Genomic DNA, 71,549 nt, shown 5'->3' with positions numbered 1-71,549 from the left:
CCAATCCAAGATGGCGACATCTGGAGAACACATTTTGAAAACCTCTACAAAGACATCCCAATAAACGAAACAAACCCAAGTCAACATCAGGTCACAGAAAAACTCCACACATTAGAAGCAACAATCAAAGACAACCAAAACCCTCTAGACTCCCCAATCACATGGAAAGAAATGGCCACAAAAACAAAATCTCTCCACCTAAAGAAAGCCTGTGGCCCAGACAACATCAAAAATGAAATGCTCAAGTTCAGCAATATAGAGATGCAGGGTGCGGTACTCAAATTATTCAACATCATATTACGTTCAGGCTGTTTTCCCGATATCTGGTGCCAAGGACTAATCTCCCCCATATATAAAAGCGGAAACAAATCAGACCCAAATAACTACCGCGGCATCTGTGTCAACAGTTGTCTAGGGAAGTTATTCTGCAGTATTCTAAATAGTAGATTACTTGATTTTCTTAACAAACATAATATCCTCAGAAAAAACCAAATAGGCTTTCTTCCAAAACACCGCACCACCGACCATATCTATACCCTTCACACCCTCATTGAAAAACATATACACCAAACAAAAAATGGGAAAATATTCGCCTGTTTCATCGACTTCAAGAAAGCCTTTGACTCTATATGGCACGAAGGGCTCTATTATAAACTTCTTCAATGTGGAATAGGGGGCAAAGTCTATGACCTTATTAAATCAATGTATCTGAAAAACAAATGCGGGGTCAAAATTGGAGACAAACGCACCGATTTCTTCACCCAGAGAAGAGGCGTCCGGCAGGGCTGCAATTTGAGCCCGACCCTGTTCAACATATACATAAATGAATTAGCAGACATGCTGGAGCAAAGCGAGTCACCAGGTCTCCGTCTCCTAGATGGAGAAGTGAAATCCCTGTTCTATGCGGACGACCTGGTTCTGCTGTCTCCCACAGAACAGGGATTACAGCAACAACTAGACCTACTCGACAAATACTGCCAAAATTGGGCTCTAACAGTAAATCTAAAGAAAACCAACATCATGATTTTTCAAAAAAGGCCCAGATGTCAGGAAAACAAATACCAGTTTACCCTCAGTGATATCACTATAGGACACACTATGAGCTACACCTACCTTGGTCTAACTATTACAGCATCAGGGAGCTTCAGCATAGCAGTGAATGCACTAAAAGTAAAAGCCCGAAGAGCCCTATATGCAATAAAAAGAAAATTCTACAACATCCAAATCCCAATCAAAATCTGGCTCAAAATATTTGACAGCATAATCCTGCCCATTGCACTGTACGGTAGTGAAGTATGGGGCCCGCTAAATCACCAAAGCTACACTAAATGGGAAAAACATACAATAGAAGCCCTACATGCAGAATTCTGCCGAAGCATCCTTCGCACCCAAAGGAAAACGCCAACAAATGCATGCAGAGCCGAACTAGGCAGATACCCACTGATAATAAACATCCAAAAACGAGCACTAAACTTCCTAAATCACCTCAAATCTAGCTCCCCAGACACCCTTCATTTCAAAGCCTTTCAGACCCAAGAGCTAAACCCAGAAAAGAGTCCCCTGAGTCAGCTGCTACGGAAACTAAGTACTCAGCCGGACCCTGACCAGCCCCAGACCAACACAGCCGCCCAAACACCAATCCGAGTGAACCAAATCATTAAAAAATGCAAAGAAACCTACCTGGAACATTGGAACAAAATAACCGAAAGCCAAAGCAGATTAGAATGTTACCGGGCCCTAAAAAGAGAATATAAACTGGCAGACTACCTCACGACCATCAGAGACACAAAACAGAGACAGACCCTCACCAGGTACAGACTAAGCGACCACCAACTGGAAATTGAAAAAGGCAGATACAAGAAATCCTGGCAGCCTAGAGAGAATAGAATATGCGATCAATGTCTGGCTGGCGAGGTTGAAACAGAAATGCATTTCCTCCTAAAATGCGAAAAATTCAACACATCAAGAAACATATTATTCAACAAGCTAAGCCAAACAACCCCAGATTTCAAGGAATTGGATGATCTGTCAAAATTGAGATTAGTCCTAGGAGAAGGAGACAGACCATACCTTGGGGCCAAATATGTAACAACATGTCACAACCTGAGGACTGTTTAAAATTAAGACTGTTTAAAATTAATATTGAACGTACCAAATGAAGTACAAAGACTGTTTAAAATTAATATTGTTTAAAAGTAATATTGTATGTACCCAACAAATGTCAAATCGATTGACACCTACAGAATGTTGGAAAACTGTACCTTTTTGCTATGTAAGCTTTGGCAATATGGTTCTCTGTAAACTTTCATGCCAATAAAGCATTTTAATTGGAATTGGAATTGGAAATTGGAAAGCCAAGGCTGCTGCGAGTTTGCAGCATTTGCAGCTTATTTTGGTGCGAATAAAAGTGATTTGATTTGAAATTTGTTTTGCAGGTATTTGCATTAACTCTAAGCAGGAAGTTGGTACAAGTAAAGTTTAAAGTGTGATAAAATATATAAGTGTGATACGATTGTGGGTAGCAATAGTTGTTTTTATTGTTGGTGATAATAAGAATGCAAATATCATAATTTGGTTTCAATCCATCGAACTCTGGGTTATGGGCCCAGCACGCTTCCGCTGCACTTTCTTCTTCTTCTTAGGCCGTCCCTAGGACTTGCTTCACACGAAAAATGAGTTCCCAGGTGACTGATGAGTCGAATGCCGGACCAACAGTCTCTGTCACGCTGATTGAAGGGGCGGGTGGTTAAAGTGCTTGGGTTGACGTGCGCCCATTGTACTGTTTGCACTTGCCTTCTGCTTGCTCCTGACTAAGAGACTCGAGGTGCTCAGCGCCTTCCTGGATGCTTGTTCTCCACTTTGTGCAGCATTGGGCCAGGGATTCCCAGGTGTCGGTGGGGATGTTCAACCTTTTCAAGGAGGCTTTGAGGGTTTCCTTGAAGCGTTTCCTCTGGCCACCTGGGGCTCGCCTGCCGTGTCGAAGCTCCACGTAGAGAGCTTGTTTTGAGAGTCTCGTATCGGGCATGCGGATGATGTGACCCGTCCATCGGAGCTGATCGAGTGTGTTCAAAGCTTCGATGCTGGGGATGATGGCCTGAGCAAAAAAACTGACGTTTTGAGCCTATCCTGCCAATGAAATTGCAGGACCTTGAAGAGGTCCAGTGGTGGTAAATATCCAGTGCATTGAGATGCCTGCTGTACATGGTCCATGTCTCAGTGGCATACAGGAGGGTGGGTATCACTACTGCACCTTAGACCATGAGCTTGGTGCCTGGTTTAAGGTTCTGGTCTTCGAAAACTCTCTTCATCAGGCGACCGAAGCCTGCACTGGCACACTGAAGGCGGTGTTGGACTTCGTCATCGAAATCTGCCCTTGTTGACAGTTGTCTCCCGAGGCATGGAAAGTGGTCCACGTTAAACAAGACCTTGTCGTGGATTTTGATAATCGGGGGGTAGTACTGTATGGCAGGGGAAGTTGCGAGAGGGCATATGTCTTTTGGATGTTTAGTGTGAGGCGCATGCGCTGGAGTGCTTCAGCGAAGGTGTTGATAATGGGTTGGAGTGCGTCCTCAGAGTGTGCGCAGATGCAAGTGTCATCTGCATACCGAAATTCGACGACAGAGGATGGAACGACCTTGGATCTGGACTGCAGGTGACGGAGGTTGAACAGTTTCCCGTTGGTTCTGCAAATTAGCTCCACTCCAGTGGGGAGCTTACTGAGAGTGAGATGGAGAATTGCAGCCAGGAAGATCGAGAAGTGCGCTGGTGCGATGACACAGCCTTGCTTGACCCCGGTCTATACGTGAATTGGGTCTGTGGTGGCACCGTTGATCAGCATCATGGCTGTCATGTCGTCATACGCAGGTGGAGGATGGTGACAAACTTTTGACTGCAGCCGAAATTGAGCAGGACACTCCATAATCCCTCACGATTGACAGTGTTGAAGGCCTTTCTGAGGTCAAAGAAGGCCATGTACAGCGGTTGGCGCTGTTCCCTGTATTTCTCTTGTAATTGATGCGCAGTGAAGATCATATCCATTGTGTCCCTTAGTGTGCGGAATCTACATTGTGACTCTGGGAGGAGCATTTCAGCCACTGCGAGAAGGCAATTGAGGAGGATTCTTGCGATGACTTTCCCTGTGGCAGACAGCAGGAAAATTGCTCTGTAATAAGCGCAATCGGACTTGTCACCTTTCTTGAAGGTGGCCGCAATTATGGCGTCTCTGAGATCGCCTGGCATGCTCTCCCACTATCTGATAAGAGGAATGAGTTCATGAATTCGAGTCAGTAGTGATTCTCCGCCATGCTTTCGTGCCTCGACATGGATTTGATCTGCTCCTGAGGCCTTGTTGTTCCTCAGTTGTCAGCTGGCATTTTCAACCACATGCCGGGCTGGGGTTACGCTGAGGCGGTGGTGGGTATCATGCGACGGGAGGGAGTTGAGGACACTCGCATCAAAGACAGAGTCTCGGTTAAGGAGCTCCTCGAAGTGTTCCTTCCAGCAGGCACTGACTGCCTCCCTGTCTTTGATGAGTTCCTCTCCGTTCTTGGCCCGCAGTGGGATAGAAACTTGTGTGCTTGGGCCGTATATGGTCTTGACTGCACTAAAGAATCCACTCACGTCATGATAGTGAGAAATGGAAGAAACAAAATTCTAAAAGTGGTGGATATAAGTGAGTCACAGCGGCTATGGAGACGAGTGACTGAACGTTCTGAATTCAGTTGGTTGGATGTCGGTGTTTGTCGTGTCTGGTGCTGGATTCAGGCCAATGATGGACCAGAGGAAATTCTGCAAATAGTTTCTGCCTGTCAATAACAGCTGAAGGGAAAGGATAGCATGGACCTCCATGAGGAAAATGGTGAAGAAGTGATATGATAATGTGCAGAACCGCTCACCCTGCATGGTTTACTGCTGTTGGTGAAGCGACGAAATTTATGATTGTTCAATTATGGACGTACACTTCGGGAAGGATGGCAAGGCCCTGGCGAGGGTGCAGAGGATATCTACTAGAATGGTACCAGGGTTATTGGATTTAAGTTATGTGGATAATCCTACCGCTGCCAGATATTGTGTTTTTTTGTAAATTTCGTCGCTAAAACCATTACACTGTGCAGGCTGGCCAGTTTTGACAATATTTATGCCACACTTAAACTTTCGATGCTGACAGTTCCGTTCCCTCACACATCTCCACACGCGCTGGGTCTCACTTACTCAGAGATTCTACCACTATTACAATTTTTTTGCTTGCATTTCTTACAACCCATCGACCGCACCCTCCTTGCTGCCGCTCTCACACCCACCATCTCCCCACCGCTTCCCCGTTCACCCTTCCAAATTTACCGGTTGAACAGCACCTCCAACCTGCTCCTGCGCTCGAATCCGATCAATATAACAAGAAGATATTCTCAGCGTGACACAGGGAGGAATAGACTGGATTTTAGGAGGTGTTACTTTTCCCAGACAGCATTGTGCCTCAGGAATGCGTTGCCAGTCGGTGTTGTGGGTACTGACTCTTTGATCGCCTTCAAGAAGGATGGGATCACATGGCAGATGGATGTTAATGCAAAGAAGTGTGATGTGATATATTTTGGATGGACGAATGGGGAGAGGCGTTATGAAACAGAGAGATCTGGATGTGCATGCGCACAAGTCTTTGGAGGTGGCAGGACACGATCAGGGCTGTTAAAAAGCATATGGGATGCTTGGCTTTCTCAATAGAGCAATAGAGAAGAAAAGTAAAGAAATTATGCTAAACCATCTTGAAACACTGGTTAGTCTCAGTTGAGTATTGTGTTCAATTATGGGCATAAACTTTGACCAGAATAGCAAAGCCTTGGAGAGGGCACAGAGGAGATTTACTAGAATGGTACCAGGGTTAATTGATCTTAGTTGTGTGGAGAGATTGGAGAACGTCGGATTGTTCTCCTAGAGCAGAGACGGTTAAGGGGAGGCTTAATAGAGATATTCAAATACTTGAAGTGGTTTGATAGAACAAGTAGGAAAACTATTTCCCCTGACAATTGGAATGGTAACCAGAGGTCACAGATATAATATAAATCGGCGCACAGATGGTTGTTAATTGCAGGAATGCATTGCCTAAAAAGGTAGTGGAGTCAGACTCGACAGCAACTTCCAAAGACAATTGGACATTTATTTGAAGATAACTCGCAGGGTGGTGGGAAAAACGCTGGGGTATGGGGTGAAAATGGACCGCTCTTTCAAAGAGCCGGGACAGGCACGACAGGCCGAATGGCCCCTGTTGTGATGTAATAGTCTATGACTTTAACCCCTCCATAATGATAAAGGCCTATGTGAGGTCTCCTCTCAGTCTACTTTTTCCTTGAGGGAAGATGCAATATAATCCCTCAAGTCTTCCTTCTCATTTCCCCTTTCTCTGTTCCTGGAGTGATGAGGCCAGAATTCTTCTCTTCACACACAGTTGCATCCGTTGAACCTACTTCAGCACAGATTGGAACACAGAGGGAGATTAGAAAGATAATACAGCCGGTTCTTCTGTTTTACATTACAGCAAAACATCAGCTGGGGATGTAGCTCAGTAATACAGCGCATTCATGTCTGAGGTCCTGGGTTCTATCCCCAGCATCTCCAAATATTGTGATAAACACTATAGTTTTCGGCAAAATGTTATTTTATGAGTTCCAGCGTATCCCATCTGCTCCTGCGCGTCAATTCGATCAATATTACAAGTTAATATTCTCAACCTGACCTAGCCAGACAGTGAAACTTACATTAAGACAAGGATAAGAGAAGATTTATTCGCTGGAAACAGGTGGTGGGCTGGTCTCCGTGTTGAGGATAAGGGTCAGATGTTGTTTGAATTCCATTAGTCTGAGGAACTTTTGATTATGAGGGCAAATATCCCCTATTATTCTCTCCTCTTTAATTATGGTAAATTTCAGGCTCAATACGGCAGGAATAGTTCAGTTGTGAGAGCATTAGAAGGAAGATCAGAAGTGCCGGCTACGCTCAGAATTTTAATAACACAATTGGCAAAATTCTGTAATATTTCCCTGAGGAAATTATTATCTTTCCTTTTTTCTACCATTGTTTATTTCTTCCCTCTGACTCGATATCTTCCGTTTCGCTTACTTTCTGCCGACGGTTGTCACGATATTATTTGTTGTCATCTTGCAATGTTTCCCCTCAGGCTCGCACGCTCTTCTCAGACATGTATTGCCTTATCGTTTTTCACCTCCTCAGGATGTTCCACAGCGCTTAACAACAAATGAAGTATTTTGAAGTGTAGTTATTGTTGGGATGTTGGAAACGTTAAAGTTAACTCGACCTGAAACATTAACTCTGTTTCTCTCTCCACAGATGCTGCCTGACCTGCTGAGTATTTCCAGCATTTTGTTTTTTTATTTCAGATTTCCAGCATGCACAGTATTTTGCTTTTGTATCTGTTTATTAGTGTTCAAACAGAGTAACCAAATCAGTTCGGGTCAAATATTTTCTGATAAGAAATTCATACCTCTAGCATTTGTCTGAAAATAAGTGATTGCAGGGGCTGCTCGCTTATCAGCCGCGGCGCCAGCGACAGGAAAAATTCATCCGCTCACAACCGAGTCCTCCAATGTACTGGACCTGATCGTGACGGAGCAGCTCAATCCGCAGGCCCTGATTGGACACATTCAATGGGGCATTTTCGCGCCGATGTATGTGATTGGTTGGTTGTTGTCACATGATCAGGGTGCGGGGCGATGCAAGGAAGCTGAAGTTGTCTGGCAATTCTATTGCTTCAAGCCTTCCGTTCTTATCCATGTAAGTGTAAAACTGAGCAAAGTGTTGAAAAGGGTTTTCAGAATGGATTATCTACTGTGGCCGATTTTCCAGCTGGATTTTCATGGCAAGAACGCTGCACTTGGAATATTGGTACAAGGGAAGTAGAATATCGAGGCTGCCTGGCAGAAGACTGAACGATGAAGCGATAGTTCCCATTGGAAGCAGGAAGGCAGCAGCAGTATGCACACCACTGTTCATTTCACGGAATCAAAGACTCAATTTTTATACAACAGATAATTTTGCAAAAATTGAAATCTGTTCCTGTCCCTGGGTGGGCTCGAACCACCAACCTTTCAATTAAAAGCTGAATGCGCTGGCCCATTGCGCCACAGAAACAGCCAAGAAACGCTTTGAAATTCGAATTATTCCACGGCAACCCAAGTGATTATGCTCCAGAAAGTTCACACCAGAGGCACCGATTTTACAGCAAATGAGAAGCTGCGTGGGGCTAATTGAAATTCCGGTCAGTTGTGGCCGATTGGTTAAGGCAATGAAATAAAAACCAGCTTTGCTTTCCCTGCATAAGTTCGAATTTTGCCGACTACGGAAATGAAAACGTCGTCCGCAATGCCCTGTTTTTAATTCTGGCCCATTGCGCCACACAGACAGACGAGCGACACTTTGCAATTGGATTAATTCCACAGGAAGCCAAGTGTTTATGTAACAGAGCGTTCACAGCAGAGGCACCGATATTGCAGCAAATGAGAAGGTGCGTGGATCGAATCAACCATTGGAGTAGTCGTGGCCGAGTGTTTAAGGCGACAGACTTGAAACCTATTCGGTGTTTCCTCGCAGAAATTCGATTCCTGCCGACTACGAAATGAGGACGTCGTTCCAAATAACACGTTTTTACTTCATTTTAACCGCTGCCTTTCGGTTCCTGTGCCGAGACACATTGAAAGCTACAATCAAACAAAGATTCAAGCAGAAAGTAAAACAAGCAATTCACCCCATAATTTCATCACGGCATCACGAGAGGCCTAGGTCACCGGAGAAATGCTACATTGTTCAATGCTCTTGAAACCGTGAAAGCAATGTTAACCGTCGAAAATATTTATTTCGCAACCCATTGATGAAAATACACGTCCTCCGCGCAGCCATTTTCCAGTTTATGCTACTTCCTACTGCGATGCTTATTAATGAACTAAGACAGACCGGCCACAGTTCTCAACCCCGCCGGCCAAGATCGGTGCATGACAACATAAGAAATAGGAGCAGGATTTGGCCATGCGGCCCTCGATCCTGCTCCGTCATTCAGTAAGGTCATGGCTGATCCTCTACCTCAACTGATAATTACCGAACTAGCCCCATATACCTTGATTTCCGTAAAGTACAAATCCATCTCAGTTAGGAATTTACTCTACGACTGAACACCACAGCTCTCTGCGGTTGACAATTACAAAGATACACAATCCTTACAATTAAGCAATTTCTCCTCTTCTCAATCCTAAATGGCCGGCCCCTTATTCTGAAACTTTGACCCCTAGTTCGGGAATCCACAGCCAGGGTAAACAGCCTCTCAGCATCCGCCCAGTCAAGACCTGAAAGAATTTATATGTTCTTCCTTGATACAATCTGTTGATTTCATTTCACCACAGAAAACAATGTTTAACTGGATGGACACACAGCAGGAAATACAATGCAGCCGCAGATTTATTCTCCAACCACATTCTCTGACACGCACGCGACTGTATAAAGGGACAAAAGCAGCACACGGGAGAAAAAGGCGATTTGAATCCCGTTCGTAGCGTCGAATTGCCTCAATTTAGCCGATCGCCTTATGAAGCAGCAATTTGAATCAGACTGAAAACGATACGCGATCACACACTGCAAACCGCACGCAAAAAGAAAAGCACAAGGCCCGTGACAGTCACTAAACCGCATTCAAACATAGCAACCAAATCAGCTCACATCAAAGATTTTGTGATTAGAAATTCAAACTTCTAGAATTTGGCTGAAAACAAGAGGTTGCAGGGGCTGCTCGCTTCTCGGCCGCGGCGACAGCGGCAGGAACAAGTCATCCGCTCACAACTGAGTCCTCCAACGTACTGGAGCTGCTTGTGACGGAGCAGCTCAATCCTCAGGTGCCTTATTGGAGACATTCAATGGGGGCGTTCTCGCGCCGCTGTTTGTGATTGGTTGTTTGTTGTCACGTGATCAGGGTGCGGGGCGATGCAATGAAGCTGAAGTTGCCTGGCAATTGATATTGTTTCAAGCTTTCCATTCTTATCCATGTAAGTGTAAAACTGAGGAAAGTGTAGGAAAGGGTTTTCGGCATGGATTATCTACTGTGGCCGATTATCCTGCTGGATTTTCATGGCAAGAACTCTGCAGTTGGAATATTGGTATAAGGGAAGTAGAATACGGAGGCTGCCTGGCAGGAGACTGATCGATGAAGCGATTGTTCCCATTGGAAGCAGGAAGGCAGCAGCAGTTTGCTCACCACTGTTCATTTCACGGAATCAAAGACTCCATTTTTATACAATAGGTATGTTTGCAAAAATTAAAAGCTACGCACGTCCCTGGGCGGGCTCGAACCACCGACTTTTCAGATAACACCTGAAAGCGCTGAGCACATTGTGCCACAGAGACAGATGTAAAACGCTTTGCAATTCGAACTATTCCACGGGAACCCAAGTGATTATGTAACAGAGCGTTCACAGCAGAGGCACCGATTTTGCGGCAGAGAGGGGCTATAAAACGCCCCAGAGACCAGGTTATGCCTCACAGCGTCGGCGGGAATCCTGAGCGGCAGAGCGGGGCTATAAAAAAGCCCCAGAGACCAGGTAAGGTTTACCAGTCTCCAGTCTGGGAACTCTGAGGGAAGGAGAGAGGTCAAAAGTAATCCAAGTGTGACGTCACCAGAAAGCGGGTAAGTGATTGGTTGGTGAGTATTTCTCCATTTTGAAGCTTAAATCTCTTTGGTTTATAGTTTCTAAGGTGTGATATTCACAATCTAAAATCGGGGCAGAGGGTATTTAAGAATAATATTAACAAATTTTATTAATTACATAGAATGGGAGATCAGGTGATGTGTTGCTGCTGCAATGTGTGGGAGCTGGTGGACACCATTGATGCTCACGGTGATCACATTTGCAGTAAGTGTTGGCTGCTCGAGGAATTCCGGCTCTGTGTTGAAGAGCTGGAGTCCGAGCTTCAAACACTGAGACACATCAGGGAGGGGGAGAGTTACCTGGACTCTGTTTATCATGAGATATTCACACCAATTAGATTAATTAATTCAGATGTAGTCCGTGGCCAGGGTCAGGATGGTGTGACTAGAAGTGAGACAGGTACGGGGATCCATGAGGTAGTGTTGGAGGAGCCGCAGCCCTTGCACTTGTCCAACAGGTTCGAGGCTCTTACTCCCTGTGGGGTTGGGAACAGGGACTGCGGGGAGGATGAGCAACCTAGCCACAGCACCGTGGAGCAGGGGGCCATTCAAGTGGGGGGAGTTAAAAGAAATGTGGTAGTGGTAGGGGATAGTATCGTTAGGGGGATAGATAGAGTTCTTTGCAGCCGAGAGCGAGAGACCCGAAGGCTGTGTTGCCTGCCTGGTGCCAGGGTTAAGGACATCTCCTCTGGACTGGAGAGAAACTTGGAGTGGGAGGGGGAGGATCCAGTTGTCGTGGTCCATGTTGGTACCAACGACATAGACAGGACAAGGAAAGAGGTTCTGCTGAGGGAGTTTGAGCAGCTAGGGGCCAAATTAAAAAGCAGAACCACAAGGGTAATAATCTTTGGATTATTACCTGAGCCACGAGCGAATTTGGCTAGGACGAATAAAATCAGAGAGTTAAATGCGTGTCTCAAAGACTGGTGTGGGAGAAATGGGTTTTGCTTCCTGGGACACTGGCACCAGTACTGGGGCAGGAGGGAGCTGTTCCGTTGGGACGGGCTTCACTTGGCCAGTGCTGGGACTAGAGTCCTGGTGGATCATATAACTACGGCTGTGGAGAGGGCTTTAAACTAACTAGTGGGGGGGAGGTTCCTAGAGAGCAAATAATAAAAATGACAACAGAGAAGGTCATAGACTTAGGTAGCAGTGGGGAAATTGAAAACCAGAGCGTGTCAGGAAGGGGCAGAAGGTATGGAGTACAAGCTAAAGTAATAAAAAGGGCAAAAGCAGGAACTAAGTGTCACAAAGCATCTTTGAAAGTTCTCTATCTGAGTGCACGTAGCATTCGTAACAAAATAGATGAGTTCATGGCACAAATAATTACATATGGGTATGATCTTGTGGCCATTACAGAAACATGGCTGCAGGGTGACAATGCCTGGGAATTAAACATACCAGGTTATTTAACGATCAGGAAGGACAGGCAGGAAGGAAGGGGAAGTGGCGTGGCTATGTTAATAAAGGAAGGAATCACTGTAATACAGAGAAATGATATTGGGTCAAAAGATCAGGATAATGAAACAGTTTGGGTGGAGGTAAGGAATAAAAAGGGGAAAAAAACACTAGTGGGCGGAGTCTATAGGCCTCCGAACAGTGGCAACTCTGTTGGACGGAGTATCAATCAGGAAATAGTTGAGGCTTGTAATAAGGGAACATCTATAATTATGGGGGATTTTAACTATCATATTAATTGGACAAATCAAATTCGGCAGGGCTGCCTTGAGGATGAGTTCATTGAGTGTATTAGGGATGGGTTTCTTGAGCAGTATGTAACTGAACCGACCAGGGGGCAAGCAACCTTAGATCTGGTCCTGTGTAACGAGAAAGGATTAATTAAAAATGTAAATGATCCCCTTGGAATGAGTGACCATAACATGGTAGAATTCCATATTCAATTAGAGGGTGAGAAGGTTGGATCTCAAACAAGCGTGCTAAGCTTGAATAAAGGAGACTATGAAGGTATGAGAGCGGAATTGAGTAGAGTAGATTGGGAAAATAGATTAAAGGGTAGGACGATACATGATCAGTGGTGTACATTTAAGGAGTTATTTTACAACTTCCAAAAAGTATATATTCCACTTAGAAGAAAAGGGTGCAAAAGAAAAGACAGCCATCCGTGGCTAAGTAAAGAAATTAAGGATAGTATTCGACTAAAAACAAGGGAATATAAGGTAGCCAGTGGGAGGATAGAGGATTGGGAAAACTTTAAAAGACAGCCAAAAATAACAAAAAGATTGATTAAGAAAAGGAAGATAGGTTATGAAAGTAAATTAGCAAAAAATATAAAAACAGATAGTAAGAGTTTTTATAGTTATATAAAAAGAAAAAGGGTGGCTAAAGTAAAGTTGGTCCCTTAGAGGATGAGACTGGGAAATTAATGGTGGGAAATATGGAGATGGCAAAAACACTGAATGAATATTTTGTATCAGTCTTTACAGTAGAAGACACTAAGAATTTCCCAACACTGGACAAACAGGGGGCTAACGGGGGAGAGGAGCAAACACGATCAAAATCACTGAGGAAGTGGTACTCGGTAAAATAATGGGACTCAAGGCGGATAAATCACCTGGACCTGATGGCTTACATCCTAGGGTCTTGAGGGAAGTGGCGGTAGGGATTGTGGATGCATTGGTAATAATTTTCCAAAACTCCCTGGACTCGGCAAAGGTCCCGGCAGAATGGAAAACAGCTAATGTAACACCCTTATTTAAAAAGGGCAGTAGATTGAAGGCTGGAATCTATAGACCAGTTAGCCTAACATCTGTGGTAGGTAAAATTTTGGAGTCCATTAATAAGGAGACAGTAACAGGACATTTGGATAATCATAATTTAATAGGACAAAGTCAGCATGGTTTTATGAAGGGGATGTCATGTTTGACATATTTGCTGGAGTTCTTTGAGGAAGTAACATATAGGGTGGATAAAGGGGAACCAGTGGACGTAGTGTATTTAGACTTCCAAAAGGCATTTGACAAGGTGCCACACAGAAGATTATTGCTTAAGATAAAAAATCACGGGATTGGGGATAATACTCTGGCATGGATAGAGGATTGGCTATCTCATAGAAGGCAGAGATTTGGGATAAATGGTTCATTCTCAGACTGGCAATCATTAACTAGTGGTGTTCCGCAGGGGTCAGTGCTGGGTCCCCAAAATCTTTACAATCTATATTAACGATTTGGAGGAGGGGACCGAGTGTAACATATCAAAGTTTGCAGACGATACTAAGATGGGAGGGAAAGTAGTGAGTGAGGAGGACATAAAAAACCTGCAAGGGGACATAGACAGGCTAAGTAAGTGGGCAGAGATTTGGCAGATGGAATACAATACTGGAAAGTGTGAGGTTATGCACTTTGGCAGGAAAAATCGTAGAGCAAGTTATTATCTTAATGGCAAGAAACTGGAAAGTACTGAAGTACAAAGGGATCTGGGGGTCCTGGTGCACGAAACTCAAAAGGTTAGTATGCCGGTGCAGCAAGTGATTAAGAAGGCCAATGGAATGTTGGCTTTCATTGCTAGGGGGATAGAATATAAAAATAGGGAGGTATTGCTTCTGTTGTACAAGGTATTGGTGAGACCGCACCTGGAATACTGCATACAGTTTTGGTGTCCATACTTAAGAAAGGACATACTTGCTCTCCAGTCAGTACAAAGAAGGTTCACTCGGTTAATCCCGGGGATGAGGGGATGGACATATGAGGAGAGGTTGAGTAGATTGGGACTCTACTCATTGGAGTTCAGAAGAATGAGAGGTGATCTTATTGAAACATATAAGATTGTGAAGGGGTTGCATCGGGTGGATGCGGGGAGGATGTTCCCCATGATGGGTGAAACTAGAACTAGGGGGCATAGTCTTAGAATAAGGGGCTGCTCTTTCAAAACTGAGATGAGGAGGAACTACTTCACTCTGAGGGTGGTAGGTCCATGGAATATGCTGCCCCAAAAAGCTGTGGAAGCTACATCATTACATAAATTTAAAACAGAAATAGACAGTTTCCTAGAAGTAAAGGGAATTAAGGGTTATGAGGAGCGGGCAGGAATTTGGACATGAGTCTAGGTTCGGAGCGGGCCCAGGGGCCGTATAGCTTGACCCTGCTCCTATTTCGTGTGTCTAATTCTGTTAGATTCAGGAGATGGTTCTGTGATAGTGGATTGGCGGTTAGGATCAGATCAGCCATGATCTTATTGAATGGCGGTGCAGGCTCGAGGGGCCGATTGGCCTACTCCTGCTCCTATTTCTTATGTTCTTATGTTCAAATGAGAAGGTGCTTGAGACCAATCGACTACTGGGGTAGTCGTGGCTGAGTGGTTATGGTTAAAGCGATGGACTTGACATCTATTGGGGTTTTCCCGTGCAGATTCGAATCCTGCCGACTACGGAAATGAAGACGTCGTCCCAAATTACCCGCTTTTACTTCATTTTAACCGTTGCCTTTCGTTTCCTGTGCCGAGACACATTCAAAGCTACAATCAAACAAAGATTCAAGCAGAAAGTAAAACAAGCGCTTCACCCCATTATTACATCAAGGCACCACGAGAGGCCGAGGCCACAGGAGAAATACTACGTTGTTTAATGCTCTTGAAACCGTGAAAGCAATTGTAACCGTCGAAAATATTTCTTTTGCAACGCATTGAAGAAAATGCACGTCGTCCGTGCAGCCATTTTCCAGTTTATGCTACTGCCTTCTGCGATGCTTATTAATGAACTAAGCCAGACCAGCCACAGTTCTCAAACCTGCCGGCCAAGATCGGTACATGATAACATAAGAAATAGGAGCAGGATTTGGCCATGTGGCCCTCGATCCTGCTCCGCCGTTCAATAAGTTCATGGCTCTACCTCAACTGAAAATTACCGACCTAGCCCCATATACCTTGATTTCTGTAATGGGCAAATCCATCTCGGTTAGGAATGTACTCAACGACTGAACACCACAACCGTCTGCGGTAGAGAATTCCAAAGAACCGCAATCCTTACAATTAAGCAATTTCTCCTCATCTCAATTGTTAATGGCCGGCCCCTTATTCTGAAACATTGACCCCGAGTTCGAGACTCCACAGCCAGGGTTAACAGCCTCTCAGCATCCGCACAGTCAAGCCCTGAAAGAATTTATATGTTCTTCCTTCGTACAGTCTGCTGATTTCATTTCACCACTGAAAACAATGCAGCCGCAGATTTATTCTCCAACCACATTCTCTGACACGCACGCGGCCGTATAAAGGGACAAAAGCAGCACACGAGAGAAATGGCGATTTGCATCCCGTTCGTTGTGTTGAATTCCTCAATTTGGCCGAACGCCATATGGAGCAGCAATTTGAATCAGACATTACACTTCATTTCAGTATCAAAACGTTAAGCGGTCACACACTGCAAACCGCACGCGAAAAGAAAAGCACAAGGCCCGTGCGAGTCACTAAACCGCATTCAAACACAATAATCAAGTCATCTCGGGTCAAAGATTTGATGATTAGAAATTCATACCTCTAGCATTTGGCTGAAAACAGGAGATTGCAGGGGCTGCTCGTTTCTCGGCCATGCCGCCAGCGACAGGAACAAATCACCCGCTCACAACCGAGTCCTCCAACGTACTGGAGCTGATTGTGATGGAGCAGCTCAATCCTCAGGCCCTGATTGGACACATTCAAATGGGGGCGTTCTCGCGACGTTGTATGTGATTGAATCGTTGTTGACTCGTGATCAGGGTGCGGGGCGATGCAAGGAAGCTGAAGTTGTCTGGCAATTGTTATTGTTTCAAGCTTTCCGTTCTTGTCCATGTAAGTGTAAAACGGAGGAAAGTGTAGATAAGGGTTTTCAGAATGGATTATCTACTGTGGCCGATTTTCCTGCTGGATTTTCACGGCAAGAACTCTGCACTTGGAATATTGGTATAAGGGAAGTAGTATATCCAGGCTGCCTGGCAGAAGACTGATCGCTGAAGCGATTGTTCCCATTGGAAGCAGGAAGGCAGCAGCAGTTTGCTCACCACTGTTCATTTCACGGAATGAAAGACTCAATTTTTATACAATAGATATGTTTTCAATAAGTAAAACCTGGTGAATGTTAAATCTCAAGAGTTTAATTACCTTGCTTGTATAACAATTAAAAGAGTACGCAGGAGACAGAGTTCAGTTAACAGCCATCACTTTCAAGAGAGTCTTCTCAACTCGATGCACTCTCATTCCCATAGTGCATTGCACATCACAACTACGGTAACCTATGTGGAACAATTCAAATACAACATTCAAAATACACAACATCTCCTCCCCTCTTACATTAGATGTCCCAATAGAACCACAACATTTTAAAACACAATAACCTGGGTGGGGGTAGACTTCCTCCTACCATGGCTATAGCCATGGGGATTATACTGCCCCAGATAAATGGTAAGCCTCTGAACTTTAAGTTCAAACGTATAGGTGCCCGCCGTTCTCTGGTAGGATACCGGCGGTCAACCTGACTCTCCAGTTCATTGTCTCTCACAGGTGACGTCAACACAGTTGTAGGCGGCTGAGGTGCCTATATACAGGCCTCCCTTGCTGATGAGATAGGGGCTCAAGCGGCTGCTTTCTCAGAAGTTGAGCCTCTCGGTGCAGAAGGCGGATGACCCACAGCATCACCCAATGGCAGATAAACTGCTGTTGGTGGTTCAGTGGGTGTTGCTGCACTTTGAAGAAGCTGATCGGTGTGTCACTTCCAGACAATGTCCTCAGGTGTCTGTCCAGTGTAGGGTACTGGACCAGTCTTTGCAATGACAGTAGCAGGAACCCACTTAGGTCCAGCACTGTAGTTCCGTGCCAACCCATGTTCACCTGGACTGAAGACTCTGTCTTTGGAGCGTTCTTCACGTCGTTTGCTGTGCTTATCCTGCTGATACTGTACCACGTCTTTCACCTTTGGCGGTTTCAGTCGGTCGAAGTTGGTTCGTAGCTATCTTTTGAGCAGTAGAGTGGCAGGTGATGCTTTTGTGGTCGTTTGTGGTGTGTTCCTGTAACTCAACAGGAAACTATACAGGCGCTGATGAAGCATTGCCTGGCCTTAGAGAGTGCTCCATGGTCTGAACAAACCTCTCAGCTAGACCATTGGTCGCAGGGTGGTATAGTGCAGCCCTGATATGTTGTATGCCATTCACCTGCAGGAATGTAGCCATTTCTTGTGACACCCATTGTGGACCGTAGTCTGAGACAAGTTGCATCGGAGATCCACATCGGCTGAACACCTCACCTAACTTCTCGATGGTCTTCTCAGCGGTGGTGAACCTCATTATAACAACCTTTGGCCACTTACTGTGCGCGGCAACAGCCACCAGGAACATTCTCTCCTCGAATGGACCTGCAAAGTCTACATGAATGAGGTGCCATGCTTCCTCTAGAAAGTCCCAGGGGTGAAGAGGTGCAAGCTGTGGCACATTACGAACTCTCTGACATGAGGAACAGGTTTTAGCTTTGTCCTCAACCTATCCATTCATACCCAGCCACCAGAAGTAGCTCTTCGCCATTTCTTTCATACGAACCATTCCGCAGTGTCTGGAGTGTAGTGGCTGTAACACTGGTTTCCGTAGTGATGGTGGAATAACCACTCTCCTCCCCCACAGGAAACATCCAGACTGCACCAACAGTTCGTTTCACCGTAAGAGATATGGTTTCAGGTTTGGGTCATCGCTGACAAGCTTGCCCCTGATGATAATGTCCAGCAGTGCAGACAACACTGGGTCGTTTCTGGTGTTTCGTCGGACCTGTGTAGCAGGCACGTTCTCCACCTGCCTAAAATAGCAGATGTCCAAGCTACGCATCATAGGCTTGGTGACAGGCAGCGGCAACCTGGAAAGACCGTCGGGATTGCCGTGCATGTCAGGTTTGCGATATCTAATGTCAAATGTGTGTACAGACAACAGCAGCGCCCACCTTTGCATTCTGCTCGCAGCAAGTGACTGAATCCCTGTATGGGGCCCGAGGATGGTCGTGAGAGGGCGGTGATCTGTTAGTGGGGTGAACTGTCTCCCGTACAAATATTGGAGAAACTTGCGAACGCCATAAACGATGCTCAGTGCTTCTCGTTCTATTTGGGCGTAGTTAGTTTCAGCTCTGTTCAAAGTCCTAGATGCGAATGCTGTCGGCTTCTATTCTCCATTTGGCATGATATGAGAAACGACCGCTCCAACAACATATGACAATGCATTGCAAGCTAACTGTATTGGTAATGAAAGGCTAAAATGCGTCAAAGGCTCTGAATTCAGGAGCGTGTCCTTTGCTGTCATGAACGCCTCCTGACACTTGTTAGTCAATTCCCACTTCTTGCCTTTACATAGAAACCAATGCAGCGGCCTCAGCATCGAAGCTAGTTTCGGTATGAACCGTCATAGTAGTTCAGTAACAATAGAAAAGAACGCAGCTGGCTGATATTTTCAGGTGCTGGGGCATCCTCGATTGCCTTGGTCTTGGACGGTGCCTTGTGAAGGCCTGTGGCATCGATCACATGACCGAGGTACTCAACTGATGCCTGAATAAAATCGCATTTATCCCTGCGAACTCTGAGTCCGCAATCCCTCAGTCTCTGTAGCATTGCGTCCAAGTTACGCAGATGGTCTTGGTCATCACACCCAGTAACTAAGATATCATCTAAATAGCAGTGGACTCCAGGCAATCCACTAACGATCTGGTCCATAGCATGTTGGAAATGCGATGGAGCTAAAGTAAATTCGAAAGGTAGTCGACGATACCTAAATAGGCCCTTGTGCATCACAATAGTCAGCATTTCTCGTGACTGTTCATCCACATGCATTTGCAGGTAGGCTTGACAGAGGTCGACTGGCCCCCAGCAAGTCCCGCAAACAAATCATCAATATGGGAAAGTGGATATTGCTCCACGGACAATACAGGGTTAACAGATACTTTAAAATCTCCAAATATCCTAACTCCACCCCCTTTCTTGAGCACTGGTAAGATGGGCGTTGCCCATTCACTCATGCTGCATGGTTCTAGTACTCAGCTTTCAACTAGGGCTTCTAAGTCACCCTCGACTTTTGGTCTGATGGCATAGGGTACAGGTCGGACCTTCATGAACTTGGGTTTGCTATCCTGCTTAATAGGGAGCTTCACAATAATATCTTTCATGCTACCCAGTTCTCCAATAAAGAATTCTGCATGTTTCTTTAAGATGGCGGGTAAGCCTGGATCATTGTGTGACATCATATAGACTGATGACCAGTCTAATTTTATTCCCTCCATCCACGAACGTCCCAGCAGGGAGGGTTAGTCTCCTTTAACTATGTAGAGTGGTAACTTCCTAGTTTGTTCATTCAACTAAACTGTGACCTCAGTGATATCTCTCACGGTTACTCTTTCACCAGAATATGTCTTTAATGCTATGTTAGCTGGCTGAAGTGGAAGGTGCTTTAATGTCTTTTTGTAGACTGTCTCTGACATAAGAGATACTGCTGCCCCGGTATCGATCTGCATTCGCACAGGCTGCCCCTCTAACAAGGGTGATAGCCAGTACCCATGCGAATCCCCAGCTACAGTCAGCACGCTCAGTGATCATTCCTCCTCTGACGTGTCACTTGCCTCTGTTTTGTCCTGTTCTACAGAGCCGACATGCTTCTTTGTCTTTTGTCTGAATGTTTCTTTTCTTCCTTCCGTCTTTGACGTTATCTCTGTGTCCTTTTTATTTCTGCATGTGCGCTGACTATGTCCCTTTTTACCACAACTGTGGCAATCCATGTCCACTCAACAGCATGCAGACGCAAGATGCCCCGTTTTGCCACAACGGAAGCATGGCCCTTGGCTCTCTGTTCTTACTTTGTGCACTTTTTCTTTTGTACCCAAATGTTGAGCTTCCTTAGCTGCCAACTCCGTGGAAATACTGATTTCAATGGCCCTTTGTAGTGTCAGATTAATCTCCATTAATAGTCTCTTCTGTAAGGCTTCAGTCAGTTCTCATACCATACACTAGCCTATCTCTTATAGTATCATTTAGCACGTCATTAAACTCACAGTGCTCTGATAGTCTTTTTAGTGCAGCTACAAACATGGTCACTGTTTCTCCTTCTTCCTGGTTACGCCTGTGGAACCTAAACATTTCAGCTACGACTAGGGGTTTGGGTGAAAAATGCCCTTTTAGTATCTCCACAATTTCGCTATATTGTTTAGTCCCTGGTTTATCTGGATGCACTAAAGTACGCAAAAGATTGAAAGTCTTTGGTCCCATCACACTTAACAATGTAGGTACTACTTTGTTCCCTCCAATGTCATTTGCTTGTGTGAAGTATTCAAATCGTTCTGTGTATGAGCTCCATTGTTCGACATTCTCATCAAATGGTCCAGTGTTAACGACAATTCCAGCCATTTTCCTTCTCTCAGGATCCTAATTATCATTCACTAAGGATCCTTCCAATGTTGAACTCAACGAACATCACTATCAGTTATTTAGTGCTTCAATTCACAGGTCGTTTCACAGTCGAATAAGTGTCCTTCCCGATTTACTCACTGCTTTTACTCCCCTTTTTCAAGTCGTTAGAACATTATACGCCATCTCGTCTTCCCGACATTGCAAGCTCCTTTATCCTCGAGCCAGCCTCACTTTAATTAACTGTCCATGGCAAAAATAACAGTTTTAAACACGTAAAACATATAAGTATGTGAAGGGGTTGGATCGGGTGGATGCGGGTAAGATGTTCCCGATGATGGGTGAAACTAGAACTAGGGGGCATAGTCTTAGAATAAGGGGCTGCTCTTTCAAAACTGAGATGAGGAGGAACTACTTCACTCAGAGGGTGATAGGTCCATGGAATATGCTGCCGCAAAAAGCTGTAGAAACTACATCATTACATAAATTTCAAACAGAAATAGACAGTTTCCTAGAAGTAAAGGGAATTAAGGGTTACGGGGAGCGGGCAGGAATTTGGACATGAGTCTAGGTTTGGATTGGTCATGGCCCTGTGGGTAGCGGAGCGGGCCCAGAGGCCGTGTAGCCTGATCCTGCTCCTATTTCATGTGTCTAATTCTGTTAGATTCAGGAGATGGTTCTGTGATAGTGGATTGGCGGTTAGGATCAGATCAGCCATGATCTTATTGAATGGCGGAGCAGCCTCGAGGGGCCGATTGGCCTACTGCTGCTCCAATTTCTTATGTTCTTAAAACCCGACTATTTTCCGCACAGCAGAGCCACGTAAGTTCAGACGTCCTCGTCGCCACTTTTGTTAAATCTCAAGAGTTTAATAACATTTCTTGTATAACAATTAAAAGAGTATGCAGGAGACAGAGTTCAGTTAACAGCCATCACTTTCAAGAGAGTCTTCTCAACTCGATGCACTCTATTTCCCATAGTGTATTGCACATCACAACTACGGTAAGCTTTATGGAACAATTCGAATACAACATTCTAAATACGCAACAGTCACGTCCCTGGGTGGTCTCAAACCATCAACCTTTCAGTTAACAGCCGAACGCGCAGGCTCCTTGCGCCCCAGAGACAAGTGACGAAAACTTTACAACTGGAATTATTCCACAGGAACCCAAGTGATTATGTACCAGAGCGTTTGCAGCAGAGGCACCGATTTTGCAGCAAATGAGAAGCTGCGTGGTTCCAATGGAATGTCGGGTTTGTCGTGGCCGAATGGTTAAGTCGATGGATTTTAAATCCATTGGAGTTTCCCAGCGCAAGTTCGAATTATGCCGACTACGGAAATGAGGACATCGTCCCCAATGAGTCATTTTTACTGCATTTTAACCGCTGCCTTTCGGTTCCTGTGCCGAGACACATTCAAAGCTACAATCAAACAACGATTCAAGCAGAAAGTTAAACAAGCACTTAACCCCATTATTACATCACGACATCACGAGAGGCCTAGGCCACAGGAGAAATACTACATTGATTAATGCTCTTGAAACCGTGAAAGCAATTTTAAACGTCGAATATATTTATTTTGCCACCCATTGAAGAAAATGCACGTCGTCCGCGCAGCCATCTTCAAGTTGATGCTGCTTCCTACTGCGATGCTTATTTAATGAACTAAGCCAGACGAGCCACAGTTCGCAACCCCGCTGGCCAAGATCGGAATATGAGAACGTAAGAAATAGGAGCAGGATTTGGCCATGCGTTCCTCGAGCCTGCTCCGCCATTCAATAAGATCATGGCTGATCAGATGTTCGACTCAACGCCACTTTCGCACCCGCTTCCCCTAACGCTTGACTCCCTTGTAGCTCAAATGTATGTCTATCTCCGCCTTGAATATAATCAATGACTCCGCTTCCACAGCTCTCTGGGCTAGAGGATTCCAAAGATTCACGACCGTTAGAGAGAAGAAATTCCTCCTCATCTCCGTTTTAAATGGGCTACCTCTTATCCTGAAACGCTGCCCCCATGTTATAGATTCTCGCAGGAGGGGAACATCCTCCCTGCATCTACACTGTCAATCCCCCACAGAATCATATAAAGAGACAAAGAGGGAGACAGAGACAAAGATAGACATATAGAGCGAGAGCCTCAGTTTGACGTCTTACAGACTGGTCCGAGGGAAAAGGGACTTCAGATATGTTGAGAGTGTGGAGAAGCTGCGATTGTTTTCCTCAGAAGGTTAAGAGGAAATTTAATTGAGGCTTTCAAAACTAAAGTGGCTTTGATTGAGGTAATAAGGAGAAACGCTTTCCAGTGGCAGGAGTGACGGCAACCAGAGGACACCGATTGAAGATAACCAGCAAAAGAATCAGTATGGGGAGAATTGTCTTACGCAGCAAGGGCTCAGGACTAATGAATATCTTACTGCTCAGGATAAGTTATCACGGCCCAGGCACTCTCTCATTCCAGGATTGCAACCGTTTATAAGTCTCAAATATTGCATTTTTCACACTGGCAATGAGTTGATTGATAGCCGTGCTGTGATCAGCTAAGTTTGTTCGGGAGATGCAGTTGACAAGAAAATACATGGAATACGGATAATAACCGTGACTGTTCTGATACTGTGAGCTACAGTTAAATGTGGGCATGTAAACATTTAAAGTGTCTCGTTCACAATGTAATTTCCGGCTGGCTTTGAAAGAACAGCCATTTCACAGAATGCCTAATGATAAGCTGCTGACTGTTGAAGCAGCAGCGCTGCGGAAAGTTGAAAGGTTGATGAGGTGCAAGCATTGCTTCGCGCGGGTGTTTTGATTGGTGGCATTTCAAACAGCCCCAAAATGCACTGTTCTCTGGGCAGGAAACGAACCCGAGCAGCCGTGGTGAACGCGCCGAATCCTAACCACTAGTCCAGCAGAAAAGCTGCGAAAAACTTCCTGCCAAGAAGCAGGGCAACGCAGTTATTCCTCTTTGCTGCTTTGAAATTCAAATCACTTTCACGCCAGGCAAACTTTTCGTACAAGATGACATCTTTTAGACGAGAACACAAAGGACATGTTCACTAAGCCACAGCATCAAGTGCGGGAAGGCGACCATTTGGCATATATTTCCTTCTATGCTTTTCTCAGAGACAGAGGCATAAAGTCAGAGAGAAGCCGTCGGGGAATTGAATACTGAACATGATAATATCCACGACATTGTAGAGGAAATGGTTATGCAGTGCTTGAGACAAAGCAGCAAACACACACAAAATACCCGTATGTGCTCTCTTTGTGTGGGTATGTCTCAGATATCCATCTCAGTGTCATGCATTCATGGAGGCTGGCAGCACGGTGGGAGGCCATTCGGCCAATCGTGCCTGTGCTGTCTCTTTGAAAGAGCAGTCGTGCTTTCTCCCGCTGTTATCTCATTTTCTCTCTCCCTCCTCAGTGCCCCACACAACAGGCAAACAGAAGGAGAACAGTCTACTAACGAGGAACTGGTGCAGGGAGTTGTTATAAATTTCCTCATGTACATATTTTAAAATTATTTTCGTTCATTTTGTTCTATTCAACTTTTCCCAGGGTCTTTTTAAGGAGCTGCCCAAAGGTTTAAAATTGGGGATGTTAAAAATTCTCCCCGTCGGGGAATTGAACCCCGGTCTCCCGCGTGACAGGCGGGGATACTCACCACTATACTAACGAGGAACTGAAAGGTGCCGAATCTGTTAGAGCAAAAATCGACCTGTGAACAGAGGGACAGAGGCAGAAGGGACAGAAATAAGAATAAGAACAGAAGGAATAGGAGCAGGAGTGGGCCATTCGGCCCCTCGAGCCTGCCCCGCCATTCAATAAGATCATGGCTGATCAGATCTTCTACTCAACGCCACTTTCCTGCCCGCTCCCCATAACCCTTGACTCCACTGCAGCTCAAATATATGTCTATCTCCACCTTGAATATATTCAGTGACTCCGCCTCCACAGCTCTCTGGGGTAGAGGATTCCAAAGATTCACGACATTCTGAGAGAAGAAATTCCTCCTCATCTCCGTTTTAAATGGGCGACCGGATATCCTGGAGCCTTGCCCCCTAGTTGTAGATTCCCCCAGGAGGGGAAACATCCTCCCTGCATCTATCCTGTCAAGCACCCTCAGAATCCTATACAGAGAGAGACAGGTACAAAGAGGGAGACAAATATAGACATACAGAGCGAGACACTCAGTTTGACGTCTTGCAGAGTGGTCCGAGGGATAAGGAACTTCAGTTATGTTGAGATTTTGTGATTGTTTTCCTCAGACGGTTAAGAGGAAATTTAATAAGAGGCTTTCAAAATTACAAGGGGATTTGATTGAGGTAATAAGGAGAAACGCTTGCCAGTGGCAGGTATGACGGTAACCAGAGGAGACCAATTGAAGATAACAGAATCAGTATGGGGAGAATTGTATTACGCAGCAAGGGCTCAGGCCTACTGAATATCTTACTGCTTAGAAATGTTATCACGGCCCAACTCTCTCTCACTTAAGTCTTGCACACGTTGCTAACTTTCAAATGTTGCATTCTTCAAACTGGCGTTGAGTTGATTGATAGCCGTGCTGTGATAAGCGAAGTTTGTTAGGGGGGTGCAGCCTGCAAGAAAATACATGGAAGTTTGATAATAACCGTGACTGTTCTGACACTGTCAGCTGCAGTTAAATGTGGGCATGTACACGTTTAAATTGTCCCGTCCCAAATGTAATTTCCTGCTGTCTTTGAAACAGCAGGCATTTTACAAAAGGCAAGGAAGTGCATTGTGTACCTGTTGAGGCAGCAGCAGTGTTGAAATTGCAAAGGTTGATCAGGGGCAGGCATTACTTCGCGCGGGTGCGTTGATTGGAGGCATTTCAAACAGACTCAAAATGCACTGGTCCCTAACCGAGAATCGAACCCAGGCCACGGCGGTGAAAGCGCCGAATCTTAACCACTAGACCACCAGGGAAGCTGCAAGAAGTTGCAAGAAGCTGCCTGCCAGCAAGCAGAGCAACGCAGACTTTCCTCCTTGCTGCTTTGAAATTCAGATCACTTTCACGCCAGGCAAACTTTTCGTACAAGATGACATCTTTTAGACGAGAACACAAAGGACATGTTCACTAAGCCACAGCATCAAGTGCGGGAAGGCGTCCATTTGCCATATATTTCCTTCTTTGCTTTTCTCAGAGACAGAGGCATAAAGTCAGAGAGAAGCCGTCGGGGAAGTGAAAACTGAACATTATAATATCCACGACATTGTCGAGGAAATGGTTATGCAGTGCTTGAGACAAAGCAGCAAACACACACAAAATACCCGTATGTGCTCTCTTTGTATGGGTATGTCTCAGATATCCATCTCAGTGTCATGCATTCATGGAGGCTGGCAGCACGGTGGGAGGCCATTCGGCCAATCGTGCCTGTGCTGTCTCTTTGAAAGAGCAGTCGTGCTTTCTCCCGCTGTTATCTCATTTTCTCTCTCCCTCCTCAGTGCCCCACACAACAGGCAAACAGAAGGAGAACACTCTACTAACGAGGAACTGGTGCAGGGAGTTGTTATAAATTTCCTCATGTACATATTTTAAAATTATTTTCGTTCATTTTGTTCTATTCAACTTTTCCCAGGGTCTTTTTAAGGAGCTGCCCAAAGGTTTAAAATTGGGGATGTTAAAAATTCTCCCCGTCGGGGAATTGAACCCCGGTCTCCCGCGTGAACAGGCGGGGATACTCACCACTATACTAACGAGGAACTGAAAGGTGCCGAATCTGTCAGAGCAAAAATCGACCTGTGAACAGAGGGGACAGAAATAAGAATAAGAACAGAAGGAATAGGAGCAGGAGTGGGCCATTCGGCCCCTCGAGCCTGCCCCGCCATTCAATAAGATCATGGCTGATCAGATCTTCTACTCAACGCCACTTTCCTGCCCGCTCCCCATAACCCTTGACTCCACTGCAGCTCAAATATATGTCTACCTCCACCTTGAATATATTCAGTGACTCCGCCTCCACAGCTCTCTGGGGTAGAGGATTCCAAAGATTCACGACATTCTGAGAGAAGAAATTCCTCCTCAACTCCGTTTTAAATGGGCGACCGGATATCCTGGAGCTTTGCCCCCTAGTTGTAGATTCCCCCAGGAGGCGAAACATCCTCCCTGCATCTATCCTGTCAAGCACCTTCAGAATCCTATACAGAGAGAGACAGGGACAAAGAGGGAGACAAAGATAGACATACAGAGCGAGACACTCAGTTTGACGTCTTGCAGAGTGGTCCGAGGGATAAGGAACTTCAGTTATGTTGAGAGTTTGTGATTGTTTTCCTCAGACGGTTAAGAGGAAATTTAATTAGAGGCTTTCAAAATTACAAAGGGATTTGATTGAGTTAATAAGGAGAAACGCTTGCCAGTGGCAGGTATGACGGTAACCAGAGGAGACCAATTGAAGATAACAGAATCAGTATGGGGATAATTGTATTACGCAGCAAGGGCTCAGGCCTACTGAATATCTTACTGCTTAGAAATGTTATCACGGCCCAACTCTCTCTCACTAAAGTCTTGCACACGTTGCTAACTTTCAAATGTTGCATTCTTCAAACTGGCGTTGAGTTGATTGATAGCCGTGCTGTGATAAGCTAAGTTTGTTAGGGGGGTGCAGCCTGCAAGAAAATACATGGAAGTTTGATAATAACCGTGACTGTTCTGACACTGTCAGCTGCAGGTAAATGTGGGCAAGTACACGTTTAAATTGTCTCGTCCCAAATGTAATTTCCTGCTGACTTTGAAACAGTAGGCATTTTATAAAAGGCAAGGAAGTGCATTGTGTACCTGTTGAGGCAGCAGCAGTGTTGAAATTGCACATGTTGATCAAGAGCAGACATTGCTTCGCGCGGGTGCATTGATTGGAGGCATTTCAAACAGCCTCAAAACGCACTGTTCCCTAATCGGGAATCGAACCCGGGCCGCGGCGGTGAAAGCGCCGAATCTTAACCCCTAGACCACCAGGCAAGTTGCAAGAAGTTGCAAGAAGGTGCCTGCCAGCAAGCAGAGCAACGCAGACTTTCCTCCTTGCTGCTTTGAAATTCAGATCACTTTCACGCCAGGCAAACATTTCGTACAAGATGACATCTTTTAGACGAGAACACAAAGGACATGTTCACTAAGCCACAGCATCAAGTGCGGGAAGGCGTCCATTTGTCATATATTTCCTTCTATGCTTTTCTCAGAGACAGAGGCATAAAGTCAGAGAGAAGCCGTCGGGGAAGTGAAAACTGAACATCATAATATCCACGACATTGTCGAGGAAATGGTTATGCAGTGCTTGAGACAAAGCAGCAAACACACACAAAATACCCGTATGTGCTCTCTTTGTGTGTGTATGTCTCAGATATCCATCTCAGTGTCATGCATTCATGGAGGCTGGCAGCACGGTGGGAGGCCATTCGGCCAATCGTGCCTGTGCTGTCTCTTTGAAAGAGCAGTCGTGCTTTCTCCCGCTGTTATCTCATTTTCTCTCTCCCTCCTCAGTGCCCCACACAACAGGCAAACAGAAGGAGAACACTCTACTAACGAGGAACTGGTGCAGGGACTTGTTATAAATTTCATCATGTACATATTTTAAAATTATTTTCGTTCATTTTGTTCTATTCAACTTTTCCCAGGGTCTTTTTAAGGAGCTGCCCAAAGGTTTAAAATTGGGGATGTTAAACATTCTCCCCGTCGGGGAATTAAACCCCGGTCTCCCGCGTGACAGGCGGGGATACTCACCACTATACTAACGAGGAACTGAAAGGTGCCGAATCTGTTAGAGCAAAAATCGACCTGTGAACAGAGGGACAGAGGCAGAAGGGACAGAAATAAGAATAAGAACAGAAGGAATAGGAGCAGGAGTGGGCCATTCGGCCCCTCGAGCCTGCCCCGCCATTCAATAAGATCATGGCTGATCAGATCTTCTACTCAACGCCACTTTCCTGCCCGCTCCCCATAACCCTTGACTCCACTGCAGCTCAAATATATGTCTATCTCCACCTTGAATATATTCAGTGACTCCGCCTCCACAGCTCTCTGGGGTAGAGGATTCCAAAGATTCACGACATTCTGAGAGAAGAAATTCCTCCTCATCTCCGTTTTAAATGGGCGACCGGATATCCTGGAGCCTTGCCCCCTAGTTGTAGATTCCCCCAGGAGGGGAAACATCCTCCCTGCATCTATCCTGTCAAGCACCCTCAGAATCCTATACAGAGAGAGACAGGTACAAAGAGGGAGACAAATATAGACATACAGAGCGAGACACTCAGTTTGACGTCTTGCAGAGTGGTCCGAGGGATAAGGAACTTCAGTTATGTTGAGATTTTGTGATTGTTTTCCTCAGACGGTTAAGAGGAAATTTAATAAGAGGCTTTCAAAATTACAAGGGGATTTGATTGAGGTAATAAGGAGAAACGCTTGCCAGTGGCAGGTATGACGGTAACCAGAGGAGACCAATTGAAGATAACAGAATCAGTATGGGGAGAATTGTATTACGCAGCAAGGGCTCAGGCCTACTGAATATCTTACTGCTTAGAAATGTTATCACGGCCCAACTCTCTCTCACTTAAGTCTTGCACACGTTGCTAACTTTCAAATGTTGCATTCTTCAAACTGGCGTTGAGTTGATTGATAGCCGTGCTGTGATAAGCGAAGTTTGTTAGGGGGGTGCAGCCTGCAAGAAAATACATGGAAGTTTGATAATAACCGTGACTGTTCTGACACTGTCAGCTGCAGTTAAATGTGGGCATGTACACGTTTAAATTGTCCCGTCCCAAATGTAATTTCCTGCTGTCTTTGAAACAGCAGGCATTTTACAAAAGGCAAGGAAGTGCATTGTGTACCTGTTGAGGCAGCAGCAGTGTTGAAATTGCAAAGGTTGATCAGGGGCAGGCATTACTTCGCGCGGGTGCGTTGATTGGAGGCATTTCAAACAGACTCAAAATGCACTGGTCCCTAACCGAGAATCGAACCCAGGCCACGGCGGTGAAAGCGCCGAATCTTAACCACTAGACCACCAGGGAAGCTGCAAGAAATTGCAAGAAGCTGCCTGCCAGCAAGCAGAGCAACGCAGACTTTCCTCCTTGCTGCTTTGAAATTCAGATCACTTTCACGCCAGGCAAACTTTTCGTACAAGATGACATCTTTTAGACGAGAACACAAAGGACATGTTCACTAAGCCACAGCATCAAGTGCGGGAAGGCGTCCATTTGCCATATATTTCCTTCTTTGCTTTTCTCAGAGACAGAGGCATAAAGTCAGAGAGAAGCCGTCGGGGAAGTGAAAACTGAACATTATAATATCCACGACATTGTCGAGGAAATGGTTATGCAGTGCTTGAGACAAAGCAGCAAACACACACAAAATACCCGTATGTGCTCTCTTTGTATGGGTATGTCTCAGATATCCATCTCAGTGTCATGCATTCATGGAGGCTGGCAGCACGGTGGGAGGCCATTCGGCCAATCGTGCCTGTGCTGTCTCTTTGAAAGAGCAGTCGTGCTTTCTCCCGCTGTTATCTCATTTTCTCTCTCCCTCCTCAGTGCCCCACACAACAGGCAAACAGAAGGAGAACACTCTACTAACGAGGAACTGGTGCAGGGAGTTGTTATAAATTTCCTCATGTACATATTTTAAAATTATTTTCGTTCATTTTGTTCTATTCAACTTTTCCCAGGGTCTTTTTAAGGAGCTGCCCAAAGGGTTAAAATTGGGGATGTTAAAAATTCTCCCCGTCGGGGAATTGAACCCCGGTCTCCCGCGTGAACAGGCGGGGATACTCACCACTATACTAACGAGGAACTGAAAGGTGCCGAATCTGTCAGAGCAAAAATCGACCTGTGAACAGAGGGGACAGAAATAAGAATAAGAACAGAAGGAATAGGAGCAGGAGTGGGCCATTCGGCCCCTCGAGCCTGCCCCGCCATTCAATAAGATCATGGCTGATCAGATCTTCTACTCAACGCCACTTTCCTGCCCGCTCCCCATAACCCTTGACTCCACTGCAGCTCAAATATATGTCTACCTCCACCTTGAATATATTCAGTGACTCCGCCTCCACAGCTCTCTGGGGTAGAGGATTCCAAAGATTCACGACATTCTGAGAGAAGAAATTCCTCCTCAACTCCGTTTTAAATGGGCGACCGGATATCCTGGAGCTTTGCCCCCTAGTTGTAGATTCCCCCAGGAGGCGAAACATCCTCCCTGCATCTATCCTGTCAAGCACCTTCAGAATCCTATACAGAGAGAGACAGGGACAAAGAGGGAGACAAAGATAGACATACAGAGCGAGACACTCAGTTTGACGTCTTGCAGAGTGGTCCGAGGGATAAGGAACTTCAGTTATGTTGAGAGTTTGTGATTGTTTTCCTCAGACGGTTAAGAGGAAATTTAATTAGAGGCTTTCAAAATTACAAAGGGATTTGATTGAGTTAATAAGGAGAAACGCTTGCCAGTGGCAGGTATGACGGTAACCAGAGGAGACCAATTGAAGATAACAGAATCAGTATGGGGAGAATTGTATTACGCAGCAAGGGCTCAGGCCTACTGAATATCTTACTGCTTAGAAATGTTATCACGGCCCAACTCTCTCTCACTAAAGTCTTGCACACGTTGCTAACTTTCAAATGTTGCATTCTTCAAACTGGCGTTGAGTTGATTGATAGCCGTGCTGTGATAAGCTAAGTTTGTTAGGGGGTGCAGTCTGCAAGAAAATACATGGAAGTTTGATAATAACCGTGACTGTTCTGACACTGTCAGCTGCAGTTAAATGTGGGCATGTACACGTTTAAATTGTCTCGTCCCAAATGTAATTTCCTGCTGACTTTGAAACAGCAGGCATTTTACAAAAGGCAAGGAAGTGCATTGTGTACCTGTTGAGGAAGCAGCAGTGTTGAAATTGCAAAGGTTGATGAGGAGCAGGCATTACTTCGCGCGGGTGCGTTGATTGGAGGCATTTCAAACAGCCACAAAACACACTGGTCCCTAACCGGGAATCGAACCCGGGCCGCGGCAATGAAAGCGCCGAATCTTAACCACTCGACCACCAGGGAAGATGCAAAAAGCAGCCTGCCAGCAAGCAGAGCAACGCAGACTTTCCTCCTTGCTGCTTTGAAATTCAGATCACTTTCACGCCAGGCAAACTTTTCGTACAAGATGACATCTTTTAGACGAGAACACAAAGGACATGTTCACTAAGCCACAGCATCAAGTGCGGGAAGGGGTCCATTTGCCATATATTTCCTTCTATGCTTTTCTCAGAGACAGAGGCATAAAGTCAGAGAGAAGCCGTCGGGGAAGTGAAAACTGAACATCATAATATCCACGACATTGTCCAGGAAATGGTTATGCAGTGCTTGAGACAAAGCAGCAAACACACACAAAATACCCGTATGTGCTCTCTTTGTGTGGGTATGTCTCAGATATCCATCTCAGTGTCATGCATTCATGGAGGCTGGCAGCACGGTGGGAGGCCATTCGGCCAATCGTGCCTGTGCTGTCTCTTTGAAAGAGCAGTCGTGCTTTCTCCCGCTGTTATCTCATTTTCTCTCTCCCTCCTCAGTGCCCCACACAACAGGCAAACAGAAGGAGAACACTCTACTAACGAGGAACTGGTGCAGGGAGTTGTTATAAATTTCGTCATGTACATATTTAAAAATTATTTTCGTTCATTTTGTTCTATTCAACTTTTCCCAGGGTCTTTTTAAGGAGCTGCCCAAAGGTTTAAAATTGGGGATGTTAAAAATCCTCCCCATCGGGGAATTGAACCGCGGTCTCCCGCGTGACAGGCGGGGATACTCACCACTATACTAACGAGGAACTGAAAGGTGCCGAATCTGTCAGAGCAAAAATCGACCTGTGAACAGAGGGACAGAGGCAGAAGGGACAGAAATAAGAATAGAAGGAATTGGAGCAGGAGTGGGCCATTCGGCCCCTCGAGCCTGCCCCGCCATTCAATAAGATCATGGCTGATCAGATCTTCTACTCAACGCCTCTTTCCTGCCCGCTCCCCATAACCCTTCACTCCACTGCAGCTCAAATATATGTCTATCTCCACCTTGAATATATTCAGTGGCTCCGCCTCCACAGCTCTCTGGGGTAGAGGATTCCAAAGATTCACGACATTCTGAGAGAACAAATTCCTCCTCATCTCCGTTTTAAATGGGCGACCGGATATCCTGGAGCTTTGCCCCCTCGTTGTAGATTCCCCCAGGAGGGGAAACATCCTCCCTGCATCTATCCTGTCAAGCACCCTCAGAATCCTATACAGAGAGAGACAGGGACAAAGAGGGAGACAAAGATAGACATACAGAGCGAGACAGTCAGTTTGACGTCTTGCAGAGTGGTCCGACGGATAAGGAACTTCAGTTATGTTGAGAGTTTGTGATTGTTTTCCTCAGACGGTTAAGAGGAAATTTAATAAGAGGCTTTCAAAATTACAAGGGGATTTGATTGAGGTAATAAGGAGAAACGCTTGCCAGTGGCAGGTATGACGGTAACCAGAGGAGACCAATTGAAGATAACAGAATCAATATGGGGAGAATTGTATTGCGCAGCAAGGGCTCAGGCCTACTGAATATCTTACTGCTTAGAAATGTTATCACGGCCCAACTCTCTCTCTCCCACAGCTACCTGGACTACACTTCCTCCCACCCCGCTTCCTGTAAGGACTCTATTCCATTCTCCCAGTTTCTCCGCCTCCGCCGTATCTGCTCCGACGATGCCACCTTCCACACCAGTGCTTCAGACATGTCTTCCTTTTTCCGCAACCGAGGATTCCCCTCTACCGTGGTTGACACCGCCCTCGACCGTGTCAGTTCTATCTCCCGCACCTCTGCCCTCACCCCTGCCCCTCCCTCCCGGAACCACAATAGGGTTCCCCTTGTCCTCACCTTTCACCCCACCAGCCTCCACATTCAACGGATCATCCTCCGGCATTTCCGCTACCTCCAAAGTGATCCCACCACCAAACGTATCTTCCCCTCCCCTCCCCTTTCAGCATTCCGCAGGGACCGCTCTCTCCGAGACACCCTAGTCCACTCCTCTATCACCCCAAACAGCCCTTCCCCTTCGCCTGGCACCTTCCCGTGCAAGCGGAGGAGATGTAACACCTGCCCCTATACCTCCCCCCTCCCCACTGTCCAGGGCCCCAAACACCCCTTCCAGGTGAAACAGCGATTTACTTGTACTTCTCGCAATCTAGTATACTGTATTCGCTGCTCACGATGCGGTCTCCTCTACATTGGGGAGACCAAACGCAGATTGGGTGACCGCTTTGCGGAACACCTCCGTTCAGTCCGTAAGGGTGACCCCGAGCTTCCGGTCGCCTGTCATTTCAATTCACCGCTCCATTCCCACTCGGACCTCACCGTCCTTGGCCTCTTGTACTGTTCCACGGAAGCTCAACGTAAACTCGAGGAACAGCACCTCATCTTCCGATTAGGCACTCTGCAGCCTTCCGGTCTCAATATTGAGTTCAACAATTTCAGATCATAACCTCGGCCCCTATTTCATTTTCACTTATATTTTTCCACTCCTTTCCTTCCCCCCCCACTTTCCTTTTGTTTCTCTCTCACACCTGGCAGCTATCTTTTACCCTGCCAGTACACTTTACACCTAATCACAGCCTATTACCATCTCGTCTAGCTTCTAATCTCTTTTACTTCTTTTGGTTCTTTTATTCTTTTGTCCGATCGCAGCCCTGCCTTCGATCTAGTTCCTTTTCTCTCCAGTTTTGAAGAAGGGTCAAACCCGAAACGTCAACTCAAATTTCTCTCCACGGATGTTGCCTGACTTGCTGAGTTTTTCCAGCATTTTCTGTTGTTATTTCTCTCTCACTAAAGTCTTGCACACGTTGCTAACTTTCAAATGTTGCATTCTTCAAACTGGCGTTGAGTTGATTGATAGCCGTGCTGTGATAAGCTAAGTTTGTTAGGGGGGTGCAGCCTGCAAGAAAATACATGGAAGTTTGATAATAACCGTGACTGTTCTGACACTGTCAGCTGCAGTTAAATGTGGGCATGTACACGTTTAAATTGTCTCGTCCCAAATGTAATTTCCTGCTGACTTTGAAACAGCAGGCATTTTACAAAAGGCAAGGAAGTGCATTGTGTACCTGTTGAGACATCAGCAGTGTTGAAATTGCAAAGGTTGATCAGGAGCAGACATTGCTTCGCGCGGGTGCATTGATTGGAGGCATTTCAAACAGCCTCAAAACGCACTGTTCCCTAATCGGGAATCGAACCCGGGCTGCGGCGGTGAAAGCGCCGAATCCTAACCACTAGACCACCAGGGAAGCTGCAAGAAGCTGCCTGCCAGCAAGCAGAGCAACGCAGACTTTCCTCCTTGCTGCTTTGAAATTCAGATCACTTTCACGCCAGGCAAACTTTTCGGACAAGATGACATCTTTTAGACGAGAACACAAAGGACATGTTCACTAAGCCACAGCATCAAGTGCGGGAAGGGGTCCATTTGCCATATATTTCCTTCTATGCTTTTCTCAGAGACAGAGGCATAAAGTCAGAGAGAAGCCGTCGGGGAAGTGAAAACTGAACATCATAATATCCACGACATTGTCCAGGAAATGGTTATGCAGTGCTTGAGACAAAGCAGCAAACACACACAAAATACCCGTATGTGCTCTCTTTGTGTGGGTATGTCTCAGATATCCATCTCAGTGTCATGCATTCATGGAGGCTGGCAGCACGGTGGGAGGCCATTCGGCCAATCGTGCCTGCGCTGTCTCTTTGAAAGAGCAGTCGTGCTTTCTCCCGCTTTTATCTCATTTTCTCTCTCCCTCCTCAGTGCCCCACACAACAGGCAAACAGAAGGAGAACACTCTACTAACGAGGAACTGGTGCAGGGAGTTGTTATAAATTTCGTCATGTTCATATTTTAAAATTATTTTCGTTCATTTTGTTCTATTCAACTTTTTCCAGGGTCTTTTTAAGGAGCTGCCCAAAGGTTTAAAATTGGGGATGTTAAAAATTCTCCCCGTCGGGGAATTGAACCCCGGTCTCCCACGTGACAGGCGGGGATACTCACCACTATACTAACGAGGAACTGAAAAATGCCGAATCTGTCAGAGCAAAAATCGACCTGTGAACAGAGGGACAGAGGCAGAAGGGACAGAAATAAGAATAGAAGGAATAGGAGCAGGAGTGGGCCATTCGGCCCCTCGAACCTGCCCCGCCATTCAATAAGATCATGGCTGATCAGATCTTCTACTCAACGCCACTTTCCTGCCCGCTCCCCATAACCCTTGACTCCACTGCAGCTCAAATATATGTCTACCCTCACCTTGAATATATTCAGTGGCTCCGCCTCCACAGCTCTCTGGGGTAGAGGATTCCAAAGATTCACGACATTCTGAGAGAAGAAATTCCTCCTCATCTCCGTTTTAAATGGGCGACCGGATATCCTGGAGCTTTGCCCCCTAGTTGTAGATTCCCCCAGGAGGGGAAACATCCTCCCTGCATCTATCCTGTCAAGCAACCTCAGAATCCTATACAGAGAGAGACAGGGACAAAGAGGGAGACAAAGATAGACATACAGAGCGAGACACTCAGTTTGACGTCTTGCAGAGTGGTCCGAGGGATAAGGAACTTCAGTTATGTTGAGAGTTTGTGATTGTTTTCCTCAGACGGTTAAGAGGAAATTTAATAAGAGGCTTTCAAAATTTCAAGGGGATTTGATGGAGGTAATAAGGAGAAACGCTTGCCAGTGGCAGGTATGACGGTAACCAGAGGAGACCAATTGAAGATAGCAGAATCAGTATGGGGAGAATTGTATTACGCAGCAAGGGCTCAGGCCTACTGAATATCTTGCTGCTTAGAAATGTTATCACGGCCCAACTCTCTCTCACTAAAGTCTTGCACACGTTGCTAACTTTCAAATGTTGCATTCTTCAAACTGGCGTTGAGTTGATTGATAGCCGTGCTGTGATAAGCTAAGTTTGTTAGGGGGGTGCAGCCTGCAAGAAAATACATGGAAGTTTGATAATAACCGTGACTGTTCTGACACTGTCAGCTGCAGTTAAATGTGGGCATGTACACGTTTAAATTGTCTCGTCCCAAATGTAATTTCCTGCTGACTTTGAAACAGCAGGCATTTTACAAAAGGCAAGGAAGTGCATTGTGTACCTGTTGAGGCAGCAGCAGTGTTGAAATTGCAAAGGTTGATCAGGAGCAGACATTGCTTCGCGCGGGTGCATTGATTGGAGGCATTTCAAACAGCCTCAAAACGCACTGTTCTTTAATCGGGAATCGAACCCGGGCCGCGGCAGTAAAAGCGCCGAATCTTAACCACTAGACCACCAGGGAAGCTGCAAAAAGCTGCCTGCCAGCAAGCAGAGCAACGCAGACTTTCCTCCTTGCTGCTTTGAAATTCAGATCACTTTCACGCCAGGCAAACTTTTCGTACAAGATGACATCTTTTAGACGAGAACACAAAGGACATGTTCACTAAGCCACAGCATCAAGTGCGGGAAGGGGTCCATTTGCCATATATTACCTTCTATGCTTTTCTCAGAGACAGAGGCATAAAGTCAGAGAGAAGCCGTCGGGGAAGTTAAAAATAAACATCATAATATCCACGACATTGTCCAGGAAATGGTTATGCAGTGCTTGAGACAAAGCAGCAAACACACACAAAATACCCGTATGTGCTCTCTTTGTGTGGGTATGTCTCAGATATCCATCTCAGTGTCATGCATTCATGGAGGCTGGCAGCACGGTGGGAGGCCATTCGGCCAATCGTGCCTGTGCTGTCTCTTTGAAAGAGCAGTCGTGCTTTCTCCCGCTGTTATCTCATTTTCTCTCTCCCTCCTCAGTGCCCCACACAACAGGCAAACAGAAGGAGAACACTTTACTAACGAGAAACTGGTGCAGGGAGTTGTTATAAATTTCGTCATGTACATATTTTAAAATTATTTTCGTTCATTTTGTTCTATTCAACTTTTCCCAGGGTCTTTTTAAGGAGCTGCCCAAAGGTTTAAAATTGGGGATGTTAAAAATTCTCCCCGTCGGGGAATTGAACCCCGGTCTCCCGCGTGACAGGCGGGGATACTCACCACTATACTAACGAGGAACTGAAAGGTGCCGAATCTGTCAGAGCAAAAATCGACCTGTGAACAGAGGGACAGAGGCAGAAGGGACAGAAATTAGAATAAGAACAGAAGGAACAGGAGCAGGAGTGGGCCATTCGGCCTCTCGAGCCAGCCCCGCCATTCAATAAGATCATGGCTGATCAGATCTTATACTCAACGCCACTTTCCTGCCCGCTCCCCATAACCCTTGACTCCACTGCAGCTCAAATATATGTCTATCTCCACCTTGATTTTATTCAGTGGCTCCGCCTCCACAGCTCTCTGGGGTAGAGGATTCCAAAGATTCACGACATTCTGAGAGAACAAATTCCTCCTCATCTCCGTTTTAAATGGGCGACCGGATATCCTGGAGCTTTGCCCCCGAGTTGTAGATTCCCCCAGGAGGGGAAACATCCTCCCTGCATCTATCCTGTCAAGCACCCTCAGAATCCTATACAGAGAGAGACAGGGACAAAGAGGGAGACAAAGATAGACATACAGAGCGAGACAGTCAGTTTGACGTCTTGCAGAGTGCTCCGAGGGATAAGGAACTTCAGTTATGTTGAGAGTTTGTGATTGTTTTCCTCAGACGGTTAAGAGGAAATTTAATAAGAGGCTTTCAAAATTACAAGGGGATTTGATTGAGGTAATAAGGAGAAACGCTTGCCAGTGGCAGGTATGACGGTAACCAGAGGAGACCAATTGAAGATAGCAGAATCAGTATGGGGAGAATTGTATTACGCAGCAAGGGCTCAGGCCTACTGAATATCTTACTGCTTAGAAATGTTATCACGGACCAACTCTCTCTCACTAAAGTCTTGCACACGTTGCTAACTTTCAAATGTTGCATTCTTCAAACTGGCGTTGAGTTGATTGATAGCCGTGCGGTGATAAGCTAAGTTTGTTAGGGGGGTGCAGCCTGCAAGAAAATACATGGAAGTTTGATAATAACAGTGACTGTTCTGACACTGTCAGCTGCAGTTAAATGTGGGCATGTACACGTTTAAATTGTCTCGTCCCAAATGTAATTTCCTGCTGACTTTGAAACAGCAGGCATTTTACAAAAGGCAAGGAAGTGCATTGTGTACCTGTTGAGGCAGCAGCAGTGTTGAAATTGCAAAGGTTGATCAGGAGCAGACATTGCTTCGCGCCGGTGCATTGATTGGAGGCATTTCAAACAGCCTCAAAATGCACTGTTCCCTAACCGGGAATCGAACCCGGGCCGCGGCGGTGAAAGCGCCGAATCCTAACCACTAGACCACCAGGGAAGCTGCAAGAAGCTGCCTGCCAGCAAGCAGCGCAACGCAGACTTTCCGCCTTGCTGCTTTGAAATTCAGATCACTTTCACGCCAGACAAACTTTTCGTACAAGATGACATCTTTTAGACGAGAACACAAAGGACATGTTCACTAAGCCACAGCATCAAGTGCGGGAAGGTGTCCATTTGCCATATATTTCCGTCTATGCTTTTCTCAGAGACAGAGGCATAAAGTCAGAGAGAAGCCGTCGGGGAAGTGAAAACTGAACATCATAATATCCACGACATTGTCCAGGAAATGGTTATGCAGTGCTTGAGACAAAGCAGCAAACACACACAAAATACCCGTATGTGCTCTCTTTGTGTGGGTATGTCTCAGATATCCATCTCAGTGTCATGCATTCATGGAGGCTGGCAGCACGGTGGGAGGCCTTTCGGCCAATCGTGCCTGTGCTGTCTCTTTGAAAGAGCAGTCGTGCTTTCTCCCGCTGTTATCTCATTTTCTCTCTCCCTCCTCAGTGCCCCACACAACAGGCAAACAGAAGGAGAACACTCTACTAACGAGGAACTGGTGCAGGGAGTTGTTATAAATTTCGTCATGTACATATTTTAAAATTATTTTCGTTCATTTTGTTCTATTCAACTTTTCCCAGGGTCTTTTTAAGGAGCTGCTCAAAGGTTTAAAATTGGGGATGTTAAAAATTCTCCCCGTCGGGGAATTGAACCCCGGTCTCCCGCGTGACAGGCGGGGATACTCACCACTATACTAACGAGGAACTGAAAGGTGCCGAATCTGTCAGAGCAAAAATCGACCTGTGAACAGAGGGACAGAGGCAGAAGGGACAGAAATAAGAATAGAAGGAATAGGAGCAGGAGTGGGCCATTCGGCCCCTCGAACCTGCCCCGCCATTCAATAAGATCATGGCTGATCAGATCTTCTACTCAACGCCACTTTCCTGCCCGCTCCCCATAACCCTTGACTCCACTGCAGCTCAAATATATGTCTATCTCCACCTTGAATATATTCAGTGACTCCGCCTCCACAGCTCTCTGGGGTAGAGGATTCCAAAGATTCACGACATTCTGAGAGAAGAAATTCCTCCTCATTTCCGTTTTAAATGGGCGACCGGATATCCTGGAGCTTTGCCCCCTAGTTGTAGATTCCCCCAGGAGGGGAAACATCCTCCCTGCATCTATCCTGTCAAGCACCCTCAGAATCCTATACAGAGAGAGACAGGGACAAAGAGGGAGACAAAGATAGACATACAGAGCGAGACAGTCAGTTTGACGTCTTGCAGAGTGGTCCGAGGGATAAGGAACTTCAGTTATGTTGAGAGTTTGTGATTGTTTTCCTCAGACGGTTAAGAGGAAATTTAATAAGAGGCTTTCAAAATTACAAGGGGATTTGATTGAGGTAATAAGGAGAAACGCTTGCCAGTGGCAGGTATGACGGTAACCAGAGGAGACCAATTGAAGATAGCAGAATCAGTATGGGGAGAATTGTATTACGCAGCAAGGGCTCAGGCCTACTGAATATCTTACTGCTTAGAAATGTTATCACGGCCCAACTCTCTCTCACTAAAGTCTTGCACACGTTGCTAACTTTCAAATGCTGCATTCTTCAAACTGGCGTTGAGTTGATTGATAGCCGTGCTGTGATAAGCTAAGTTTGTTAGGGGGGTGCAGCCTGCAAGAAAATACATGGAAGTTTGATAATAACCGTGACTGTTCTGACACTGTCAGCTGCAGTTAAATGTGGGCATGTACACGTTTAAATTGTCTCGTCCCAAATGTAATTTCCTGCTGACTTTGAAACAGCAGGCATTTTACAAAAGGCAAGGAAGTGCATTGTGTACCTGTTGAGGCAGCAGCAGTGTTGAAATTGCAAAGGTTGATCAGGAGCAGGCATTGCTTCGCGCGGGTGCATTGATTGGAGGCATTTCAAACAGCCTCAAAACGCACTGTTCTCTAATCGGGAATCGAACCCGGGCCGCGGCAGTAAAAGCGCCGAATCTTAACCACTAGACCACCAGGGAAGCTGCAAAAAGCTGCCTGCCAGCAAGTAGAGCAACGCAGACTTTCCTCCTTGCTGCTTTGAAATTCAGATCACTTTCACGCCAGGCAAACTTTTCGTACAAGATGACATCTTTTAGACGAGAACACAAAGGACATGTTCACTAAGCCACAGCATCAAGTGCGGGAAGGGGTCCATTTGCCATATATTACCTTCTATGCTTTTCTCAGAGACAGAGGCATAAAGTCAGAGAGAAGCCGTCGGGGAAGTGAAAACTGAACATCATAATATCCACGACATTGTCGAGGAAATGGTTATGCAGTGCTTGAGACAAAGCAGCAAACACACACAAAATACCCGTATGTGCTCTCTTTGTGTGGGTATGTCTCAGATATCCATCTCAGTGTCATGCATTCATGGAGGCTGGCAGCACGGTGGGAGGCCTTTCGGCCAATCGTGCCTGTGCTGTCTCTTTGAAAGAGCAGTCGTGCTTTCTCCCGCTGTTATCTCATTTTCTCTCTCCCTCCTCAGAGCCCCACACAACAGGCAAACAGAAGGAGAACACTCTACTAACGAGGAACTGGTGCAGGGAGTTGTTATAAATTTCGTCATGTACATATTTTAAAATTATTTTCGTTCATTTTGTTCTATTCAACTTTTCCCAGGGTCTTTTTAAGGAGCTGCTCAAAGGTTTAAAATTGGGGATGTTAAAAATTCTCCCCGTCGGGGAATTGAAACCCGGTCTCCCGCGTGACAGGCGGGGATACTGACCACTATACTAACGAGGAACTGAAAGGTGCCGAATCTGTCAGAGCAAAAATCGACCTGTGAACAGAGGGACAGAGGCAGAAGGGACAGAAATAAGAATAGAAGGAATAGAAGCAGGAGTGGGCCATTCGGCCCCTTGAACCTGCCCCGCCATTCAATAAGATCATGGCTGATCAGATCTTCTACTCAACGCCACTTTCCTGCCCGCTCCCCATAACCCTTGACTCCACTGCAGCTCAAATATATGTCTACCTCCACCTTGAATATATTCAGTGGCTCCGCCTCCACAGCTCTCTGGGGTAGAGGATTCCAAAGATTCACGACATTCTGAGAGAAGAAATTCCTCCTCATCTCCGTTTTAAATGGGCGACCGGATATCCTGGAGCTTTGCCCCCTAGTTGTAGATTCCCCCAGGAGGGGAAACATCCTCCCTGCATCTATCCTGTCAAGCACCCTCAGAATCCTATACAGAGAGAGACAGGGACAAAGAGGGAGACAAAGATAGACATACAGAGCGAGACAGTCAGTTTGACGTCTTGCAGAGTGGTCCGAGGGATAAGGAACTTCAGTTATGTTGAGAGTTTGTGATTGTTTTCCTCAGACGGTTAAGAGGAAATTTAATAAGAGGCTTTCAAAATTACAAGGGGATTTGATTGAGGTAATAAGAAGAAACGCTTGCCAGTGGCAGGTATGACGGTAACCAGAGGAGACCAATTGAAGATAGCAGAATCAGTATGGGGAGAATTGTATTACGCAGCAAGGGCTCAGGCCTACTGAATATCTTACTGCTTAGAAATGTTATCACGGCCCAACTCTCTCTCACTAAAGTCTTGCACACGTTGCTAACTTTCAAATGTTGCATTCTTCAAACTGGCGTTGAGTTGATTGATAGCCGTGCTGTGATAAGCTATGTTTGTTAGGGGGGTGCAGCCTGCAAGAAAATACATGGAAGTTTGATAATAACAGTGACTGTTCTGACACTGTCAGCTGCAGTTAAATGTGGGCATGTACACGTTTAAATTGTCTCGTCCCAAATGTAATTTCCTGCTGACTTTGAAACAGCAGGCATTTTACAAAATGCAAGGAAGTGCATTGTGTACCTGTTGAGGCAGCAGCAGTGTCGAAATGGCAAAGGTTGATCAGGAGCAGGCATTGCTTCGCGCGGGTGCATTGATTGGAGGCATTTCAAACAGCCTCAAAACGCACTGTTCTCTAATCGGGAATCGAACCCGGGCCGCGGCAGTAAAAGCGCCGAATCTTAACCACTAGACCACCAGGGAAGCTGCAAAAAGCTGCCTGCCAGCAAGTAGAGCAACGCAGACTTTCCTCCTTGCTGCTTTGAAATTCAGATCACTTTCACGCCAGGCAAACTTTTCGTACAAGATGACATCTTTTAGACGAGAACACAAAGGACATGTTCACTAAGCCACAGCATCAAGTGCGGGAAGGGGTCCATTTGCCATATATTACCTTCTATGCTTTTCTCAGAGACAGAGGCATAAAGTCAGAGAGAAGCCGTCGGGGAAGTGAAAACTGAACATCATAATATCCACGACATTGTCCAGGAAATGGTTATGCAGTGCTTGAGACAAAGCAGCAAACACACACAAAATACCCGTATGTGCTCTCTTTGTGTGGGTATGTCTCAGATATCCATCTCAGTGTCATGCATTCATGGAGGCTGGCAGCACGGTGGGAGGCCATTCGGCCAATCGTGCCTGTGCTGTCTCTTTGAAAGAGCAGTCGTGCTTTCTCCCGCTGTTATCTCATTTTCTCTCTCCCTCCTCAGTGCCCCACACAACAGGCAAACAGAAGGAGAACACTCTACTAACGAGGAACTGGTGCAGGGAGTTGTTATAAATTTCGTCATGTACATATTTTAAAATTATTTTCGTTCATTTTGTTCTATTCAACTTTTCCCAGGGTCTTTTTAAGGAGCTGCCCAAAGGTTTAAAATTGGGGATGTTAAAAATTCTCCCCGTCGGGGAATTGAACCCCGGTCTCTCGCGTGACAGGCGGGGATACTCACCACTATACTAACGAGGAACTGAAAGATGCCGAATCTGTCAGAGCAAAAATCGACCTGTGAACAGAGGGACAGAGGCTGAAGGGACAGAAATTAGAATAAGAACAGAAGGAATAGGAGCAGGAGTGGGCCATTCGGCCCCTCGAGCCTGCCCCGCCATTCAATAAGATCATGGCTGATCAGATCTTGTACTCAACGCCACTTTCCTGCCCGCTCCCCATAACCCTTGACTCCACTGCAGCTCAAATATATGTCTATCTCCACCTTGAATATATTCAGTGGCTCCGCCTCCACAGCTCTCTGGGGTAGAGGATTCCAAAGATTCACGACATTCTGAGAGAACAAATTCCTCCTCATCTCCGTTTTAAATGGGCGACCGGATATCCTGGAGCTTTGCCCCCTAGTTGTAGATTCCCCCAGGAGGGGAAACATCCTCCCTGCATCTATCCTGTCAAGCACCCTCAGAATCCTATACAGAGAGAGACAGGGACAAAGAGGGAGACAAAGATAGACATACAGAGCGAGACAGTCAGTTTGACGTCTTGCAGAGTGGTCCGAGGGATAAGGAACTTCAGTTATGTTGAGAGTTTGTGATTGTTTTCCTCAGACGGTTAAGAGGAAATTTAATAAGAGGCTTTCAAAATTACAAGGGGATTTGATTGAGGTAATAAGGAGAAACGCTTGCCAGTGGCAGGTATGACGGTAACCAGAGGAGACCAATTGAAGATAGCAGAATCAGTATGGGGAGAATTGTATTACGCAGCAAGGGCTCAGGCCTACTGAATATCTTACTGCTTAGAAATGTTATCACGGCCCAACTCTCTCTCACTAAAGTCTTGCACACGTTGCTAACTTTCAAATGTTGCATTCTTCAAACTGGCGTTGAGTTGATTGATAGCCGTGCTGTGATAAGCTAAGTTTGTTAGGGGGGTGCAGCCTGCAAGAAAATACATGGAAGTTTGATAATAACAGTGACTGTTCTGACACTGTCAGCTGCAGTTAAATGTGGGCATGTACACGTTTAAATTGTCTCGTCCCAAATGTAATTTCCTGCTGACTTTGAAACAGCAGGCATTTTACAAAAGGCAAGGAAGTGCATTGTGTACCTGTTGAGGCAGCAGCAGTGTTGAAATTGCAAAGGTTGATCAGGAGCAGACATTGCTTCGCGCCGGTGCATTGATTGGAGGCATTTCAAACAGCCTCAAAACGCACTGTTCCCTAATCGGGAATCGAACCCGGGGCGCGGCAGTAAAAGCGCCGAATCTTAACCACTAGACCACCAGGGAAGCTGCAAAAAGCTGCCTGCCAGCAAGCAGAGCAACGCAGACTTTCCTCCTTGCTGCTTTGAAATTCAGATCACTTTCACGCCAAGCAAACTTTTCGTACAAGATGACATCTTTTAGACGAGAACACAAAGGACATGTTCACTAAGCCACAGCATCAAGTGCGGGAAGGGGTCCATTTGCCATATATTACCTTCTATGCTTTTCTCAGAGACAGAGCATAAAGTCAGAGAGAAGCCGTCGGGGAAGTGAAAACTGAACATCATAATATCCACGACATTGTCCAGGAAATGGTTATGCAGTGCTTGAGACAAAGCAGCAAACACACACAAAATACCCGTATGTGCTCTCTTTGTGTGGGTATGTCTCAGATATCCATCTCAGTGTCATGCATTCATGGAGGCTGGCAGCACGGTGGGAGGCCATTCGGCCAATCGTGCCTGTGCTGTCTCTTTGAAAGAGCAGTCGTGCTTTCATCCGCTGTTATCTCATTTTCTCTCTCCCTCCTCAGTGCCCCACACAACAGGCAAACAGAAGGAGAACATTCTACTAACGAGGAACTGGTGCAGGGAGTTGTTATAAATTTCGTCATGTACATATTTTAAAATTATTTTTGTTCATTTTGTTCTATTCAACTTTTCCCAGGGTCTTTTTAAGGAGCTGCCCAAACGTTTAAAATTGGGGATGTTAAAAATTCTCCCCGTCGGGGAATTGAACCCCGGTCTCCCGCGTGACAGGCGGGGATACTCACCACGATACTAACGAGGAACTGAAAGGTGCCGAATCTGTCAGAGCAAAAATCGACCTGTGAACAGAGGGACAGAGGCAGAAGGGACAGAAATTAGAATAAGAACAGAAGGAACAGGAGCAGGAGTGGGCCATTCGGCCCCTCGAGCCTGCCCCGCCATTCAATAAGATCATGGCTGAGCAGATCTTATACTCAACGCCACTTTCCTGCCCGCTCCCCATAACCCTTGACTCCACTGCAGCTCAAATATATGTCTATCTCCACCTTGAATATATTCAGTGGCTCCGCCTCCACAGCTCTCTGGGGTAGAGGATTCCAAAGATTCATGACATTCTGAGAGAACAAATTCCTCCTCATCTCCGTTTTAAATGGGCGACCGGATATCCTGGAGCTTTGCCCCCGAGTTGTAGATTCCCCCAGGAGGGGAAACATCCTCCCTGCATCTATCCTGTCAAGCACCCTCGGAATCCTATACAGAGAGAGACAGGGACAAAGAGGGAGACAAAGATAGACATACAGAGCGAGACAGTCAGTTTGACGTCTTGCAGAGTGGTCCGAGGGATAAGGAACTTCAGTTATGTTGAGAGTTTGTGATTGTTTTCCTCAGACGGTTAAGAGGAAATTTAATAAGAGGCTTTCAAAATTACAAGGGGATTTGATTGAGGTAATAAGGAGAAACGCTTGCCAGTGGCAGGTATGACGGTAACCAGAGGAGACCAATTGAAGATAGCAGAATCAGTATGGGGAGAATTGTATTACGCAGCAAGGGCTCAGGCCTACTGAATATCTTACTGCTTAGAAATGTTATCACGGCCCAACTCTCTCTCACTAAAGTCTTGCACACTTTGCTAACTTTCAAATGTTGCATTCTTCAAACTGGCGTTGAGTTGATTGATAGCCGTGCTGTGATAAGCTAAGTTTGTTAGGGGGGTGCAGCCTGCAAGAAAATACATGGAAGTTTGATAATAACCGTGACTGTTCTGACACTGTCAGCTGCAGTTAAATGTGGGCATGTACACGTTTAAATTGTCTCGTCCCAAATGTAATTTCCTGCTGACTTTGAAACAGCAGGCATTTTACAAAAGGCAAGGAAGTGCATTGTGTACCTGTTGAGGCAGCAGCAGTGTTGAAATTGCAAAGGTTGATCAGGAGCAGGCATTGCTTCGCGCGGGTGCATTGATTGGAGGCATTTCAAACAGTCTCAAAACGCACTGTTCCCTAATCGGGAATCGAACCCGGGCCGCGGCAGTAAAAGCGCCGAATCTTAACCACTAGACCACCAGGGAAGCTGCAAAAAGCTGCCTGCCAGCAAGCAGAGCAACGCAGACTTTCCTCCTTGCTGCTTTGAAATTCAGATCACTTTCACGCCAGGCAAACTTTTCGGACAAGATGACATCTTTTAGACGAGAACACAAAGGACATGTTCACTAAGCCACAGCATCAAGTGCGGGAAGGGGTCCATTTGCCATATATTTCCTTCTATGCTTTTCTCAGAGACAGAGGCATAAAGTCAGAGAGAAGCCGTCGGGGAAGTGAAAACTGAACATCATAATATCCACGACATTGTCGAGGAAATGGTTATGCAGTGCTTGAGACAAAGCAGCAAACACACACAAAATACCCGTATGTGCTCTCTTTGTGTGGGTATGTCTCAGATATCCATCTCAGTGTCATGCATTCATGGAGGCTGGCAGCACGGTGGGAGGCCATTCGGCCAATCGTGCCTGTGCTGTCTCTTTGAAAGAGCAGTCGTGCTTTCTCCCGCTGTTATCTCATTTTCTCTCTCCCTCCTCAGAGCCCCACACAACAGGCAAACAGAAGGAGAACACTCTACTAACGAGGAACTGGTGCAGGGAGTTGTTATAAATTTCGTCATGTACATATTTTAAAATTATTTTCGTTCATTTTGTTCTATTCAACTTTTCCCAGGGTCTTTTTAAGGAGCTGCTCAAAGGTTTAAAATTGGGGATGTTAAAAATTCTCCCCGTCGGGGAATTGAACCCCGGTCTCCCGCGTGACAGGCGGGGATACTCACTACTATACTAACGAGGAACTGAAAGGTGCCGAATCTGTCAGAGCAAAAATCGACCTGTGAACAGAGGGACAGAGGCAGAAGGGACAGAAATAAGAATAGAAGGAATAGGAGCAGGAGTGGGCCATTCGGCCCCTCGAACCTGCCCCGCCATTCAATAAGATCATGGCTGATCAGATCTTCTACTCAACGCCACTTTCCTGCCCGCTCCCCATAACCCTTGACTCCACTGCAGCTCAAATATATGTCTACCTCCACCTTGAATATATTCAGTGGCTCCGCCTCCACAGCTCTCTGGGGTAGAGGATTCTAAAGATTCACGACATTCTGAGAGAAGAAATTCCTCCTCATCTCCGTTTTAAATGGGCGACCGGATATCCTGGAGCTTTGCCCCCTAGTTGTAGATTCCCCCAGGAGGGGAAACATCCTCCCTGCATCTATCCTGTCAAGCACCCTCAGAATCCTATACAGAGAGAGACAGGGACAAAGAGGGAGACAAAGATAGACATACAGAGCGAGACAGTCAGTTTGACGTCTTGCAGAGTGGTCCGAGGGATAAGGAACTTCAGTTATGTTGAGAGTTTGTGATTGTTTTCCTCAGACGGTTAAGAGGAAATTTAATAAGAGGCTTTCAAAATTACAAGGGAATTTGATTGAGGTAATAAGGAGAAACGCTTGCCAGTGGCAGGTATGACGGTAACCAGAGGAGACCAATTGAAGATAGCAGAATCAGTATGGGGAGAATTGTATTATGCAGCAAGGGCTCAGGCCTACTGAATATCTTACTGCTTAGAAATGTTATCACGGCCCAACTCTCTCTCACTAAAGTCTTGCACACGTTGCTAACTTTCAAATGTTGCATTCTTCAAACTGGCGTTGAGTTGATTGATAGCCGTGCTGTGATAAGCTAAGTTTGTTAGGGGGGTGCAGCCTGCAAGAAAATACATGGAAGTTTGATAATAACCGTGACTGTTCTGACACTGTCAGCTGCAGTTAAATGTGGGCATGTACACGTTTAAATTGTCTCGTCCCAAATGTAATTTCCTGCTGACTTTGAAACAGCAGGCATTTTACAAAAGGCAAGGAAGTGCATTGTGTACCTGTTGAGGCAGCAGCAGTGTTGAAATTGCAAAGGTTGATCAGGAGCAGGCATTGCTTCGCGCGGGTGCATTGATTGGAGGCATTTCAAACAATCTCAAAACGCACTGTTACCTAATCGGGAATCGAACCCGGGCCGCTGCAGTAAAAGCGCCGAATCTTAACCACTAGACCACCAGGGAAGCTGCAAGAAGCTGCCTGCCAGCAAGCAGAGCAACGCAGACTTTCCTCCTTGCTGCTTTGAAATTCAGATCAATTTCACGCCAGGCAAACTTTTCGTACAAGATGACATCTTTTAGACGAGAACACAAAGGACATGTTCACTAAGCCACAGCATCAAGTGCGGGAAGGGGTCCATTTGCCATATATTACCTTCTATGCTTTTCTAAGAGACAGAGGCATAAAGTCAGAGAGAAGCCGTCGGGGAAGTGAAAACTGAACATCATAATATCCACGACATTGTCCAGGAAATGGTTATGCAGTGCTTGAGACAAAGCAGCAAACACACACAAAATACCCGTATGTGCTCTCTTTGTGTGGGTATGTCTCAGATATCCATCTCAGTGTCATGCATTCATGGAGGCTGGCAGCACGGTGGGAGGCCATTCGGCCAATCGTGCCTGTGCTGTCTCTTTGAAAGAGCAGTCGTGCTTTCTCCCGCTTTTATCTCATTTTCTCTCTCCCTCCTCAGTGCCCCACACAACAGGCAAACAGAAGGAGAACACTCTACTAACGAGGAACTGGTGCAGGGAGTTGTTATAAATTTCGTCATGTACATATTTTAAAATTATTTTCGTTCATTTTGTTCTATTCAACTTTTCCCAGGGTCTTTTTAAGGAGCTGCTCAAAGGTTTAAAATTGGGGATGTTAAAAATTCTCCCCGTCGGGGAATTGAACCCCGGTCTCCCGCGTGACAGGCGGGGATACTCACCACTATACTAACGAGGAACTGAAAGGTGCCGAATCTGTCAGAGCAAAAATCGACCTGTGAACAGAGGGACAGAAGCAGAAGGGACAGAAATAAGAATAGAAGGAATAGGAGCAGGAGTGGGCCATTCGGCCCCTCGAAGCTGCCCCGCCATTCAATAAGATCATGGCTGATCAGATCTTCTACTCAACGCCACTTTCCTGCCCGCTCCCCATAACCCTTGACTCCACTGCAGCTCAAATATATGTCTACCTCCACCTTGAATATATTCAGTGGCTCCGCCTCCACAGCTCTCTGGGGTAGAGGATTCCAAAGATTCACGACATTCTGAGAGAAGAAATTCCTCCTCATCTCCGTTTTAAATGGGCGACCGGATATCCTGGAGCTTTGCCCCCTAGTTGTAGATTCCCCCAGGAGGGGAAACATCCTCCCTGCATCTATCCTGTCAAGCACCCTCAGAATCCTATACAGAGAGAGACAGGGACAAAGAGGGAGACAAAGATAGACATACAGAGCGAGACATTCAGTTTGACGTCTTGCAGAGTGGTCCGAGGGATAAGGAACTTCAGTTATGTTGAGAGTTTGTGATTGTGTTCCTCAGACGGTTAAGAGGAAATTTATTAAGAGGCTTTCAAAATTACAAGGGGATTTGATTGAGGTAATAAGGAGAAACGCTTGCCAGTGGCAGGTATGACGGTAACCAGAGGAGACCAATTGAAGATAGCAGAATCAGTATGGGGAGAATTGTATTACGCAGCAATGGCTCAGGCCTACTGAATATCTTACTGCTTAGAAATGTTATCACGGCCCAACTCTCTCTCACTAAAGTCTTGCACACGTTGCTAACTTTCAAAAGTTGCATTCTTCAAACTGGCGTTGAGTTGATTGATAGCCGTGCTGTGATAAGCCAAGTTTGTTAGGGGGATGCAGCCTGCAAGAAAATACATGGAAGTTTGATAATAACCGTGACTGTTCTGACACTGTCAGCTGCAGTTAAATGTGGGCATGTACACGTTTAAATTGTCTCGTCCCAAATGTAATTTCCTGCTGACTTTGAAACAGCAGGCATTTTACAAAAGGCAAGGAAGTGCATTGTGTACCTGTTGAGGCAGCAGCAATGTTGAAATTGCAAAGGTTGATCAGGAGCAGGCATTGCTTCGCGCGGGTGCATTGATTGGAGGCATTTCAAACAGCCTCAAAACGCACTGTTACCTAACCGGGAATCGAACCCGGGCCGCGGCGGTGAAAGCGCCGAATCTTAACCACTAGACCACCAGGGAAGCTGCAAGAAGCTGCCTGCCAGCAAGCAGAGCAACGCAGACTTTCCTCCTTGCTGCTTTGAATTTCAGATCACTTTCAGGCCAGGCAAACTTTTCGGACAAGATGACATCTTTTTGACGAGAACACAAAGGACATGTTCACTAAGCCACAGCATCAAGTGCGGGAAGGCGTCCAATTGCCATATATTTCCTTCTCTGCTTTTCTCAGAGACAGAGGCATAAAGTCAGAGAGAAGCCGTCGGGGAAGTGAAAACTGACATCATAATATCCACGACACTGTCGAGGAAATGGTTATGCAGTGCTTGAGACAAAGCAGCAAACACACACAAAATACCCGTATGTGCTCTCTTTGTGTGGGTATGTCTCAGATATCCATCTCAGTGTCATGCATTCATGGAGGCTGGCAGCACGGTGGGAGGCCATTCGGTCAATCGTGCCAGTGCTGTCTCTTTGAAAGAGCAGTCGTGCTTTCTCCCGCTGTTATCTCATTTCCTCCCTCCCTCCTCAGTGCCCCACACAACAGGCAAACAGAAGGAGAACACTCTACTAACGAGGAACTGGTGCAGGGAGTTGTTATAAATTTCGTCATGTACATATTTTAAAATTATTTTCGTTCATTTTGTTCTATTCAACTTTTCCCAGGGTCTTTTTCAGGAGCTGCCCAAAGGTTTAAAATTAGGGATGTTAAAAATTCTCCCCGTCGGGGAATTGAACCCCGGTCACCCGCGTGACAGGCGGGGATACTCACCACTATACTAACGAGTAACTGAAAGGTGCCGAATCTGTCAGAGCAAAAATCGACCTGTGAACAGAGGGACAGAGGCAGAAGGGACAGAAATAAGAACAGAAGGAATAGGAGCAGGAGTGGGCCATTCGGCCCCTCGAGCCTGCCCCGCCATTCAATAAGATCATGGCTGATCAGATCTTCTACTCAACGCCACTTTCCTGCACGCTCCCCATAACCTTTGACTCCACTGTAGCTTAAATATATGTCTATCTCCACCTTGAATATATTCAGTGGCTCCGCCTCCACAGCTCTCTGGGGTAGAGTATTCCAAAGATTCACGACATTCTGAGAGAAGAAATTCCTCCTCATCTCCGTTTTAAATGGGCGACCGGATATCGTGGAGCTTTGCCCCCAACTCTTTCTCACTAAAGTCTTGCACACGTTGCTAACTTTCAAATGTTGCATTCTTCAAACTGGCGTTGAGTTGGTTGATAGCCGTGCTGTGATAAGCTAAGTTTGTTAGGGGGGTGCAGCCTGCAAGAAAATACATGGAAGTTTGATAATAACCGTGACTGTTCTGACACTGTCAGCTGCAGTTAAATGTGGGCATGTACACGTTTAAATTGTCTCGTCCCAAATGTAATTTCCTGCTGACTTTGAAACAGCAGGCATTTTCCAAAAGGTAAGGAAGTGCATTGTGTACCTGTTGAGGCAGCAGCAGTGTTGAAATTGCAAAGGTTGATCAGGAGCAGGCATTGCTTCGCGCGGGTGCATTGATTAGAGGCTTTTCAAACAGCCTCAAAACGCACTGTTATTTAACCAGGAATCGAACCCGGACCGCGGCGGTGAAAGCGCCGAATCTTAACCACTAGACCACCAGGGAAGCTGCAAAAAGCTGCCTGCCAGCAAGCAGAGCAACGCAGACTTTCCTCCTTGCTGCTTTGAAATTCAGATCACTTTCACGCCAGGCAAACTTTTCGTACAAGATGACATCTTTTAGACGAGAACACAAAGGACATGTTCACTAAGCCACAGCATCAAGTGCGGGAAGGCGTCCATTTGCCATATGTTTCCTTCTGTGCTTTTCTCAGAGACAGAGGCATAAAGTCAGAGAGAAGCCGTCGGGGAAGTGAAAACTGACATCATAATTTCCACGACATTGTCGAGGAAATGGTTATGCAGTGCTTGAGACAAAGCAGCAAACACACACAAAATACCCGTATGTGCTCTCTTTGTGTGGGTATGTCTCAGATATCCATCTCAGTGTCATGTATTCATGGAGGCTGGCAGCACGGTGGGAGGCCATTCGGCCAATCGTGCCTGTGCTGTCTCTTTGAAAGATCAGTCGTGCTTTCTCCCGCTGTTATCTCATTTTCTCTCTCCCTCCTCAGTGCCCCACACAACAGGCAAACAGAAGGAGAACACTCTACTAACGAGGAACTGGTGCAGGGAGTTGTTATAAATTTCGTCATGTACATATTTTAAAATTATTTTCGTTCATTTTGTTCCATTCAACTTTTCCCAGGGTCTTTTTAAGGAGCTGCCCAAAGGTTTAAAATTGGGGATGTTAAAAATTCTCCCCGTCGGGGAATTGAACCCCGGTCTCCCGCGTGACAGGCGGGGATACTCACCACTATACTAACGAGGAACTGAAAGGTGCCGAATCTGTCAGAACAAAAATCGACCTGTGAACAAAGGGACAGAGGCAGAAGGGACAGAAATAAGAATAAGAACAAAAGGAATAGGAGCAGGAGTGGGCCATTCGGCCCCTCGAGCCTGCCCCGCCATTCAATAAGATCATGGCTGATCAGATCTTCTACTCAACGCCACTTTCCTGCACGCTCCCCATAACCTTTGACTCCACTGTAGCTCAAATATATGTCTATCTCCACCTTGAATATATTCAGTGACTCCGCCTCCACAGCTCTCTGGGGTAGAGGATTCCAAAGATTCACGACATTCTGAGAGAAGAAATTCCTCCTCATCTCCGTTTTAAATGGGCGACCGGATATCCTGGAGCTTTGCCCCCTAGTTGTAGATTCCCCCAGGAGGGGAAACATCCTCCCTGCATCTATCCTGTCAAGCACCCTCAGAATCCTATACAGAGAGAGACAGGGACAAAGAGGGAGACAAAGATAGACATACAGAGCGAGACATTCAGTTTGACGTCTTGCAGAGTGGTCCGAGGGATAAGGAACTTCAGTTATGTTGAGAGTTTGTGATTGTGTTCCTCAGACGGTTAAGAGGAAATTTATTAAGAGGCTTTCAAAATTACAAGGGGATTTGATTGAGGTAATAAGGAGAAACGCTTGCCAGTGGCAGGTATGACGGTAACCAGAGGAGACCAATTGAAGATAGCAGAATCAGTATGGGGAGAATTGTATTACGCAGCAATGGCTCAGGCCTACTGAATATCTTACTGCTTAGAAATGTTATCACGGCCCAACTCTCTCTCACTAAAGTCTTGCACACGTTGCTAACTTTCAAAAGTTGCATTCTTCAAACTGGCGTTGAGTTGATTGATAGCCGTGCTGTGATAAGCCAAGTTTGTTAGGGGGATGCAGCCTGCAAGAAAATACATGGAAGTTTGATAATAACCGTGACTGTTCTGACACTGTCAGCTGCAGTTAAATGTGGGCATGTACACGTTTAAATTGTCTCGTCCCAAATGTAATTTCCTGCTGACTTTGAAACAGCAGGCATTTTACAAAAGGCAAGGAAGTGCATTGTGTACCTGTTGAGGCAGCAGCAGTGTTGAAATTGCAAAGGTTGACCAGGAGCAGGCATTGCTTCGCGCGGGTGCATTGATTGGAGGCATTTCAAACAGCCTCAAAACGCACTGTTACCTAACCGGGAATCGAACCCGGGCCGCGGCGGTGAAAGCGCCGAATCTTAACCACTAGACCACCAGGGAAGCTGCAAGAAGCTGCCTGCCAGCAAGCAGAGCAACGCAGACTTTCCTCCTTGCTGCTTTGAATTTCAGATCACTTTCAGGCCAGGCAAACTTTTCGGACAAGATGACATCTTTTTGACGAGAACACAAAGAACATGTTCACTAAGCCACAGCATCAAGTGCGGGAAGGCGTCCAATTGCCATATATTTCCTTCTCTGCTTTTCTCAGAGACAGAGGCATAAAGTCAGAGAGAAGCCGTCGGGGAAGTGAAAACTGACATCATAATATCCACGACACTGTCGAGGAAATGGGTATGCAGTGCTTGAGACAAAGCAGCAAACACACACAAAATACCCGTATGTGCTCTCTTTGTGTGGGTATGTCTCAGATATCCATCTCAGTGTCATGCATTCATGGAGGCTGGCAGCACGGTGGGAGGCCATTCGGTCAATCGTGCCTGTGCTGTCTCTTTGAAAGAGCAGTCGTGCTTTCTCCCGCTGTTATCTCATTTTCTCTCTCCCTCCTCAGTGCCCCACACAACAGGCAAACAGAAGGAGAACACTCTACTAACGAGGAACTGGTGCAGGGAGTTGTTATAAATTTCGTCATGTACATATTTTAAAATTATTTTCGTTCATTTTGTTCTATTCAACTTTTCCCAGGGTCTTTTTAAGGAGCTGCCCAAAGGTTTAAAATTGGGGATGTTAAAAATTCTCCCCGTCGGGGAATTGAACCCCGGTCTCCCGCGTGACAGGCGGGGATACTCACCACTATACTAACGAGGAACTGAAAGGTGCCGAATCTGTCAGAGCAAAAATCGACCTGTGAACAGAGGGACAGAGGCAGAAGGGACAGAAATAAGAATAAGAACTGAAGGAATAGGAGCAGGAGTGGGCCATTCGGCCCCTCGAGCCTGCCCCGCCATTCAATAAGAACATGGCTGATCAGATCTTCTACTCAACGCCACTTTCCTGCACGCTCCCCATAACCTTTGACTCCACTGTAGCTCAAATATATGTCTATCTCCACCTTGAATATATTCAGTGACTCCGCCTCCACAGCTCTCTGGGGTAGAGGATTCCAAAGATTCACGACATTCTGAGAGAAGAAATTCCTCCTCATATCCGTTTTAAATTGGCGACCGGATATCCTGGAGCTTTGCCCCCTAGTTGTAGATTCCCCCAGGAGGGGAAACATCCTCCCTGCATCTATCCTGTCAAGCACCCTCAGAATCCTATACAGAGAGAGACAGGGACAAAGAGGGAGACAAAGATAGACATACAGAGCGAGACACTCAGTTTGACGTCTTGCAGAGTGGTCCGAGGGATAAGGAACTTCAGTTATGTTGAGAGTTTGTGATTGTTTTCCTCAGACGGTTAAGAGGAAATTTAATAAGAGGCTTTCAAAATTACAAGGGGATTTGATTGAGGTAATAAGGAGAAACGCTTGCCAGTGGCAGGTATGACGGTAACCAGAGGAGACCAATTGAAGATAACAGAATCAGTATGGGGAGAATTGTATTACGCAGCAATGGCTCAGGCCTACTGAATATCTTACTGCTTAGAAATGTTATCACGGCCCAACTCTCTCTCACTAAAGTCTTGCACACGTTGCTAACTTTCAAAAGTTGCATTCTTCAAACTGGCGTTGAGTTGATTGATAGCCGTGCTGTGATAAGCCAAGTTTGTTAGGGGGATGCAGCCTGCAAGAAAATACATGGAAGTTTGATAATAACCGTGACTGTTCTGACACTGTCAGCTGCAGTTAAATGTGGGCATGTACACGTTTAAATTGTCTCGTCCCAAATGTAATTTCCTGCTGACTTTGAAACAGCAGGCATTTTACAAAAGGCAAGGAAGTGCATTGTGTACCTGTTGAGGCAGCAGCAGTGTTGAAATTGCAAAGGTTGATCAGGAGCAGGCATTGCTTCGCGCGGGTGCATTGATTGGAGGCATTTCAAACAGCCTCAAAACACACTGTTACCTAACCGGGAATCGAACCCGGGCCGCGGCGGTGAAAGCGCCGAATCTTAACCACTAGACCACCAGGGAAGCTGCAAGAAGCTGCCTGCCAGCAAGCAGAGCAACGCAGACTTTCCTCCTTGCTGCTTTGAATTTCAGATCACTTTCAGGCCAGGCAAACTTTTCGGACAAGATGACATCTTTTTGACGAGAACACAAAGGACATGTTCACTAAGCCACAGCATCAAGTGCGGGAAGGCGTCCAATTGCCATATATTTCCTTCTCTGCTTTTCTCAGAGACAGAGGCATAAAGTCAGAGAGAAGCCGTCGGGGAAGTGAAAACTGACATCATAATATCCACGACATTGTCCAGGAAATGGTTATGCAGTGCTTGAGACAAAGCAGCAAACACACACAAAATACCCGTATGTGCTCTCTTTGTGTGGGTATGTCTCAGATATCCATCTCAGTGTCATGCATTCATGGAGGCTGGCAGCACGGTGGGAGGCCATTCGGTCAATCGTGCCAGTGCTGTCTCTTTGAAAGAGCAGTCGTGCTTTCTCCCGCTGTTATCTCATTTCCTCCCTCCCTCCTCAGTGCCCCACACAACAGGCAAACAGAAGGAGAACACTCTACTAACGAGGAACTGGTGCAGGGAGTTGTTATAAATTTCGTCATGTACATATTTTAAAATTATTTTCGTTCATTTTGTTCTATTCAACTTTTCCCAGGGTCTTTTTCAGGAGTTGCCCAAAGGTTTAAAATTAGGGATGTTAAAAATTCTCCCCGTCGGGGAATTGAACCCCGGTCACCCGCGTGACAGGCGGGGATACTCACCACTATACTAACGAGTAACTGAAAGGTGCCGAATCTGTCAGAGCAAAAATCGACCTGTGAACAAAGGGACAGAGGCAGAAGGGACAGAAATAAGAATAAGAACAGAAGGAATAGGAGCAGGAGTGGGCCATTCGGCCCCTCGAGCCTGCCCCGCCATTCAATAAGATCATGGCTGATCAGATCTTCTACTCAACGCCACTTTCCTGCACGCTCCCCATAACCTTTGACTCCACTGTAGCTTAAATATATGTCTATCTCCACCTTGAATATATTCAGTGACTCCGCCTCCACAGCTCTCTGGGGTAGAGGATTCCAAAGATTCACGACATTCTGAGAGAAGAAATTCCTCCTCATCTCCGTTTTAAATGGGCGACCGGATATCCTGGAGCTTTGCCCCCTAGTTGTAGATTCCCCCAGGAGGGGAAACATCCTCCCTGCATCTATCCTGTCAAGCACCCTCAGAATCCTATACAGAGAGAGACAGGGACAAAGAGGGAGACAAAGATAGACATACAGAGCGAGACACTCAGTTTGACGTCTTGCAGAGTGGTCCGAGGGATAAGGAACTTCAGTTATGTTGAGAGTTTGTGATTGTTTTCCTCAGACGGTTAAGAGGAAATTTAATAAGAGGCTTTCAAAATTACAAGGGGATTTGATTGAGGTAATCAGGAGAAACGCTTGCCCGTGGCAGGTATGACGGTAACCAGAGGAGACCAATTGAAGATAACAGAATCAGTATGGGGAGAATTGTATTACGCAGCAAGGGCTCAGGCCTACTGAATATCTTACTGCTTAGAAATGTTATCACGGCCCAACTCTTTCTCACTAAAGTCTTGCACACGTTGCTAACTTTCAAATGTTGCATTCTTCAAACTGGCGTTGAGTTGGTTGATAGCCGTGCTGTGATAAGCTAAGTTTGTTAGGGGGGTGCAGCCTGCAAGAAAATACATGGAAGTTTGATAATAACCGTGACTGTTCTGACACTGTCAGCTGCAGTTAAATGTGGGCATGTACACGTTTAAATTGTCTCGTCCCAAATGTAATTTCCTGCTGACTTTGAAACAGCAGGCATTTTCCAAAAGGTAAGGAAGTGCATTGTGTACCTGTTGAGGCAGCAGCAGTTTTGAAATTGCTAAAGGTTGATCAGGAGCAGGCATTGCTTCGCGCGGGTGCATTGATTAGAGGCTTTTCAAACAGCCTCAAAACGCACTGTTGTTTAACCAGGAATCGAACCCGGGCCGCGGCGGTGAAAGCGCCGAATCTTAACCACTAGACCACCAGGGAAGCTGCAAAAAGCTGCCTGCCAGCAAGCAGAGCAACGCAGACTTTCCTCCTTGCTGCTTTGAAATTCAGATCACTTTCACGCCAGGCAAACTTTTCGTACAAGATGACATCTTTTAGACGAGAACACAAAGGACATGTTCACTAAGCCACAGCATCAAGTGCGGGAAGGCGTCCATTTGCCATATGTTTCCTTCTATGCTTTTCTCAGAGGCATAAAGTCAGAGAGAAGCCGTCGGGGAAGTGAAAACTGACATCATAATATCCACGACACTGTCGAGGAAATGGTTATGCAGTGCTTGAGACAAAGCAGCAAACACACACAAAATACCCGTATGTGCTCTCTTTGTGTGGGTATGTCTCAGATATCCATCTCAGTGTCATGCATTCATGGAGGCTGGCAGCACGGTGGGAGGCCATTCGGCCAATCGTGCCTGTGCTGTCTCTTTGAAAGAGCAGTCGTGCTTTCTCCCGCTGTTATCTCATTTTCTCTCTCCCTCCTCAGTGCCCCACACAACAGGCAAACAGAAGGAGAACACTCTACTAACGAGGAACTGGTGCAGGGAGTTGTTATAAATTTCGTCATGTACATATTTTAAAATTATTTTCGTTCATTTTGTTCTATTCAACTTTTCCCAGGGTCTTTTTAAGGAGCTGCCCAAAGGTTTAAAATTGGGGATGTTAAAAATTCTCCCCGTCGGGGAATTGAACCCCGGTCTCCCGCGTGACAGGCGGGGATACTCACCACTATACTAACGAGGAACTGAAAGGTGCCGAATCTGTCAGAGCAAAAATCGACCTGTGAACAAAGGGACAGAGGCAGAAGGGACAGAAATAAGAATAAGAACAGAAGGAATAGGAGCAGGAGTGGGCCATTCGGCCCCTCGAGCCTGCCCCGCCATTCAATAAGATCATGGCTGATCAGATCTTCTACTCAACGCCACTTTCCTGCACGCTCCCCATAACCTTTGACTCCACTGTAGCTCAAATATATGTCTATCTCCACCTTGAATATATTCAGTGACTCCGCCTCCACAGCTCTCTGGGGTAGAGGATTCCAAAGATTCACGACATTCTGAGAGAAGAAATTCCTCCTCATCTCCGTTTTAAATGGGCGACCGGATATCCTGGAGCATTGCCCCCTAGTTGTAGATTCCCCCAGGAGGGGAAACATCCTCCCTGCATCTATCCTGTCAAGCACCCTCAGAATCCTATACAGAGAGAGACAGGGACAAAGAGGGAGACAAAGATAGACATAGAGAGCGAGACACTCAGTTTGACGTCTTGCAGAGTGGTCCGAGGGATAAGGAACTTCAGTTATGTTGAGAGTTTGTGATTGTTTTCCTCAGACGGTTAAGAGGAAATTTAATAAGAGGCTTTCAAAATTACAAGGGGATTTGATTGAGGTAATAAGGAGAAACGCTTGCCAGTGACAGGTATGACGGTAACCAGAGGAGACCAATTGAAGATCACAGAATCAGTATGGGGAGAATTGTATTACGCAGCAAGGGCTCAGGCCTACTGAATATCTTACTGCTTAGAAATGTTATCACGGCCCAACTCTCTCTCACTAAAGTCTTGCACACGTTGCTAACTTTCAAATGTTGCATTCTTCAAACTGGCGTTGAGTTGATTGATAGCCGTGCTGTGATAAGCTAAGTTTGTTAGGGGGGTGCAGCCTGCAAGAAAATACATGGAAGTTTGATAATAACCGTGACTGTTCTGACACTGTCAGCTGCAGTTAAATGTGGGCATGTACACGTTTAAATTGTCTCGTCCCAAATGTAATTTCCTGCTGACTTTGAAACAGCAGGCATTTTACAAAAGGCAAGGAAGTGCATTGTGTACCTGTTGAGGCAGCAGCAGTGTTGAAATTGCAAAGGTTGATCAGGAGCATGCATTGCTTCGCGCGGGTGCATTGATTGGAGGCTTTTCAAACAGCCTCAAAATCGCACTGCTCCATAACCGGGGATCGAACCCGGGCCGCGGCGGTGAAAGGCCGAATCTTAACCACTAGACCACCAGGGAAGCTGCAAGAAACTGCCAGAAGCTGCCTGCCAGCAAGCAGAGCAACGCAGACTTTCCTCCTTGCTGCTTTGAAATTCAGATCACTTTCACGCCAGGCAAACTTTTCGTACAAGATGACATCTTTTAGACGAGAACACAAAGGACATGTTCACTAAGCCACAGCATCAAGTGCGGGAAGGGGTCCATTTGTCATATATTTCCTTCTATGCTTTTCTCAGAGACAGAGGCATAAAGTCAGAGAGAAGCCGTCGGGGAAGTGAAAACTGACATCATAATATCCACGACACTGTCGAGGAAATGGTTATGCAGTGCTTGAGACAAAGCAGCAAGCACACACAAAATACCCGTATGTGCTCTCTTTGTGTGGGTATGTCTCAGATATCCATCTCAGTGTCATGCATTCATGGAGGCTGGCAGCACGGTGGGAGGCCATTCGGCCAATCGTGCCTGTGCTGTCTCTTTGAAAGAGCAGTCATGCTTTCTCCCGCTGTTATCTCATTTTCTCTCTCCCTCCTCAGTGCCCCACACAACAGGCAAACAGAAGGAGAACACTCTACTAACGAGGAACTGGTGCAGGGAGTTGTTATAAATTTCGTCATGTACATATTTTAAAATTATTTTCGTTCATTTTGTTCTATTCAACTTTTCCCGGGGTCTTTTTAAGGAGCTGCCCAAAGGTTTAAAATTGGGGATGTTAAAAATTCTCCCCGTCGGGGAATTGAACCCCGGTCTCCCGCGTGACAGGCGGGGATACTCACCACTATACTAACGAGGAACTGAAAGGTGCCGAATCTGTCAGAGCAAAAATCGACCTGTGAACAGAGGGACAGAGGCAGAAGGGACAGAAATAAGAATAAGAACAGAAGGAATAGGAGCAGGAGTGGGCCATTCGGCCCCTCGAGCCTGCCCCGCCATTCAATAAGATCATGGCTGATCAGATCTTCTACTCAACGCCACTTTCCTGCACGCTCCCCATAACCTTTGACTCCACTGTAGCTCAAATATATGTCTATCTCCACCTTGAATATATTCAGTGACTCCGCCTCCACAGCTCTCTGGGGTAGAGGATTCCAAACATTCACGACATTCTGAGAGAAGAAATTCCTCCTCATCTCCGTTTTAAATGGGCGACCGGATATCCTGGAGCTTTGCCCCCTAGTTGTAGATTCCCCCAGGAGGGGAAACATCCTCCCTGCATCTATCCTGTCAAGCACCCTCAGAATCCTATACAGAGAGAGACAGGGACAAAGAGGGAGACAAAGATAGACATACAGAGCGAGACATTCAGTTTGACGTCTTGCAGAGTGGTCCGAGGGATAAGGAACTTCAGTTATGTTGAGAGTTTGTGATTGTGTTCCTCAGACGGTTAAGAGGAAATTTAATAAGAGGCTTTCAAAATTACAAGGGGATTTGATTGAGGTAATAAGGAGAAACGCTTGCCAGTGGCAGGTATGACGGTAACCAGAGGAGACCAATTGAAGATAGCAGAATCAGTATGGGGAGAATTGTATTACGCAGCAAGGGCTCAGGCCTACTGAATATCTTACTGCTTAGAAATGTTATCACGGCCCAACTCTCTCTCACTAAAGTCTTGCACACGTTGCTAACATTCAAAAGTTGCATTCTTCAAACTGGCGTTGAGTTGATTGATAGCCGTGCTGTGATAAGCCAAGTTTGTTAGGGGGATGCAGCCTGCAAGAAAATACATGGAAGTTTGATAATAACCGTGACTGTTCTGACACTGTCAGCTGCAGTTAAATGTGGGCATGTACACGTTTAAATTGTCTCGTCCCAAATGTAATTTCCTGCTGACTTTGAAACAGCAGGCATTTTACAAAAGGCAAGGAAGTGCATTGTGTACCTGTTGAGGCAGCAGCAGTGTTGAAATTGCAAAGGTTGATCAGGAGCAGGCATTGCTTCGCGCGGGTGCATTGATTGGAGGCATTTCAAACAGCCTCAAAACGCACTGTTACCTAACCGGGAATCGAACCCGGGCCGCGGCGGTGAAAGCGCCGAATCTTAACCACTAGACCACCAGGGAAACTGCAAAAAGCTACCTGCCAGCAAGCAGAGCAACGCAGACTTTCCTCCTTGCTGCTTTGAAATTCAGATCACTTTCACGCCAGGCAAACTTTTCGTACAAGATGACATCTTTTAGACGAGAACACAAAGGACATGTTCACTAAGCCACAGCATCAAGTGCGGGAAGGCGTCCATTTGCCATATGTTTCCTTCTATGCTTTTCTCAGAGACAGAGGCATAAAGTCAGAGAGAAGCCGTCGGGGAAGTGAAAATTGACATCATAATTTCCACGACATTGTCGAGGAAATGGTTATGCAGTGCTTGAGACAAAGCAGCAAACACACACAAAATACCCGTATGTGCTCTCTTTGTGTGGGTATGTCTCAGATATCCATCTCAGTGTCATGCATTCATGGAGGCTGGCAGCACGGTGGGAGGCCATTCGGCCAATCGTGCCTGTGCTGTCTCTTTGAAAGAGCAGTCGTGCTTTCTCCCGCTGTTATCTCATTTTCTCTCTCCCTCCTCAGTGCCCCACACAACAGGCAAACAGAAGGAGAACACTCTACTAACGAGGAACTGGTGCAGGGAGTTGTTATAAATTTCGTCATGTACATATTTTAAAATTATTTTCGTTCATTTTGTTCTATTCAACTTTTCCCAGGGTCTTTTTAAGGAGCTGCCCAAAGGTTTAAAATTGGGGATGTTAAAAATTCTCCCCGTCGGGGAATTGAACCCCGGTCTCCCGCGTGACAGGCGGGGATACTCACCACTATACTAACGAGAAACTGAAAGGTGCCGAATCTGTCAGAGCAAAAATCGACCTGTGAACAAAGGGACAGAGGCAGAAGGGACAGAAATAAGAATAAGATCAGAAGGAATCGGAGCAGGAGTGGGCCATTCGGCCCCTCGAGCCTGCCCCGCCATTCAATAAGATCATGGCTGATCAGATCTTCTACTCAACGCCACTTTCCTGCACGCTCCCCATAACCTTTGACTCCACTGTAGCTCAAATATATGTCTATCTCCACCTTGAATATATTCAGTGACTCCGCCTCCACAGCTCTCTGGGGTAGAGGATTCCAAAGATTCACGACATTCTGAGAGAAGAAATTCCTCCTCATCTCCGTTTTAAATGGGCGACCGGATATCCTGGAGCTTTGCCCCCTAGTTGTAGATTCCCCCAGGAGGGGAAACATCCTCCCTGCATCTATCCTGTCAAGCACCCTCAGAATCCTATACAGAGAGAGACAGGGACAAAGAGGGAGACAAAGATAGACATACAGAGCGAGACACTCAGTTTGACGTCTTGCAGAGTGGTCCGAGGGATAAGGAACTTCAGTTATGTTGAGAGTTTGTGATTGTTTTCCTCAGACGGTTAAGAGGAAATTTAATAAGAGGCTTTCAAAATTACAAGGGGATTTGATTGAGGTAATAAGGAGAAACGCTTGCCAGTGACAGGTATGACGGTAACCAGAGGAGACCAATTGAAGATAACAGAATCAGTATGGGGAGAATTGTATTACGCAGCAAGGGCTCAGGCCTACTGAATATCTTACTGCTTAGAAATGTTATCACGGCCCAACTCTCTCTCACTAAAGTCTTGCACACGTTGCTAACTTTCAAATGTTGCATTCTTCAAACTGGCGTTGAGTTGATTGATAGCCGTGCTGTGATAAGCTAAGTTTGTTAGGGGGGTGCAGCCTGCAAGAAAATACATGGAAGTTTGATAATAACCGTGACTGTTCTGACACTGTCAGCTGCAGTTAAATGTGGGCATGTACACGTTTAAATTGTCTCGTCCCAAATGTAATTTCCTGCTGACTTTGAAACAGCAGGCATTTTACAAAAGGCAAGGAAGTGCATTGTGTACCTGTTGAGGCAGCAGCAGTGTTGAAATTGCAAAGGTTGATCAGGAGCAGGCATTGCTTCGCGCGGGTGCATTGATTGGAGGCTTTTCAAACAGCCTCAAAACGCACTGCTCCATAACCGGGGATCGAACCCGTGCCGCGGCGGTGAAAGCGCCGAATCTTAACCACTAGACCACCAGGGAAACTGCAAAAAGCTGCCTGCCAGCAAACAGAGCAACGCAGACTTTCCTCCTTGCTGCTTTGAAATTCAGATCACTTTCACGCCAGGCAAACTTTTCGTACAAGATGACATCTTTTAGACGAGAACACAAAGGACATGTTCACTAAGCCACAGCATCAAGTGCGGGAAGGCGTCCATTTGCCATATGTTTCCTTCTATGCTTTTCTCAGAGACAGAGGCATAAAGTCAGAGAGAAGCCGTCGGGGAAGTGAAAACTGAACATCATAATATCCACGACATTGTCGAGGAAATGGTTATGCAGTGCTTGAGACAAAGCAGCAAACACACACAAAATACCCGTATGTGCTCTCTTTGTGTGGGTATGTCTCAGATATCCATCTCAGTGTCATGCATTCATGGAGGCTGGCAGCACAGTGGGAGGCCATTCGGCCAATCGTGCCTGTGCTGTCTCTTTGAAAGAGCAGTCGTGCTTTCTCCCGCTGTTATCTCATTTTCTCTCTCCCTCCTCAGTGCCCCACACAACAGGCAAACAGAAGGAGAACACTCTACTAACGAGGAACTGGTGCAGGGAGTTGTTATACATTTCGTCATGTACATATTTTAAAATTATTTTCGTTCATTTTGTTCTATTCAACTTTTCCCAGGGTCTTTTTAAGGAGCTGCCCAAAGGTTTAAAATTGGGGATGTTAAAAATTCTCCCCGTCGGGGAATTGAACCCCGGTCTCCCGCGTGACAGGCGGGGATACTCACCACTATACTAACGAGGAACTGAAAGGTGCAGAACCTGTCAGAGCAAAAATCGACCTGTGGACAGAGGGACAGAGGCTGAAGGGACAGAAATAAGAATAAGAACAGAAGGAATAGGAGCAGGAGTGGGCCATTCGGCCCCTCGAGCCTGCCCCGCCATTCAATAAGATCATGGCTGATCAGTTCTTCTAGTCAACGCCACTTTCCTGCCCGCTCCCCATAACCCTTGACTCCACTGTAGCTCAAATATATGTCTGTCTCCACCTTGAATATATTCAATGACTCCGCCTCCACAGCTCTCTGGGGTAGAGGATTCCAAAGATTCACGACATTCTGAGAGAAGAAATTCCTCCTCATCTCCGTTTTAAATGGGCGACCGGATAACCTGAAGCTTTTCCCCCTAGTTGTAGATTCCCCCAGGAGGGGAAACATCCTCCCTGCATCTATCCTGTCAAGCACCCTCAGAATCCTATACAGAGAGAGACAGGGACAAAGAGGGAGACAAAGATAGACATACAGAGCGAGACACTCAGTTTGACGTCTTGCAGAGTGGTCCGAGGGATAAGGAACTTCAGCTATGTTGAGAGTTTGTGATTGTTTTCTTCAGACGGTTAAGGGGAAATTTAATAAGAGGCTTTCAAAATTACAAGGGGATTTGTTTGAGGTAATAAGGAGAAACGCTTGCCAGTGACAGGTATGACGGTAACCAGAGGAGACCAATTGAAGATCACAGAATCAGTATGGGGAGAATTGTATTACGCAGCAAGGGCTCAGGCCTACTGAATATCTTACTGCTTAGAAATGTTATCACGGCCCAACTCTCTCTCACTAAAGTCTTGCACACGTTGCTAACTTTCAAATGTTGCATTCTTCAAACTGGCGTTGAGTTGATTGATAGCCGTGCTGTGATAAGCTAAGTTTGTTAGGGGGGTGCAGCCTGCAAGAAAATACATGGAAGTTTGATAATAACCGTGACTGTTCTGACACTGTCAGCTGCAGTTAAATGTGGGCATGTACACGTTTAAATTGTCTCGTCCCAAATGTAATTTCCTGCTGACTTTGAAACAGCAGGCATTTTACAAAAGGCAAGGAAGTGCATTGTGTACCTGTTGAGGCAGCAGCAGTGTTGAAATTGCAAAGGTTGATCAGGAGCAGGCATTGCTTCGCGCGGGTGCATTGATTGGAGGCATTTCAAACAGCCTCAAAATCGCACTGCTCCATAACCGGGGATCGAACCCGGGCCGCGGCGGTGAAAGCGCCGAATCTTAACCACTAGACCACCAGGGAAGCTGCAAGAAACTGCCAGAAGCTGCCTGCCAGCAAGCAGAGCAACGCAGACTTTCCTCCTTGCTGCTTTGAAATTCAGATCACTTTCACGCCAGGCAAACTTTTCGTACAAGATGACATCTTTTAGACGAGAACACAAAGGACATGTTCACTAAACCACAGCATCAAGTGCGGGAAGGCGTCCATTTGCCATATATTTCCTTCTATGCTTTTCTCAGAGACAGAGGCATAAAGTCAGAGAGAAGCCGTCGGGGAAGTGAAAACTGAACATCATAATATCCACGACATTGTCGAGGAAATGGTTATGCAGTGCTTGAGACAAAGCAGCAAACACACACAAAATACCCGTATGTGCTCTCTTTGTGTGGGTATGTCTCAGATATCCATCTCAGTGTCATGCATTCATGGAGGCTGGCAGCACGGTGGGAGGCCATTCGGCCAATCGTGCCTGTGCTGTCTCTTTGAAAGAGCAGTCGTGCTTTCTCCCGCTGTTATCTCATTTTCTCTCTCCCTCCTCAGTGCCCCACACAACAGGCAAACAGAAGGAGAACACTCTACTAACGAGGAACTGGTGCAGGGAGTTGTTATACATTTCGTCATGTACATATTTTAAAATTATTTTCGTTCATTTTGTTCTAGTCAACTTTTCCCAGGGTCTTTTTAAGGAGCTGCCCAAAGGTTTAAAATTGGGGATGTTAAAAATTCTCCCCGTCGGGGAATTGAACCCCGGTCTCCCGCGTGACAGGCGGGGATACTCACCACTATACTAACGAGGAACTGAAAGGTGCCGAATCTGTCAGAGCAAAAATCGACCTGTGAACAGAGGGACAGAGGCAGAAGGGACAGAAATAAGAATAAGAACAGAAGGAATAGGAGCAGGAGTGGGCCATTCGGCCCCTCGAGCCTGCCCCGCCATTCAATAAGATCATGGCTGATCAGTTCTTCTACTCAACGCCACTTTCCTGCCCGCTCCCCATAACCCTTGACTCCACTGTAGCTCAAATATATGTCTGTCTCCACCTTGAATATATTCAATGACTCCGCCTCCACAGCTCTCTGGGGTAGAGGATTCCAAAGATTCACGACATTCTGAGAGAAGAAATTCCTCCTCATCTCCGTTTTAAATGGGCGACCGGATATCCTGAAGCTTTGCCCCCTAGTTGTAGATTCCCCCAGGAGGGGAAACATCCTCCCTGCATCTATCCTGTCAAGCACCCTCAGAATCCTATACAGAGAGAGACAGGGACAAAGAGGGAGACAAAGATAGACATACAGAGCGAGACACTCAGTTTGACGTCTTGCAGAGTGGTCCGAGGGATAAGGAACTTCAGTTATGTTGAGAGTTTGTGATTGTTTTCCTCAGACGGTTAAGAGGAAATTTAATAAGAGGCTTTCAAAATTACAAGGGGATTTGATTGAGGTAATAAGGAGAAACGCTTGCCAGTGACAGGTATGACGGTAACCAGAGGAGACCAATTGAAGATCACAGAATCAGTATGGGGAGAATTGTATTACGCAGCAAGGGCTCAGGCCTACTGAATATCTTACTGCTTAGAAATGTTATCACGGCCCAACTCTCTCTCACTAAAGTCTTGCACACGTTGCTAACTTTCAAATGTTGCATTCTTCAAACTGGCGTTGAGTTGATTGATAGCCGTGCTGTGATAAGCTAAGTTTGTTAGGGGGGTGCAGCCTGCAAGAAAATACATGGAAGTTTGATAATAACCGTGACTGTTCTGACACTGTCAGCTGCAGTTAAATGTGGGCATGTACACGTTTAAATTGTCTCGTCCCAAATGTAATTTCCTGCTGACTTTGAAACAGCAGGCATTTTACAAAAGGCAAGGAAGTGCATTGTGTACCTGTTGAGGCAGCAGCAGTGTTGAAATTGCAAAGGTTGATCAGGAGCATGCATTGCTTCGCGCGGGTGCATTGATTGGAGGCTTTTCAAACAGCCTCAAAATCGCACTGCTCCATAACCGGGGATCGAACCCGGGCCGCGGCGGTGAAAGCGCCGAATCTTAACCACTAGACCACCAGGGAAACTGCAAGAAGCTGCCTGCCAGCAAGCAGAGCAACGCAGACTTTCCTCCTTGCTGCTTTGAAATTCAGATCACTTTCACGCCAGGCAAACTTTTCGTACAAGATGACATCTTTTAGACGAGAACACAAAGGACATGTTCACTAAGCCACAGCATCAAGTGCGGGAAGGCGTCCATTTGCCATATGTTTCCTTCTATGCTTTTCTCAGAGACAGAGGCATAAAGTCAGAGAGAAGCCGTCGGGGAAGTGAAAACTGACATCATAATATCCACGACACTGTCGAGGAAATGGTTATGCAGTGCTTGAGACAAAGCAGCAAACACACACAAAATACCCGTATGTGCTCTCTTTGTGTGGGTATGTCTCAGATATCCATCTCAGTGTCATGCATTCATGGAGGCTGGCAGCACGGTGGGAGGCCATTCGGCCAATCGTGCCTGTGCTGTCTCTTTGAAAGAGCAGTCGTGCTTTCTCCCGCTGTTATCTCATTTTCTCTCTCCCTCCTCAGTGCCCCACACAACAGGCAAACAGAAGGAGAACACTCTACTAACGAGGAACTGGTGCAGGGAGTTGTTATAAATTTCGTCATGTACATATTTTAAAATTATTTTCGTTCATTTTGTTCTATTCAACTTTTCCCAGGGTCTTTTTAAGGAGCTGCCCAAAGGTTTAAAATTGGGGATGTTAAAAATTCTCCCCGTCGGGGAATTGAACCCCGGTCTCCCGCGTGACAGGCGGGGATACTCACTACTATACTAACGAGGAACTGAAAGGTGCCGAATCTGTCAGAGCAAAAATCGACCTGTGAACAAAGGGACAGAGGCAGAAGGGACAGAAATAAGAATAAGAACAGAAGGAATAGGAGCAGGAGTGGGCCATTCGGCCCCTCGAAACTGCCCCGCCATTCAATAAGATCATGGCTGATCAGATCTTCTACTCAACGCCACTTTCCTGCACGCTCCCCATAACCTTTGACTCCACTGTAGCTCAAATATATGTCTATCTCCACCTTGAATATATTCAGTGACTCCGCCTCCACAGCTCTCTGGGGTAGAGGATTCCAAAGATTCACGACATTCTGAGAGAAGAAATTCCTCCTCATCTCCGTTTTAAATGGGCGACCGGATATCCTGGAGCATTGCCCCCTAGTTGTAGATTCCCCCAGGAGGGGAAACATCCTCCCTGCATCTATCCTGTCAAGCACCCTCAGAATCCTATACAGAGAGAGACAGGGACAAAGAGGGAGACAAAGATAGACATAGAGAGCGAGACACTCAGTTTGACGTCTTGCAGAGTGGTCCGAGGGATAAGGAACTTCAGTTATGTTGAGAGTTTGTGATTGTTTTCCTCAGACGGTTAAGAGGAAATTTAATAAGAGGCTTTCAAAATTACAAGGGGATTTGATTGAGGTAATAAGGAGAAACGCTTGCCAGTGACAGGTATGACGGTAACCAGAGGAGACCAATTGAAGATCACAGAATCAGTATGGGGAGAATTGTATTACGCAGCAAGGGCTCAGGCCTACTGAATATCTTACTGCTTAGAAATGTTATCACGGCCCAACTCTCTCTCACTAAAGTCTTGCACACGTTGCTAACTTTCAAATGTTGCATTCTTCAAACTGGCGTTGAGTTGATTGATAGCCGTGCTGTGATAAGCTAAGTTTGTTAGGGGGGTGCAGCCTGCAAGAAAATACATGGAAGTTTGATAATAACCGTGACTGTTCTGACACTGTCAGCTGCAGTTAAATGTGGGCATGTACACGTTTAAATTGTCTCGTCCCAAATGTAATTTCCTGCTGACTTTGAAACAGCAGGCATTTTACAAAAGGCAAGGAAGTGCATTGTGTACCTGTTGAGGCAGCAGCAGTGTTGAAATTGCAAAGGTTGATCAGGAGCAGGCATTGCTTCGCGCGGGTGCATTGATTGGAGGCATTTCAAACAGCCTCAAAACGCACTGTTCCCTGACCGCGAATCGAACCCGGGCCGTGGTGGTGAAAGCGCTGATTCTTAACCACTAGACCACCAGGGAAGCTGCATAAAGCTGCCTGCCAGCAAGCAGAGCAACGCAGACTTTCCTCCTTGCTGCTTTGAAATTCAGATCACTTTCACGCCAGGCAAAC

The 71,549-nt window shown here is 46.1% G+C and overlaps 11 non-coding genes across 11 annotated transcripts; all 11 read right to left on the bottom strand.

Annotated features, from left to right (window-relative positions):
• Nucleotides 1-24,646: 24,646 nt before the first annotated feature.
• Nucleotides 24,647-24,718, bottom strand: trnad-guc (transfer RNA aspartic acid (anticodon GUC)). Its single transcript has one exon. It is a non-coding gene; the product is annotated as a tRNA-Asp (tRNA).
• A 13,327-nt stretch (nt 24,719-38,045) lies between these two features.
• On the bottom strand, nt 38,046-38,117 carry trnad-guc (transfer RNA aspartic acid (anticodon GUC)). The gene has a single exon. It is a non-coding gene; the product is annotated as a tRNA-Asp (tRNA).
• Nucleotides 38,118-39,311: 1,194 nt separating this feature from the next.
• Nucleotides 39,312-39,383, bottom strand: trnae-uuc (transfer RNA glutamic acid (anticodon UUC)). Its single transcript has one exon. It is a non-coding gene; the product is annotated as a tRNA-Glu (tRNA).
• A 694-nt stretch (nt 39,384-40,077) lies between these two features.
• trnad-guc (transfer RNA aspartic acid (anticodon GUC)) lies at nt 40,078-40,149 on the bottom strand. Its single transcript has one exon. It is a non-coding gene; the product is annotated as a tRNA-Asp (tRNA).
• Nucleotides 40,150-50,218: 10,069 nt separating this feature from the next.
• trnad-guc (transfer RNA aspartic acid (anticodon GUC)) lies at nt 50,219-50,290 on the bottom strand. The gene has a single exon. It is a non-coding gene; the product is annotated as a tRNA-Asp (tRNA).
• A 3,563-nt stretch (nt 50,291-53,853) lies between these two features.
• On the bottom strand, nt 53,854-53,925 carry trnad-guc (transfer RNA aspartic acid (anticodon GUC)). Its single transcript has one exon. It is a non-coding gene; the product is annotated as a tRNA-Asp (tRNA).
• A 1,959-nt stretch (nt 53,926-55,884) lies between these two features.
• trnad-guc (transfer RNA aspartic acid (anticodon GUC)) lies at nt 55,885-55,956 on the bottom strand. The gene has a single exon. It is a non-coding gene; the product is annotated as a tRNA-Asp (tRNA).
• A 3,985-nt stretch (nt 55,957-59,941) lies between these two features.
• trnad-guc (transfer RNA aspartic acid (anticodon GUC)) lies at nt 59,942-60,013 on the bottom strand. The gene has a single exon. It is a non-coding gene; the product is annotated as a tRNA-Asp (tRNA).
• Nucleotides 60,014-61,982: 1,969 nt separating this feature from the next.
• trnad-guc (transfer RNA aspartic acid (anticodon GUC)) lies at nt 61,983-62,054 on the bottom strand. The gene has a single exon. It is a non-coding gene; the product is annotated as a tRNA-Asp (tRNA).
• Nucleotides 62,055-66,045: 3,991 nt separating this feature from the next.
• trnad-guc (transfer RNA aspartic acid (anticodon GUC)) lies at nt 66,046-66,117 on the bottom strand. The gene has a single exon. It is a non-coding gene; the product is annotated as a tRNA-Asp (tRNA).
• A 1,971-nt stretch (nt 66,118-68,088) lies between these two features.
• On the bottom strand, nt 68,089-68,160 carry trnad-guc (transfer RNA aspartic acid (anticodon GUC)). The gene has a single exon. It is a non-coding gene; the product is annotated as a tRNA-Asp (tRNA).
• Between the last annotated feature and the right edge of the window lie 3,389 nt (nt 68,161-71,549).

This window comes from Somniosus microcephalus, unplaced genomic scaffold (assembly GCF_052327205.1).
Source record: "Somniosus microcephalus isolate GS21.2 unplaced genomic scaffold, FLI_Smic_1.0 unresolved_chr5, whole genome shotgun sequence".
NCBI classification, from domain to species: domain Eukaryota; kingdom Metazoa; phylum Chordata; class Chondrichthyes; order Squaliformes; family Somniosidae; genus Somniosus; species Somniosus microcephalus.
The sequence above is the reverse complement of the archived record's forward strand: the minus strand, read 5'-3'. Positions and strand labels throughout refer to the sequence as shown.